Source organism: Orbicella franksi, chromosome 2 (assembly GCF_964199315.1).
Source record: "Orbicella franksi chromosome 2, jaOrbFran1.1, whole genome shotgun sequence".
NCBI classification, from domain to species: Eukaryota; Metazoa; Cnidaria; class Anthozoa; order Scleractinia; family Merulinidae; genus Orbicella; species Orbicella franksi.
In genome coordinates this window covers 16,422,300-16,487,011 of record NC_138146.1, presented here as the reverse complement: position 1 = coordinate 16,487,011, position 64,712 = coordinate 16,422,300, and the positions used below count along the sequence as shown (strand labels likewise).

At 39.4% G+C, this 64,712-nt stretch overlaps 5 protein-coding genes across 6 annotated transcripts; 3 read left to right on the top strand and 2 right to left on the bottom strand.

The window, feature by feature from the left end:
* The first annotated feature begins 4,013 nt into the window (after positions 1–4,013).
* Positions 4,014–17,454, top strand: LOC145478264 (uncharacterized). Its single transcript, XM_081456225.1, has 2 exons — positions 4,014–4,350; positions 13,802–17,454. The coding sequence occupies exon 2, from the start codon at positions 13,819–13,821 to the stop codon at positions 15,298–15,300; it is 1,482 nt and encodes a 493-aa protein (XP_081312351.1). The 5' UTR covers positions 4,014–4,350; positions 13,802–13,818; the 3' UTR covers positions 15,301–17,454.
* Positions 17,455–19,833: 2,379 nt separating this feature from the next.
* LOC145478263 (uncharacterized) lies at positions 19,834–29,491 on the top strand. Of its 2 annotated transcripts, XR_014048219.1 has the most exons (3): positions 19,834–19,992; positions 26,364–26,431; positions 29,409–29,491. XR_014048219.1 is itself a non-coding variant. In XM_081456224.1 (2 exons), the coding sequence occupies exon 1, from the start codon at positions 21,902–21,904 to the stop codon at positions 23,384–23,386; it is 1,485 nt and encodes a 494-aa protein (XP_081312350.1). In that variant the 5' UTR covers positions 19,999–21,901; the 3' UTR covers positions 23,387–24,346; positions 26,364–26,431. The 2 variants fall into 2 exon arrangements, 1 of the variants encoding a protein (XP_081312350.1); XM_081456224.1 differs by lacking the exons at positions 19,834–19,992; positions 29,409–29,491 and adding an exon at positions 19,999–24,346.
* LOC145478285 (condensin complex subunit 2-like) lies at positions 25,064–47,400 on the bottom strand. The gene is made up of 20 exons (XM_081456249.1): positions 47,013–47,400; positions 46,652–46,736; positions 44,822–44,917; positions 44,273–44,384; positions 42,358–42,422; positions 41,358–41,438; positions 39,816–40,017; positions 38,010–38,098; positions 36,781–36,853; positions 36,007–36,089; positions 35,703–35,818; positions 34,937–35,085; positions 33,537–33,658; positions 32,796–32,918; positions 31,456–31,498; positions 30,515–30,576; positions 29,471–29,680; positions 27,041–27,148; positions 26,349–26,522; positions 25,064–25,420 (listed from the first exon to the last, which is right to left on the bottom strand). The coding sequence occupies exons 1-20, from the start codon at positions 47,231–47,233 to the stop codon at positions 25,361–25,363; spliced, it is 2,274 nt and encodes a 757-aa protein (XP_081312375.1). The 5' UTR covers positions 47,234–47,400; the 3' UTR covers positions 25,064–25,360.
* A 102-nt stretch (positions 47,401–47,502) lies between these two features.
* LOC145478270 (uncharacterized) lies at positions 47,503–48,780 on the top strand. The gene has a single exon (XM_081456233.1). The coding sequence runs from the start codon at positions 47,503–47,505 to the stop codon at positions 48,571–48,573; it is 1,071 nt and encodes a 356-aa protein (XP_081312359.1). The 3' UTR covers positions 48,574–48,780.
* A 979-nt stretch (positions 48,781–49,759) lies between these two features.
* LOC145478256 (beta-TrCP-like) lies at positions 49,760–61,298 on the bottom strand. Its single transcript, XM_081456211.1, has 13 exons — positions 60,926–61,298; positions 60,593–60,827; positions 58,642–58,828; positions 57,835–57,925; positions 57,055–57,192; positions 55,971–56,089; positions 55,559–55,664; positions 54,615–54,758; positions 53,749–53,867; positions 53,186–53,248; positions 52,941–52,988; positions 51,769–51,847; positions 49,760–51,314 (listed from the first exon to the last, which is right to left on the bottom strand). Exons 1-13 carry the CDS (start codon positions 61,073–61,075, stop codon positions 51,171–51,173), a joined length of 1,623 nt encoding a protein of 540 aa, XP_081312337.1. The 5' UTR covers positions 61,076–61,298; the 3' UTR covers positions 49,760–51,170.
* Positions 61,299–64,712: the final 3,414 nt, after the last annotated feature.

The window sequence follows — 64,712 nt, the reverse complement described above, 5'->3', positions numbered from 1 at the left end:
AGTAGTCACTGCCTAATTACTGCCTCTCGCGCGATCATACGTGATATTAATACGCACAAGTGGTCACAATTAGTGACAGTTGATAAAAGAGGGTTTTATTGTTTGAAAAGCGTGGCTCTACTGGCGTTGACCTAAGATGCTCTGTAATGTAGACTGCCCATCAGTCTACATTTCCGATGATAACACCTGTTGTCAAAGCGTATTTCAATCATGACGCAGTCATATATCATAGGCTCATCTTGCTCCGACTCAATCGCGCGACGTTCTTGGGACGTTTGAGAGAACGTGACGTAACAGCCTTTTGTGCCATTTATTCAGTGGCATGTATATAAATGAGTGGCCTTGTATTCTGTTGAGGAGCTTCAGTGTCAATTACCTTATTGTGTGGTATTATTTACCCTGAGCTGTGAAAGCACAAACGCTTTTTAATATTTTCTTCTGACGTAACTTGTGAGTTCTAACAGAGGTCGTACACGCAAGATCTCAGAAAGTGAAGTCCAAAGGCTTTGCTCGCATCTTCCTTTTCAGCTTGGATCACTATACTCTACTTTGTCATCAAATTGCACTCACACAGCGAAGTAAAATTAACACGCTACGTATATCCCTAGACGTTTGAACTGTAGGAAGCCAGTCATTACCAGGTTAGTTACAGTCTTCTCTGTTTCCCTTACTTAGAGACGAGGTGGGCTAACACGATGACCGTTGACCGTCATGCAGTCAACGGTGGGGTTAGCACCCGGGTTAGCAAGGGTTGCGTGGGGTCATAATTCAGAGTGTTCTGCTCCTGGGCAAACCCTTTGCCCTCGCCGAGGAGTAATAATCGGAGAACACATGGTGAACACGCTCTGCTCAGTTGTATCTATAAACACTTGGGTCAAGTAGACTTAAGGTAACGTTAAATGATTTGAGGGCTGCTAGAAAACTTAAGCCATGGTCTTGCAAACTTGGTTTATACGTCAACAGTAAGAAAGGGCAATATAAATAAAAGAGAAAATATGAAAGAAAAAGAAAATTCGATGATTTTTCTACCTTGAACAACGATAGCAGTTTTTTAAAAGAGGTCGCAAGGCCGAGTTTGACCTTGACAGTGATCTCAGTGTGTACTGGAAGTCGATATCGCAGAAGGCGTGGTGGTGGTGTATCGAAAACTCACACCTTCAGACCTGAAAAACTCAGGTCTCGGATGTTTCAAACTCAGGCCCTCGATCCAGCAAGCTGTCTCGAAACTCAGACATCAAAATGTTTTCAGTAGTAAAAGACGCATTTTTTAACGCATTGTTTATAAAATATCGTTGCGATATTTCATTCTCCCTTGTTACATAACACATGGTGGTTCGTACGTGCTCATAAAACAAACGGAACTAGCTTTGCGTGACTGTGTGATAAATATTTGCATTCCATCTCGTTTTGCAAAATACATTTAGCCGAGTTTCTGAGCTCGGTCTGTAGTTGAGACTCGCAGAAGGTGCGACTTCTCCGGCGAAATACCAGAGGGTACTAATTTTTAAGGTCTGAGTTTTCGAGTGACAGCCTAGGATGTGAATTTTTCAAGTCTGGCGTTTGAATTTCCAAGAGAGACACACAGTTGCGTGGCAAGCGATAGTATCAATGAATCACGGCACCCTTTATTATTGAGCGAAAGAGCACTTCAACTTTATTGTTTGCAATAAAATACGAAAGGCTTGGTTTTGAGTTTCTTTGAGCTCTTCATTCTACCTATATGAACTACCTCACGGTTACTTCATACAAGGCCCATGCATCAACGTCTCAAGTAGGGGGAGGGGGGAGTTGAACACGAATGCCCCAGCGCGTTTGCCAGTTAGGGGGAGCGGAGCCATGTTCCTCCCTGATATCTTCTATGTTTAAGTCCTCTAAAATGACCGGCAATGCCTAGCTAGCAAGTGTAGAGCTAAAAAATCACAAACTTCCAGCGTTTATAAAGCGATGTTTTTGGACAATTATAAGCTTTTTATGCACATATCCGCCGGCGGTCTTTAAAGTTCAGTTTCATATCCTGTAACAACATAGACAAGAAATCAAAAGCTTTCCTCTGGGCGTGTTTAAAGCGTGATATGACCAAATGGCACTACGAGTAAGAGTTAATGTGGGAAAACGGGTGCCTGTATGTGCGCTTCTCCTTGACAACATTAGTTCTGCCTCAGGAGGTTTTAACTGAGTAAAAAAGCGTAGAAGAGAAATTTGTAATATACGTCGTGTCACATCTTCTCCAGGACGTGAACAAGTTTACTAATAATTCTTATAAATTCGTATATAGTCAACTCCTTTGTTGCTTTGTTTATTGTTCACTAATTTATCTCGTTACTGAAACAAGGGGGGAGGGCTTAAGCCCCGGCTCTTACCCCTGCGCGGTCCCTATACTGTCATAAAGGTTTTTCTTGGCACAAGAGATTATGATCTTGTTCGCATTATAACTGCACAAGAGATTATTAAGTTGAGTACCTTGATGATCTCTTGAAGTGCATTATTGTTGGCACCTTATAATGGCGTTATGTGCCCAAGGGCACGAAGAGGATTGAATGAGTGAGAGTGAATGTTGGCGTTGGATTTCATAAACATTTGACTGTGCAAACTGTCAGTAATTTGCAAGGTTATGGAGCTTTTTATTTTTTACATAAAATGAAAATACGTAAACCTGTTCTGCCGGTCACACCCAACGCTGAACACAGTGCAGTTCAAAGTTTTCTGGAACGACGCTATTAATTAACGGCCAGTAACAAATCTTTCATTGGACATTTTAAAACGTAGTATTGCAGTTGAGGATTAAAGTTGTATTAAAATACTGTCATTGCCTGGTCATAGCCATCATGGGTTATGAGCCATTATACCACGTTCTACATATATGATGAGCTTACGCGTAAATTTTGGGGGCGTTTATATTTTCTTTTATTTTTGTTTTCTATATTTTTTTAAATTCCACTCGCCCTTCTTGGATATAAGATGATTATAGCCAATTTGGCGCTACGCGCCTCGTTAGCTATTTACCATTTTATATCTATAAAGCGCGCTTGTGGAATAATTGTTAAATATCGGTAAAAACTGATAAAATTCTCCTGTTTATTTGACATAACAATTGCAACATCTCCCCTCCCTCTATCGCACAGATAATTAGCACTTTTGGCTTCCGTTAACTTGAAACCATGCTTACATTGAGCGGTCACTTTACGCTCTGCAGCGTCAGATACAAGGCTAAGACCGGAAATTTCCGAAAATATCTCCTGTCAGGATCGAGGGGCCACGACCTGTTCCCGTTCAAATCAGTCAGACGACTGTTATTAGAATCCAGGTCCCAAGAATTAGAGCACGAGCTCATAGTAAGTTAGAAGCAAAAACTGAAGATAAGTGTCAACGCTTCCATAGGTCAGTGTCAAACACAACTTTTAATGCCGTCAATGAATACTTGGCTAATTGTTCCTGATCTAAAGGAGTTTTTAGGGCTTATTTTGAGCCGGGTTTGAAAAGAAGGTATCTTGTTATTGGCAGGAATATTTCATTATCAAAATGGTTCGGGTTACGTCATATTAATTCACAGCGAATCGGAATTTTGCCTGGTAAAATCCCATGACGATTGTGAAACATCCCCTGAGTGGGAAACAATTTCGCAATACAGGATTGTTTTTTGTTCGGTTTTATATATTTGAGGTTTCCAACGTCATAACTCGTCAAACAAAGAAACCAAACGTCAACTCGATCCTTATCTAGCTCTACTTTTCAAACCTTCTTTAGGCATGAAATCGATACAGTATTTTAAAGACCCTAAAGCTTTTAGCGTAACATTAACGAAGAACGATGCAAACTCTTTAAAAAGGTTGTCACGTGACTGAAGTCACGAGCAGCTTGCATGAAAAGCTCTGTTGTAATTGATATTTCAATTTCTAACTTCTTGTTTGTTGTAAACATGGTAAAGAGCACACCCAAGACAGTAACTTTGTTGATTGCACGAGAGCATCACGTCGAAACACTCGTGTAACTCGGGAATAATAGAGACGGCAAAATCCTCAATTACCTAGAAGCAAAGAAAAAAAATTAAAGGAAAATTTTTCTTCACTGGATCCAAAAAAATCTTGTGACTTTTTTTAACTCTCTGGTAATGCACTTGAAAGGTTCACGACCGGGACTCCCTTCCAACCTGTTTTGATGCATCTTCCGCCAGATAAAAATCGGTGATTGTCATCTGTCAACTAATAGAAAAGAGGATTTTCGTCTTAACTCGATAAACACATATAAATAGCAATGAGCGCACGGGATCAGCGTCGGCAGCACAGCAGACTCAACGTGATACTGGGGTGGTTTTCGAAGGATACAGTCGGGTTAAAGTCATCTGAAATATCCGTAAGTGAAACAATAGCTTTGCCTACTTTATATGATTTGTTTCATCTCGTGACTGTGGATTCACGCCAAGCTTTCACAAACTCACGACCCGTGTTGTCTTTCTCGGAAATAAGAGTAGGTTTATACATTTTTTTAAATGTATACAGTTATCAAGAATAGAACTTGTTCCGTTCTCATGTACAATAAGATTGTTCCAATCGAGGAAAAGGCTGAATACGATTGTAAGTGAAACCACTGAAGATATCTGAACGATATGGCGTTTTAATATCAAGCTGATTGGATTTAATGACAAAACAGTTTCAAATTCACTTTGTTTATCTGTTTTAGATATTGACCATGACTAAAAACATCGCTAACCGAAGTATTTGGAACATTTCTCCCAGTTTATGTAACTTTCCCCCATTTCTCCTTTCTTATACAATTCGTAGTCAAGCGACAACCTTCGCAGAAATTTTCCATCTCATTACAGGTATAATTCCTTATGTGAAATTACAACGAAGGCAACAATGTTAACGACAACCTGAGGTGCAAATAGAACTGTTAAACTCCCATTGAAAAGTGCAGGGAACAATGAAGTTCCCTTTTCAAGATTGCTTTGAAAACTTGATTGCATTGAGGCGTTAAGTTCCGCATGATATTATCTCCTGAATTGATGCCATGGTTTTTGTTCAAACGTCCACTGAAATAGGTTGTTTTTCTTTGTTTTTGTTTTTCTGAAGTTCACGCGTTTGTAGGACTGTACTAAAATATAGGGATGAGGTGAGGAAGTTCGTCTCAAGGAAAGACGATTGATATTCCCAACTAGTAAACAGCAGTACCATTTCAATTCATGTCCACATGTTAAGCTGTCGCTAGTTATTTTGTGGAGTTTCATTTTTTTCCCATCAACTAAAATAAAATTGGGCTATGATTGCGTGACATCACACCTCTTGCGTTGGGTTGAGCAATGTCTCTTTACTTCCAATCCTTGCTGTTGGACCAGAAGAAATAAGAATAAGGAATCCAAATGTAATTTCTTCAGCGCACTGTATACTTGCATGTCTTGCATCGGGTTTCGTTGAGACAATGAGAACGAATTTGAGAAACATTCGGTAATTTAGACGACAAAATTAAAATAAAGGGTACCAGTGTGAGTTGTCGAGTTTCAGTGTTATTAAAGGTCAAAATAATTTGGAACTGAGCCCTCGCAAGAAGAGAACAAGTTCTGTCGGGCTTATTATTTGTGCCGGGTAATCTATCGATCAAATTTTCAGAGACATCAACATTCCTGCTGGCACACCCTGGGTATTTGAGTTGTCGATGTTCCCAGGGGTGGAATTTGACCACAGGCACTCCAACCTCCTGTTATGTGACATTGTGTAACAGCGAATTTCCAACAGGAATGTAACAAGTTCGAAACATTGAAAAGAAATTCAATAAAAACGACTTACTTTGACTCTTCTTTGTGGTATTTGTGTTTCTGTGGCATTTTGGGGCCGTCGAAGTAAGTCTTTTTTATTTCATTCATTTCCCGTATTTTGAACTGCTAGGAACGATTGTTACATTCCCATACAAACTCTTATATTTACTTTGTTACGCAATGTCATGTTTTTAATCTTCTGGCTCGAAATAAAGGACCTTCAAATGCATCGTTCTAAGTCAAATATCCTGCTTCCTTCCGTTCTGAAGGTGGAAAATATTAAGTTATTTTTGCCACGTATGTCTCGAGGGCAAGGGCTCTAAATGCCCCCCGGGGGGGGGGTACTCCCTTATATAGGCTATATAGGTATGTGCGGCCCCAAAGGATATGGTTTTTCAGCCGTTTTGGTCATATATGGGGTATAGATTTTAACTGATTTTGGTCATAAATAGGGTATGGTTTTTGTAATCTAGCCTTCATATGGTAAGTTTTTAAGATGAAGCCACTTTTTCATCATTATTGAAAAGAAAAACAACAAAAGCCCTTCACAAATTATATCATGGTAACTTAACATTGGTCTGAACTAGGGAACCAATCATAACGCAGGTCTGAAATAGGGTTTTGATTTAAGGGTCAGGTCATAAATAGGGTTTCGAATTTTTGGTCAGCTCATAAATAGGGTAGGGAATATCGCAGATTTTGGTCATAAATAGGGTAAGGGTTTTGGGAAGCGGGCCGCACACCCCCACTCAATTTTTCTGGAAGTAACTCCCCCCCCCCCCCCCCGGGTCTAAATGTCACTAAATGTCACGGACAACTGAACACCAGTTTTGGCCAGAGGATTGAAATTTGAACTACTACTACTACTACTACTACTTCAAAAGTTCAAATTTCTGAGGGGTAGTCCGAGGGGGATGTTGAAGCTTCCGGTGCATTTCAGTGGTATTTTTGTTTAAAGTTAACACTGATAAAATTAAAAGAGTTGTCTGTGTTCCTAGTTTTTGCACATTTTCCTAACAATGCAGGGATCAAAATTTTAGTTGGTTGATTGTTTATAATTTCAAAAGGCAAGGTCACGGTATTTGAGCTGATTGCGTCATTAATTACGAGTTCTAAATTTCAAACTGACAAAAAACAACAATCTTTACTTGGAAATCACGGTCACTAAAACAAGCATTATCTGTCGACGGGCACTAAACAAGTTAAGATAAATTACACTTGGAACGTTTTTAACTCTTTAAAGTTATGGTCTGTTTAAATGTTCAACGGAAATATTCCTCGTTTGCGGTTAGGCAAGAGGTTTTCTTCTCTTGTTTTTCCACCCCAGACCATGCCCGTTATTTGATTTTCTGTGTTTCTTTTGTACTTTTCTGTGCTTTTCTGTGTTTCAATCGAGATCAGATTAAACTTGACCTGCAACAAACTTGGCCTTGACTTCGTCTGATTATGTCAGGGTGTCATGGAAGTCTGATCCGCTCCATGACCTTGGTGTTGACCTTGTGGTATTTGATAAATGTTATCACGAGACACCAAGAAAAACGTAAAGAGGACATAAAAAGCCTCGTGACTTGCCCAAGATTATTACCAAAAGCTGAGTTTGAAGTGAGAAATGACAGATTTTTTTTTCCTTACTTTGATTCCAGCTTTAAAAATGGAATTCGTGTATGTCAAAATTTTACTATACAGTGGAGCCTGGAACCCTCAAATAAATGTCTGATGGAGCCCTAGAGCACGGTCTTTGAGCCCAGTAGCATTGCATTTTGCAGGCGGGAGCTTTGCAGTCCTAGCCTTTTTGACGCATTTAGAATTCTGTAAATTAAAGCTCACCATACCATGACAGTGGCTACGTGATCGAATATGACATCAATGTTTGTTTTAACGGGAATTAGTTTACATTAACACTCTAATCTTTTATCAGTTATCGAACAATAAGAACTTAGAAGAAACAACAAACCGCGCACGAACGTATTCTTTTCAAGGGTCGGTTATTCCTAGCCCATTGTAGGAGAGAACAGCTGCTCTTCCCTTTTGCCTAAATCTGCAAGGGCTGTGCACCTCTGAAAATCCGAAAATAACTCTGAGGGCATTATTAAAAACCTTTTTCTTGGGTATCTTGGGCGCATTAGTCAAGGTAAGGTCGTTTTTGCCCTCGTTACGCAATCTCAAACATTACGCACAATTAAACAGGGCCCTATTTCCAGGTTAGGTCTTAGTTTTCGAGACAACGTGCACGGAGTAGGATCAAGTGCTACATTTTGCATCGAAAACGTACCCTGCGATAAACGATTTCAGCGAAACCCAGTGCAAGTAAGCTGTATACGGTATTTTGTGGCGACCACCGGGGATCATTAGAGACGTGCGTAGCCCCTCGCAATGAAATGATTTGACGTAAATACTTCTCAGACGACGTCACAAGAACCGTTGTCAGGCACTGGGTATCAAGCAAAATTTTTCCCGCTCTTCGTGAATGACCTTGGCCTCCTGCGCAAAGACTCCACGAGCCTAACGATTCCTTTCGCCGTAAATTAAGGGAACGAAAATTGAATATTGAAAATTGAAAGGCAGGTTTGTTCTTTAATAGATCGTCATTCTTTCTTTGCGAGATTTATTTCTCAAAGTTGATCACTTGACTAATTCTGAGATACTCTTCTCCAAACCTTCCCAGTCGCACTGAATTCAAAGTTTCATTTTAGCAATTTTTCATCGAGGATCTGTTGTTTGAGAGTTGTCGTAAGAAGAACTCAAGCTTATTTTGACCGTCTAAAAGATTTAAAGAAACTAATTTGTGACACATCGGAAATATAGCATGATATAGTAATTGTAATGTTATGGCAGAGATCAGAAAGATAACTCTTTATTCCAGCTAACGAGTACAAGCACACGTGTATATTCCGTCTCGTCCTACTGCGCATGCTCAAAACCTGATATGTTTACATCTCCACCCTAAAAACTTTGCCGGGTGAAAGAAACAAACTTGGTCTCTAAATTGGAACCTAAATAACGCAAGTATTGTTCAAATTGAATCCAACGCAACAAAATTCTCAGACGGCTAAGCCGAGTTGTTCTGATTAACAAAGTTTAAAGGTCCAGCCTTAATGGCTTCTTTACAACACGACCACTTCTGGTTGTCAGATGTTGATCGGCACTTCCCTCACCAACTGTAGCTGGTTTCTGGGGTGTCTGGGGTAATCCTGGTGACGGGACTTGGTGAGATGTAAATGTAGGTGCACTGGGCTGTGGTGGATTGTCTTGGCTAGAGAGCAGTTGACCTTCAAGGCTTGGTGCTACTTGGCCTGACGGTTTTAACTGTATTCTGTTGCGCCTTAGTTCAGAACCACTGTTTGTCTCTACAATGTAGGATCTTGGCTGGTTCATTTGCTCTTTCAGTGTTGCCGGAGTCCAGGTCTTGGTTTTTGGTTGAAACACCGATACTGGTTGGCCTGGTACTAGCTTTTGTAGCTCACGTGTGGACTTGCCATCATGCTGCTGTTTCTGAACATCTTGGCGGTGCTGTAGCTGATCTTGGTGGCATTCTTTTGCTTGTGACCGTTGGAGTCGTCCACTGCTGGGTAGTTGTGTGCGATAGTCTCTATTGTTCAGTAACTTGGCTGGTGATGGTAAGTTGCTATCGACAGGCGTGGCCCGGTATGACAAGAGCGCAAGATACGGGTCCTGTCCTGCAGCCTCGGACTTCCTTAGAAGGTTCTTTACGGTTTGTACCATCCTTTCTATGAATCCATTGCTCTTTGGATACACTGGTGAGCTAGTAATGTGATTGATACCCCATTGGTCACAGAACGCTGCAAATTCCTTGCTGCTGTATTGAGGGCCATTGTCAGATACCAGGGATTCTGGTATACCATGTTCTGCAAAGATTGATTTGAGGTGGTTGATTATTGCAGCAGATGTCGTTGAACTCAACTTTCTAACGATGGGGTATTTGCTGTAATAGTCTGCGACTAGTAAGTATTGAGCACCTCCATAGTCGAACAGATCGCATCCAAGCCTCTGCCATGGATAACTGGGTACATTGTGTGGATGCAATGTTTCTTTTGGTTGCTGTTTGGAGAACTGTGCGCATGTCGGACAGTTCTCTGTCATCTGTTTGATGTCCCTTGATATGCCTGGCCAAAACAGGCTGTCCCTTGCTCTCAGGAGACACTTCTGTGTTCCCATATGTCCTTGGTGTATGATTTGTAACATCTGTGGGCGTAGCTTACTGGGGATTACGAGTTTGTGTCCCTTGAGAATGAGGCCATTTTCAACACTCAGGTCCTCTCTGAAGTTCCAGAACTCTTTCAGGTCTTGTGGGCACTCATTTGGATATTCTGGCCATCCATGATGCACGACATCTTTTAAGTGACTGAGTACAACGTCTTGATCAGTGTACTCTCGTACTTCATCTAGTTTGGCAGGGCTGGCTGGCAGTGTTCGAGAGATTGTGTCCAGTTCCACCACGGGGACTTTGTTGTCTTCTGCAGGGGGCTCCATGTGGCTAATCCTGGAAAGGGCGTCTGCTATCACGTTGCTTTTTCCTTGAATGTACCTGATCTCCACGTTGTATTTGGCCATTTTAAGTAGGAGCCTCTGAAGGCGTGGTGGTGCGCTCGATATGCTCTTCTTCCAGATGCTTTCGAGCGGCTTGTGGTCAGTTTCGATGACCACCTTCTTACCAAATACGTAATGGTTAAGCTTTTCAAGCGACCAACAGGCAGCGAGTAGCTCTCGCTCTATGTTGCTGTATCGAGACTCAGTTTCAGTTAGTGATCGACTGGCATAGCACACTGGTTTGCCCTCTTGCGTCAACACACATCCAATGCCTTTAAGGCTTGCATCAGACTGGATTAGGTTCTCCTTTTCTGGGTCGTAATAGGCTAAGACTGGTACTTCAGTGATTGCTTGTTTGAGGTTCTGGAATGCCCTTTGGTGTTCTGGTTGCCACACGAATGGTACATCTTTTTTCATCAGCTGTCGCACAGGTTCTGACACTTGGGCTAGAATGGGTGAGAACCTGTTCAGGTAGTTAATCATGCCCAAAAAGCACTGCAGCTCTGTAAGGTTCTTCGGGGATGGCATATCACGGATTGCTTTGATTTTGGTTTCGCCAGGGCGGATCCCGTCGGGGGTCCATGTGAGCCCGAAGAAGGATGCTTCCTTCACTTTAAACTGGAATTTGTCCGGGTTAAATCTCACATTGTTCTCTCTTGCTGTGTCAAGGACAGTTAGTATGTGCTGATCATGTTGTGCTTCGCCCGTGCCATAGACAAATGTGTCATCTGCAATACCGCTGAGCCCTTCAAGTCTGCCAAAGACCATATCCATTTTTTCTTGAAACACATCTCCACTGCACGTAAGGCCAAATGGAAGTCTTGTCCATCTATGCTTTCCCCATGGGGTGTTAAAGGTGCACAGCCTACTGCTTTCCTCGTCAAGACTAACTTGCCAAAATCCACTGCGTGCATCAAGGATACTGAAGTGGGTGGAGCCGCTGACTTTCGGTATCACATCATCTATGGTTCTCACATAGTAGGGGTTGCGCTTGATTGCTTTATTGAGATTCCGAGGGTCCAAGCACAGACGGATCGACCCGTTGGGTTTGATGGTGACCACAGCAGAGTTAACCCAAGGGGTATATTCATCTTGGACCTCAACCAGAATTCCAGATTCTTTTAACTGGTCTAGCTCTTCTATGTAGGCTTTCTGTAGTTGTACTGGAACCCGTCTTGGAGCATGCTGTACTGGGGGAATGTCAGGCTTAGTTTCGATGTGGTACGGGGGTCCTGGAAAGCAGCCAATTCCTGTAAAGACATCCTGATATTCTTCCAACAAATAGTCCTTTGTCAGTGGGAAGGGGTGTTGTTTGCCTCTGATGTCAAATAGTTTGACAGTATTTGCATTGGGCATGGGCTTTTCACTTTGTACAACATTCTGGGTGGTTGCATTTGTGCTGGCTGTGACTGGCCAGTTGAGCTTTAGGAGGTTCATATCTTGTACAGACATGTTACCAATTATGGCAGGGCCATCAACGTCAACAACTTCTGCTTGGACAACTCTGGGGTTGGAATTGTTAGGACCCTTCACATATATTTGGCAAGATCCAAGATTTGGGATCTCGGCTCCACCATAAGCAGTTAACTTCACTGTAGGTTGTTGTAAGCTTAGTGTCTCAGGGCTTAGTTGCTTGTATAGGGACTTGGGTATAATGTTTGTTTCAGCACCTGAGTCTATCTTACAGAGTGCATTCATTTGTTTTCCTTCTGGCTTCAGTGCCAAGGAGACTTCTAGCAGAGCCTTTTCTCTACAGGATACAACGTTTACACTCATGGCCAGGGGTGTTGCTTCAATTGGGCCCAGGAACACATAATCATCTAATGATTGGGTAGGCTCTGACTCAGGTATGGCATTGTTATTACTAGTAGCTTCAATCTCATGCACATCCTTCTTTTTAAGTTTTGAAAAGCATACCTTGGCAAGGTGTCCCACCTTTTGGCAGTAATGGCACGTTGCATTTCTTGCTGGGCACTGTTCATGAGAGTGAGGGCCCCAACCACAATTCCTGCAGAGCTGCGTTTTTCCTGACTTGTTGCCTTTTGGGTTTTGCCTTGATCCACCGGCTACTGGGTTCAGCTGGTCGCTTTGGAATTGGTTTCTCCTGGTTGAGCTAACAGGGTGTACTGCTGACACTACTGGGTTCATTAGCTGAAGCTGCTTGTCTGCTGATTCGTCTGCTTTTGCCACTTCTCTAGCTTTACTAAATGTCAGAGCATTTCCTTCTTTGAAACACTCCTTTCTGACATGGTCTGAATTCATGCCGAGTACAAGGAAGTCTCTCAAGAATCGATCATGATGTTCCGATGGATAGTTGGCTTCTTTGACAAGGATTCTAAGCTTTGCAATAAATTCTTCTAACGATAGTGTACCTTGTCGAAGATTGTGTAGCTCCCAGGCGGCGATCAGCTCGTTTGAGTGAGGTTTCACGTAGTTTTCGAATTTCTTCCAGTAGTTTTCCAGTTTCTTTTGTTCGTCTGCCGAGAGGCCCCAGCTGTTGAACAGCTCCAAGCCGTGCTCACCGGCCCAGTAAAGCAGGTGCTTACACTGAATTTCTTCGTCAATTTTGGCCATCGGGCCCGTAAAGAGCAGTTCACAGCGTTGTTTCCACATTTTGAAGCGTGAGTATAGGTTTTCATCCGTGCTCCAGTCCATGGTTGGACCCTTGTCAATGAATGAGGCGCTGGCGGCCATGTTGTTTTCTTGAATCGATCGTACACGTGTCGTTCGGAAATTACTTCACTCTTCCACCTTCTCCAGTGTATCGAGCTAAATGGTATGTTTGGTTACTTCGCGATCCCACTTCTGACACCATGTAATGTTATGGCAGAGATCAGAAAGATAACTCTTTATTCCAGCTAACGAGTACAAGCACACGTGTATATTCCGTCTCGTTCTACTGCGCATGCTCAAAACCTGATATGTTTACAGTAATAACCACAATAGTATGTACGTGATGGAAGATGACGTCAATGACTTTCAACAGGAAATAATGGTCAGTTATCGACCAATGAGTCGTTACAGAAACAAGTAACCTCAAGTGCCTAGAGTAAAATTTGCACGTATGTATCTTTTAAAGAGGTTTGGACATCCATTGTTAGTCAATTGTAGAGATAACATCGACGATAACAGGAGCTGATCATTACATATTTCTGCGTAAATCTTTCATAACGCCTGTAAACCTCTGAAATCCGAAAACAGCCTGTGACGGCAATATTAAAAGCTTAATTCGGGGTTTCTTGGGCGTTTTAGTGAATAGAATACTGGGATTATTTATAGGTAAGGTATTGCTGCGTCTTAAAAAACGAGAGCTGATATCAGCTCGATGCTTAAACGCCATGCTTTAAATGAAATTCAATAGCTTCGGGCACGGGGGAACGAGAAGAAATTACAACTTATCACTTATGGCTGCATCTGACCAATGACCTGTTGATCTCCACGGTAGTAATGATTTTATGTGTTGAACCACCCCTGTTAAGACTGCTTTATTTTGTTTTCTTCCAGGTCACGTGTCAAGTAGTATGACGCTCAAAAAGGAGTACAAGATTGTTCTGTCAATTCTTCTGGTTTGTTATCTGACATTTGCTGTGCTGCAGTTGAAATGCACGCAAAAATCGTCCTCTCGACTTCTGGAGAAACTAAACGTACGCCACGCCGATCACCTCGACAACAGTGTCCAGAGTGTAGAGATCCTTGGATGGGACTACCAGCCAGAAGAAGACACGGAATTAAGGCTAAGGAGAGGCGTTGTCAAGTACGTCTTGATGGTTCCCCATAAGTTACGATCAAGGCTTAAATCTGTAGGCGTGGCCAGCTTAGCTGTGGAAGACCTTCAAGAGTTACGGAAACTAACAGAGTTCCTTGACACGCATGGTGAGTACGATGGAGCAACTGGGATGACCACCCACATGCGAGTAGAAGGATTCGATACAGCTAAAACATTGCTGGAACAAAGCTCCTGTAGATTTTTAGTTAAAAACTGGACAATGGTCATTCGCAACTTTGGACCAATTCATCATGATGATAGTAAAGGTCTCGGATGGTATCAAGAATGTAATATTGCAGAAACAGCATTTGCTCTCCGAAAAAAAGTGTTTCTATCCTTAAGGTGGCGCGCAGAGTCTGGAAGTATGAGCCATCTTGATTTCTTCGTAAGGTCGACTGGACGCCTAAAAATAGCCAAATTATCATACTGCTATTTGAGACATAAACTCACGTATTCTGATCGTGGCATCCTAGAAGGCAGTCGAGATTTCATTGATTATTCAACTCTTGGGCAATTGCACAGCATCTTACGCATTGTACGTCCAGACAAGATTGAATGGACCAAATGCATAGATGACAAGCAGTTCTGTCCTGAGAAACCTTTAATGTCCCGCCCAAACACACTGGCAGCAGCTGATGGCTTTCCGATCTGTTGTGATGTGATCATGGACGACATCTTGGCTGCAACAGTGGATGCTATGAATCAAATTGGAATGGATTATCGCATTGTGTATGGTACGCTCCTTGGTGCAGTGAGAAGTCAGGCATTCATTCCGTACTCTGATGATGCCGATGTCGCAATTCACAAGGCCGACAATGACAGATATGACAACTTCTTGCTGATACAGCAGATCTTGGGTCCCAAGTACTTTGTGGCATGGAAAACAAATCCCCCTGTCTCCAGAGTTTATCCACACTATGCTCCAATGATTGCAGTAGATACTCAGCGGCATTTCAAAGATGATAGTCTTGAAAGCCCTTCTCTCTTCGACACCAAGATCCTCAAAGAAATGGAGAAACTATTGCCTGTGAAAAACATCCTACTGGAACAACGCTATGTTGATCTTTACCCATCCCCTGAGGATTGGTTTGGCAAATCCACTGAAGTCACCATAAACAATCGACACTATCTTGGCCTGTCAGATAATGTAGACAAGTTCATTAGAAGTTGGTATGGAGATGATTACATGAAGATGAGACCTGAGCTACATTCTCAGACCACACTTCAGGCAAACTAGCTCTTCGCGCTCGAGCTAACAAGTTTACAAGGCGCCAGAACGAACAAATTTTGTATTCGTCAGATATTCGCTAGCGTAATCAAAGACCTTCAATGATTACTGTCCAATGATAAAACTGTTCAAAGAGAGCGACATGAGATGCATTATATCATGGGCTGCAGCTACGTCTGTTGCTAAGAAAAGGGATAGATGGAGGTAACGTATCTTTGGCCCCACTTGGGGGCAAGGAACAGAAGAGAAGATAAAACAGAACACTTGAACATTATGTCATGACTTTCACGTAACCTGGCAACCAGCCAAATGGCAATGGCTGGTTAAACCGCCGATTCTCGTAGATAGGATTTCGACAAACACCAAACAAATGCAATTTTAGCTTGGTGAGAGGACACATTCGCTGAACATAAGTTGTAGTAAATAACTTAGCCCTTTTCGGGCCTTATGGAAAAGCCGTTTCACAACAACTACTACTATAGAGCAGTTTAATGTAACTTCTTCTCCATGTTATCTGGTAATGGCTTCCAACTACCTACATTCATTTTTATCCAGTTTTTTTTTAGTATTTCGTGGTTTAGTTGCGTCGCAGTCTTGGACGAGAGCAGATGCAGATCTATCCCTCTTGGTTTAGTTCTCAAAGATACTTTAAAAAGAGTCCAAAGGATTTATTAATAGAGGATCTATTCTTTTATATGCGCGCAGTTTTTTTAAACGCCTTCCAAAATTGAGCGGTTTTCATTGACAGCCGAAAACCAACATGACCAATCCCAAACCAATTATTACGAAATTCCAATCATGTGAAATGCAAATAACCCAGAGAACCTATCAGGATATGAAGCAAATACACGTGACAAACGCGCGAGAAATCACGTGACAAAACGCGCGAGACTGTTTAAGTCGCGATTAGTTTTACGTCTGGTTGGTCGAGTAGAGCACAGTGAAGCTAGACCATTTCCAGATGACTTTCCACACTTCGTCTCCTGGGTATTCTACACTTTTCGAAATGGCGGGCGAGAGAATACGGGTCCGACGAACCTCCACTTTGAAAATCGTCCAGGAGAAGACCCAGGGGAAGAGATTGTTGAAAACCGCTCTACATTTGATTACATTCAAACGAGTATTACCCTCTGCTTTGAAATTCTATTTTTTCGTGATCGCAGTTCCGAAAGAGAGCCTCGTGAGCTACGGTATTTCAATGCCAGTAGCTTTATTGTGTTCTATAATTCTAGTTCAAGTTTATTTACTTACATTTGCTTCTGCTGCAGTAAAATAGTTTCAATTAACAGAGTAGTAAAAGCCAAAAAAAAAAAAAAAGAAAATTAAATTTTATAAGAAAGAAGTGGTTAGTCGCTGAGGAGCACTGAGTAGCTTCCGAGTTGGCCACTTCCACAGTCAAATTATTGAAGAAGAGAATATAATGTACAAAATAAGCTAAAATATATAGGGCATTGTTGTATCCTAAATAGTAAACGATATAGCTAATACGAAATTATGAGTAACCGATAGGAAGTGTAAATAAAACCATTAATGGAAGCATATATCTAACCGAATTCGCAAAAACATGCCCGCATTGACTCAAAGACAGTCCCAGCGGCCAGAAGTCCTCTGACCACCCCCCTGGCTAGGAGATTGGCCAATCACGCATGCACGTGGCATGGGCCACTCCAGCAGGGTGCCATGTCAACACAGAAGCCTCAAGCAAGGTCAAACAACTGAGTAAAATACCCAGAAACACAGTCAACATCAAGCTTATTTAACACTGAAAACTCAAACTCAAGCTAGTTGGGAGTGTCAGTAAAAGACACCCTCCCCTCCCCCCTGCTTTTGACAACTGACCCCCAGCAAGCCACCAGCAGATAGGCTAGTCATTGGGCCATGTGCCCAGCCTAGCCTTGACGGAGCCCCTCCTGGGTTTAAGGTGGCTGGCTTAGCCTGGATTTGGGCGAAGCCCGAATCCAGGCGAAAACCTAGCGGGCATGTTTTTGCGAATTCGCTTAGATATATATAGTATTCGTGACTGTAAAAGAAGCGTTGTCTGAGTAGAGTTGACTTGTGATCAGTAACTGAATTCAGTTTTCTATTGGTTGTCTAAAGCGATTGCTTGTAGTTTAGTTTAACCCTTTGTGCTCCATTGCTAAATGTTATTACCAAAAAGTAAACATGGGCTCTTTAAAACATCGATATTAATGCAATGATGACCATGACTAAGTGAATTATCTTCAATAATATTTACAGCTCAGTTTGAATCGCGTGGTGGGAGGCGCGGTAGCTGAATATGGTTACTCCGTTAGATCCCAAACCGAGTGGCCTGGGTTCAAGTTCTGTCTGGGTTCTCCTTTGGGAAAGACATTTCACTTCCAAAACCTTCCAAAGTGCCTCTCTCTACTCCAGTGTGTGAACAGAGGTCTGGATTGGGGTGCTGTAATCTCAGATATCAGTAAAATTTACAGCAATTTCTCGATTATCACAGTTGAACTTTCAGTCAACTTCTCAGCTATGGGCAAATCGTACAGATCTATGTTAAAAGAGGCCTCATTTTTCACCTGACAATTAAAAGTTTGACCAATTCTCAGCTGTCAGTTCAACCCGATCCAGAACCTCATAAGCGAATACCAACTCATATCTGAGGCCCCGGTCCACACTACGCCGGAGGAATTTGAAAACGGAGGTTTCACTCTGAAAACGCATGAAATGTTTTCCGTCTACACTTCGCCCGAGGAACAATTACCGGTCATTTTAGATTTGTTTGAGGAAAACTCGGTCCCCGGGGAGACTCGGTCAGGCCGGGGAAATCATATGATTGTCATGACGCCATCGTTTCCGTAAAGCTCCGTTTTCCAAATGTTTTCCGTTCACACGAAAACGAAAAGCCGATGTTTTCAAATTCTCCCGGTTTGCAGAGCGTTTTACATCCTACTAAAAGAATCATTTTAAAAATATAAAACTGAAAGGATAAACACTACAGGTCTTTCTGAAAAAGAAATGTCGACCCCTCGCCACTAAATTGATGAATGATCTAGTTCGATTCGCTTTTTCTCGGTTCTCTTTTTCATGTTGCTGGTTTTATTCGATAGTGACTAAAACACCACACGAGTACATACGAGTAACATACGAGTACATACGAGTACCATAAGAGTACATTCGAGTAAGATGCATCGTGACCACAATTCACGAGGGAAGTCCGTGTAGGCCTGTCATTATCTTCTGTTTTCATAGCGCTATGGTTTGTTGCGGTTCCCGAGTATGTCTGGTTACAGTTACCCGCCTAACGAATTTATAGCTCATTTTTTCAATTTTCAATATACATTCATTGATACTTTGCGAAGTGGAAAATTCATTTCAAAGAAATGTTATTGTTTCCAGCCTTTATTGAACCGTTTTTTGACTTGCACTATGGAAGGGTAAATTACCAGTGTACATAACCAATAAATTTGATCTTGATTAAAATATATATGGATTTTAAATGTACGTATGTTAAAAGAATAACCAAACTTTACAAATTTGAAAGTTTTAACCCTTCCTTGAGGAAAGGGAGAGGGGTTAAATTCATTGAACAGCACGCCACATACACTGTCCACACTCACCCCGAAGCTTTTACTAAGCTATTACTTCGAGGAAAATAATCCTATGAGAAATTTGTGCGCGCTAAATCTTGTGCAATCATCGTAATCTGCGTTTATTTGACGCGCAACGTCGCATCATATCATATCAGCGCTCAGGCTTGTTTGTGCGTGTGCGGTGAGCGTATGCGGACGCATGTATGTAGCACACGCGCAGGGGTGTGGTACGCGCACATGGGTGGCACTTGCGCGCGTTCGCGTGTGTGTGCAAGGCATGTTCCGCGCACATGCAAAAGTGAAATGTAAAGAGAAAAATGGTACATTTCATGTTTATTACCCTCCTGCCATCGTATGTTGCTGCTAGGTATTCGTATGTAACCAATTTATTCGTATATAACCTGTATATTACCGTATGTCTGTATGTACTCGTATGTTACTCGTATATGTACTTGTATGTTGCTCGAATGTACTCGTATGTTTCTCATATGCAATCGCATGTTACTCGTATGTACTCGTATGTTACTCGAATGGCGTTTTAGACACGATCGTTTAATTCTGTAAATGTCAAGGTTTGTTTAAGTCTTTTAAAACTTTGACATGTTTTACTTTTATCCTACATTCCAGTGTAATAAATTAAAAAATTATGTGAAAATTAAAAAGACCAGAAAAGGTTGAGGCCAAAGTCAGCTTGGTCACTTGACTTCTCAAGAAGGCTCTCACACAATTTATCACATGCGGAACTAAATCTTTTATTTCTGCCTTTCACGGTTAAATCTTCGATGCCACTGAAAAGAACACAAACTCGCAGTCTAGAAGAGATCGCTGTACATCACTGATTTGTCCAAGTGTGAAAATTGAATCACTGTGACGTTCTTAATTAAAAAGAGGAGAATCGATCATTCATTGAAGAATTCGTTCGTATCCTATTTACTGTTTGCCAAAACTGATAACCTTTTGCAGTATCACGGATTGTATAATGGCGGTTGCCAGGTTACGCCGATCGTGAGACGTGATCGTGACACTTGTCGTGCTTGAAACCTGATATACAGGTCTTTTGTGTTTCGTCGCGTTGTAGCGCGTCAAACGGCAAGTGAAATTACTGGAATGTGCTTTCATTTACCTGACGGAATTTCGTAAGGTAAGGTTTTGCAACAAAATAGTCTGCAGTAGTTAACTTTTCGAAGGATTCAGCTCCACGCGAAACATCCTGCGTAAGTATTCTTGTAGATATGACAGTGAGATGTTTTAAAGCTCATGTAACTGGTATTACGCAACCTCCTCTATTGTGCGTGTGATTCTAGCATACAGAGGTAAGCCTGCCAACTGCGGCCTGCCTATACAATGACGGATTTTGTCTAGGAACAAGACAGTGGTTCCCGGGATGGTTTGGAAATGATCGCACTGTTGATCGCCCATCCGTGAAGGTCTTCTGGTTGTAGGGTGGACGGAATTCATGCTTGACATGGTGGGCCGGGGGAAATGTGGTGAACACTGGAAAGTAGGCAATTAGATCCAGGGAAGAGCACGTGTCCTGTGTTCAATAGTTTTTCTTTTTTGCAAAACCTGAAAAGGCTTTCCGCTTCTGCTCAAATTTGACAAAGGTTTTTACGCTGGAGCGCGATCACGATCGTGGATCAACATAACATCACGTACGCTCTATCAGTTAATTTGCATAAACCCTCAGAAATGTGTAAGCTTACGTTTCTGAGAAAATCTGACTAAACAACCATTCGTTCAATTAACGTAAGCTTACATTAGTCTGGTGACTATTTTTGCGCGTTTCGCAATGCTAAAATGCGCTCTCATGTTGACACCGTGTACGTGTCATTCAAGGGCGTGTTGTGAAAATTTACACGCCGCGCCAGTATTAGCTTAGACACGGAATATTTTCCAGTTGCGATAGACCAAGTGAATTTTAGACTTAAAATCCCCCCTCACATAAACATGTTACTAGTAAGTAATTCTTAGCTTTAGGTAAAGTGTCTTATATAATGTATATTTGTTGTTTCTGTTTGGTCAGGTCGGGGGGGGGGGGGGGAAGATAAGTCAGTAAGTTTCACATGAAATCTACCTAAGTAATGATGTTATGATCTCTTTTGTAATTTACCGTAACCCCCACAGGACATGTAGGTTGTGTCAGGTTTAACCCTTCTCCCAATTATCCCATCTAGCTTTATACTTTCCTCTGGATGTTTGGTGTTCTAAATTCTCCCCACCCCTTTGGAATTTGGAATCTGCCATGGGTATTTTTTGTTTCACATGACAAACCCAGCCCCCTATTAGTCCAAAGCTTCTCCCAGTCTACATACCAAAGCTATTTATTTCCTAGCACTGACCATTTAGGGTAGTTTCAACATCATAATCGTCAAAAGCATGTGATAATCTGTCATTGGGTGTTCTCAAAGAATTTAAGTACAGTTCACTTGGGTACAATAATATGGTATTGTGTTTTTCCTGAAAATTTCTATAACCCCCACAGAGATGTTTTTGTTAACTTACCCCCTCCCCCCACCCCCTGGAAATGTCAGTTAAGTGTAGCGTCATGTTTTTTTAATAGAAATGTTGGCATGTTAGAACCCAACTCCCCAAGAAACATTTCCCATGACCTTCTATGGGCTGGTTATGGATGCATGGAACTGCTCATTGCATTATGTCAATAGATGAGCCTGGGGGCTTATGTAACTTAAGCCCAACCTGTAAGCATCACTTTAGACCTTGTTGTGCAGAAATAAAATTGTTGTTATATCTTGTGTTGTAGTTTTTATTCACTTTGTCCCATATGATGATTTATGTGTCTCACAGTGTCTTATAAAGTGTTTTATTTATTATAACTATTGTAAGGAAAAGACCAGCATAAGGCATCTTGCTATTCATGTACTTATTGCACTGAAGAACTTAAAATAATTAATGTCCTCTTTTAAAATCATAATACATTATATTATGATTTTAAAAGAGGGATTGTTTAATAAAAGATACTTTTATTTGATTCTCTTCCCCAGGGTTCATAGATAAGCAGCTCTATATTTTTCTCGGCTCAATAAGATAAAATGAAGCACAAAATGTGGAAAACAATTCTCCCAACAATTCTTGTGGTTTCTTGTCTGACATTCGCTCTGCTACAATTAAAGTGTGTGCCAGAATCTTCATCACATGCAAGGCGTGGCCATCCCCCTCCTCTACACAAAAGTGTCCACAAATACTCTGTTGAGATCCTTGGATGGGACTACCAGCCTGAAGAAAGGGTGGAGTCAAGGCTGATGAGGGATTCTGTCAAGTATGTCATGATGGTTCCCCATAAGTTGCCATCCTGGCATGAAGTTCATGGTATGGCCAGCCTGGCATTGGAAGACCGAGAGGCATTACAGAAGCTGACAAAATTTCTTGATATACACAGAGATTATGATGCAGCCACTGTAACAACAACTAAGATGCAAGCAGGAAGATTCAGTGAAGCCAAAACATTGCTTGAACAGAGTGCTTGCAAATTTCAGGTAAACAACTGGACAATGATTATTCGCAACTTTGGACCAATTCATGATGATTCTGATGGTGATGGCAAAGGTCTCGGATGGTACCAAGAATGCAACATTGCAGAAACAGCGTTTGTTCTCCGAAAAGAACTGTTTCTATCCTTAAGGTGGCGTGCAGAGTCTGGAAGTATGAGCCATCTTGATTTCTTCATAAGGTCGACTGGAACCCTGAAAATAGCCAAATTATCACACTGCCATTTCTCACATGCGCTCACATACTCTGATCGTGGCAGCCTGGAAGGCAGTCGAGATTTCATTGATTATTCAACTCTTGGACAACTCCACAGCATCTTACGCATTGTACGTCCAGACAAGATTGAATGGACCAAATGCACAGATGACAAGCAGTTCTGTCCTGAAAAACCTTTAATGTCCCGCCCAAACACACTGGCAGCAGCTGATGGCTTTCCGATCTGTTGTGATGTGATCATGGACGATATCTTAGCTGCAACAGTGGATGCTATGAATCAAATTGGAATGGATTATCGCATTGTGTATGGTACGCTCCTTGGTGCAGTGAGAAGTCAGGCATTCATTCCATACTCTGATGATGTCGATGCCGCAATTCACAAGGCCGACAATGACAGATATGACAACTTCTTGCTGATGCAGCAGATCTTGGGTCCCAAGTACTTTGTGGCATGGAAAACAAATCCCCCAGTCTCCAGAGTTTATCCACACTATGCTCCAATGATTGCAGTAGATACTCAGCAGCATTTCAAAGATGATAGTCTTGAAAGCCCTTCTCTCTTCGACACCAAGATCCTCAAAGAAATGGAGAAACTATTGCCTGTGAAGAACATTCTACTGGAACAACGCTATGTTGATCTTTACCCATCGCCTGAGGATTGGTTTGGCAAATCCACTGAGGTCACCATAAACAATCGACACTATCTTGGCCTGTCAGATAATGTAGACAAGTTCATTAGAAGTTGGTATGGAGACGATTACATGAAGATGAGACCTGAGCTACATTCTCAGACCACACTTCAGACAAACTAGCTTCACTTGAAGGAACAGAATACTGTTTTCAATAAATCTTTGTAGTCGAAAAGCATTATTGATCCATATCATCCAATCAGAAAACAGTAAAACAGCTCAAAAACTGAACACCTGCCTTAAAATGGAATTTTGACCACAAAAAACTAGTACTCCTCCACTTGCTGCACAGGGTCCCCACTTCCTAGATAGCAGCCCAATATTATTATCCCTTGATGAAGGAACTCATTGTCACCTGAATCACCTCTGCCCAGTGGTGCGACTTCTGGTTGGAGTGTTGATGCCCCCAATCTACACTCTTCACAGTAAAGTAGTCCATTTGCTGAATCTCTGATCGTGCCATGGTACAGAACACTAGATAGCTTTGAAGTAACCTTGCAGTCCAGAGCAAGAGGTGGTGCAGACCAGATACTCCAGGCATGGTGCGAGATGTTTACTGAACATTAGTGAACTATTTGTTTAACTTTTCGCAGACAGAAATATTTTGGATAGAATACTATACAGTAATTGGAATTTATGGTCTTCAGTGAACTAGAAATATTTAATGATTGTATTAAATTTAGGACTTCCAAAACTTAAGTGACCAGTCAATTTTTTGAAATAATAAACCTGTTCTTTTTGTGGCCTCCCTACTTGACTTATTCAGGTATTCATATTATGTTTAATTATTAAATTGAAAAATTAATATTTGGCACAAGATATATTTACTACTGCTGCAATTTTATATAAAGTTACAAGTTATGTTATTTGGAATGTATATAGTGTGACTGTAGTTCTTAATAGCTTTTTCATTAACTGTTGCATTTCAGCACGGTGTATTGTGGCCAAGGGCCTTCTCTACTTCATTAAAGCAGTTATTCCATCGCCTTAACCTTCTTATGACACCTGCAACAGACATTATGGTTTCAACTGAGAACACTGAGTGTGGAATCTGTATTAGAAGTAACCATGACTACAGTCTATGTTAGTTACCACGCTCATAACTATTGTTTATTGAATTGTATTTTTCATTCCTGTAGTTTAGAAAATATGAATAAAATGTTCAAGTTGAAATGTTTTTTGCAAGTTTTCATTGTTTAACTTTTAAAGAATTCAGGGTAATTTAAATGGATAATTTATAGTGGCCTACTGAAAAACACTGACTAGAGGTGAGTAGGCTCCCTGGATAACTGTTATTGCTACAGTAATTTTTAATATAATTACTACAGTCTATGAAATTTTTGGAACAGCATGGTATCAATATTGCATTTTGCAATTGACTGCCAAAAGTAATGTAAAGTAATCAATTTGAAAAACTTCCAAAAAGTGCTTAACTATGCAGAACAGCCAAGTTGTGTTGTTTGTAACCAGTCAGGATGAAATACCAAAGCATGTTTTCCTTTACTTACTGCCAGTTGCATATTTGTGTCAACTTCATATTGCTTACATTGCATTTTGTTGTAATTGGGCAGGTGTGATTATTTTGGTTTAATGACAGCCATCACAAAATTGTATGCTTTAGGGAATGTTGAACTGCTTAACCTGCCAAAAACGGGAAGTTTGACTGCATTTCAATCATTTTCCCAATTTTTAGTTTGAAGAATCTCATATTTTCAAGAGAAACATTTTTCTGAGGGGACTGAATGATGAAAAATGATCAATTGGTCAGAAACAAACACCAAGCCATAAATATCTTGTCAGTTTGCTTGCAGTTTATTTACCACAAACAAAATTGTTACATATCAAAAATTAAAATTATCGCCGTGAGCAACTCTTACACTTCTTTCATGCTCTCCAAACTTCCCGCATGCATCCATAACTCGATATACGCACGCTAAGCATGAACCAATTCTTTAAGTGATGATGGCCTACATTTAGTTGATGGTTAGTTTTAACTGAAAGTTACAAAATGAGGGGAGGATCACAATAATAATAATAATAATAATAATAATAATAATAATAATAATAATAATAATAATAATAATAATAAATGAAATATTAAATGCCCTGAGAAATGTAAAAATCTGTCATTCCTGGTTCACTAGTCATCTTGAGGCACTAGAATAAGAAAGAAAAAAAAATAACCCAACTTAAAAAAGCATGTTTCCACTGATTGTCATTAAACCAAAGCCAAGGTAAACACTTGTGAACAACCACAGCAGAAACATTAAAAAGGCCCTATTAGGGTAAAATTCTGATGGGCAACATGTCATTGAGACAGCATCATGGAGGCAGACAAAAGGATGAAAAATGACATGACTTGTGATGAAATTCAGAAGCAGCACATAAATCACCCTACTAACAGGGCCTCATAATGCAAATAATGCAATGAGCCAATCAGATATTGACTTAAAATATGCAACTGGACAACTGTTTTTTTTCCTGAATGGTTAAAAAGTTGGGATACACATGGAGTACCCTGTTAATAATGTACACTATATTATATGTGACAGTACACCATCTGTACCTCTTTGGCCAGGTTTGTAATAGAAACAATAACTGTCATTGTCATTATCATGACAACAAGTGCTGCAAAATATGTTAGCTTGGGAAGTTTGGGAGTTGTTTTGTAAGGCAACTACAAAGCTGAAAGGCTCATTCACCTTGAAGACATTTGTATGCAAAAGCCTCACTTGTACGTTTTTTTTTTTTCAGAATTGATTAACGAGGCTCTCTTTCATCAAGTTTCTATTACTAAAGACTGAAGTGAACTGGGGTCCCCTAAATCCATGTGGCCACTCTATGTACCTTGAAGGCTTAGGAAGTTATGTGAATGAAAGCTTGACTTCTAATTAAAGAAAGAATATCAATATCTTATGTCAATGAGCCACAACTTAGACGTTGTTCAGCAATTACAACACTCAGACTTTTCAATTTAATATGACATGCAGTGCTTCTATTTTTCTATTGTCAAAACCTGTGGACTAAACTAATAATAGGCAGCCAGGCAGTTAGAGCACATTGTTTTTGTTATTGTGTTTCTTACCTTCTCATTTGCCAGGTGAAGGATGCAGACGAAGGCGATGGACACTGACAAGTTCTTTGCCATGTTCTTGGAAAGTTTTCCAGGTAACTGGGCATAAATTTCTTTGAATGAGTGAGGAGTAGTCACAGTGCTATTGTCTGTTTGTTTTCCCTGCTGATCTATGGCAACATTTTCCTGTAAGACGTGTAAACAAAGAGAAAATAATCAAGAAATATGGGACTGTTTATTGGACAGTTTGAACAAATCTGAAGCTATACCATGTCAAATCAACTCAGTATTACTTCGGTATAAAAACATCGAGGGGGGCATTGCCATGCCAAGTCAATATTACCTATTAAACGTACAACAAAGAGGTACCAATCACAAAACATTGGCATGGAATGTTGTTTGGTTTGGCTTAGACTGGTTGGAATTAGGACTGATTCAGTCTGAAGAAAATAAAAGCCAACTATTTTAAAGAGCTATATGTAGAGATAAAATTAAATAGGCAGCAGTATGGCTTTTAGTATGTTTTCTTACAGGATGTTTTCCAAAACGAGTAAGTTGCTCTCTAGAGATAGACATAAAATGAATAGATATAACAAAATAATTTATTAGAAATAGTGGAAGTTTTACATGTGTAAAAGTTTGTAGCAGAACTTTTAGAACAACCTTTGGTAAGCTACATGTAGTCAGAAAGTATATCAACAAACCTTGTTCCCTTCACCATTGTCAGTTAGCAGTCCCCACATGGCTCCCTTCAGCTTTTTTACATCCATCTTTTTGGCAGTTTTGGCATAGCCAATATCAATTTTTTGAACCTGCCAACAAATTAGGTCAATGTTGTGTTTAAAGACAAATGGTACAAGTTTGAGTACATGACACTTCAATACTAATTTTTGCTCTGTTGCAACACAATTTCCTCTGTTCATTTAATTTACTGCTCCAAATTTTAAACTAATGAATGAATTATTTTTCTCAGAAAAACTGTGCTTCTTTCAAACTTGTGACTTCTTTTCATTATGTTGCATTATTTACCTAAAGGGGGACATAACATGACTGAAAATTCAAAATCTAAGACAAATTGTCATTGATAAACAATGGGCTATGAATACGTAAGGTTTTGATGTCAGATTGAAAAAATCTGGCACACTTTTTGAAATTCTGTAGTTGTCTTGGAAAATATTGCTTAAATTTAATTTCAGTTTGCTCTCCCTTCAACAATTCACTTAATGTCTTCATCTTAGTGTTCCAGAAGCATTTTTGACCAAAAATACAGCAAAATTGATGTGATTTTTAAAAATCTTCTGCTTGCTTGTCTGCACATAAGCCTGTTCTTTCTTAAGGCGATTAAGTTAACTTTTAAATATTACAGTCACCCAGAACAGGAAATTTGGTGAGCAGGCATATATATGGAAAGCCATAATTTTCTTATGTGGTTGTTTATCATTATTTGGTGTGGTTTCTTCATTATGTGTTGTAGTTACTTCATTATGTTTTCTGGTTTCTTCATTATGTCTTGTAATGTAGTCCTGACGTGACGTGTTTTTATCATGATATGGTGTAATAACTTCATTACGTGGTGTGGTTTGATCGTGATGTATTGAGGTTGTTAAGTTATGTTTTGTGCTCTTGTCATGATGTTATGTGGTTGCGCTGTTATGTTGTCTGGTATCTTCACTATGTGGTTTAATCATTACGTGATTTGGTTTCGTCTTTATGTCTTCTTGACCTCACTTGCGATACCAAGCTCTAGTATCCAGGCTTCTTGCTATCACGAACTGGTTAAACCAGTTTTTAGATGGGTCCCAGTTCCTTCTCTTCCCCGGTGTTAAAGACAACAAAATGGGGGGAACAAGCAACGACATTTTGTCAACTATACTTGATAAGATGCACCTTGGGCATCTTATTGAGAACTTCCAGCGTGAAAAGGTAACTGTGAATCAAATACGTAAGTTATCTTCTGAAGAAATGGAACGTTAAGGTGTGAACGATTGCAACACAGTGATGAATTTAAGGTCAGAGTGTTTAAACTACGGTAGCAATCCACCGCCAAGGAAACCAGGAAAACAAGCGTGTGGCGCTCCTGAGTACTTATAATTTCTAGGTCAGATCTAGAGGGGTACCTGGAGGATGGCTTTAATATTGAGGACATTGCGTACTGTTTATCGTAGAATGGGTCGTTACGGTCTTAGTCCGTTGCAATTCACAGAAATAACAGAAAGTGAGCTTGATGAAGTTGTAGAGGAAATAACTAGGGAATATCCTTCTTGTGGAGAGGGACTGCTTAAGCAAATACTGGCAGATCGGGGAATAAAGGTTCAGAGGATGAGGCTCTGTGACAGCATTCATAGGGTCAATCATGAAGAAGCCGAAAACAGGAAGAAAGGCCGTCTACGTCGAAGGACCTATAACGTTCAGGGTCCATTTCTTCAGAAGATAGCTTACATATTTGATCCACAGTTACCTTTTCACGCTGGAAGTTCTCAATAAGATGCCCAAGGTGCATCTTATCAAGTATAGTTGACAAAATGTCGTTGCTTGTTCCCCCCATTTTGTTGTCTCTAACACCTGGGAAGAGAAGGAACTGGGACCCATCTAAAAACTGGTTTAACCAGTTCGTGATAGCAAGAAGCCTGGATACTAGAGCTTGGTATCGCAAGTGAGGTCAAGAAGACATAAAGACGAAACCACATCACGTAATGATCAAACCACATAGCGAAGATTCCAGACAACATAACAGCGTAACCACATTACATCATGACAAGAGCACAAAACATAACTTAACAACCTCAATACATCACGATCAAACCACACCACGTAATGAAGTTATTACACAACATCATGATAAAAACACGTCACGTCAGGACTACATTACAAGACATAATGAAGAAACCAGAAAACATAATGAAGTAACTACAACACATAATGAAGAAACCACACCAAATAATGATAAACAACCACATAAGAAAGTTATGGCTTTCCATATATGTACCACATCTAACAGCTATAAACTTGTTGCATATTTGAAAAATTTCCTACTTTTTCAGAAATTTACTTAGATTTCAACACTTTTTCCAGGCTTGGAAAGCCAGTCAGTGATTGTTTCGCATACAGGATGAGCACTGGGAGCTAATTCACACCTTACTGGGTTGGGCGACCAGACCATCACCAGTAAAGAGTGTTTGCTCCACGGCACTCTCATTAGTGAAGCTGAGGCCCTGGGAGCAGTCGCCAAATGTCATGTCCTGTGATGTCATATCCTGTGACATGGGGAATCCAGCTTCTCCACCTGGCAAGTCATGTGCACCATCTGCAGCATCAAAGACATCGTCATCGTCATCATCACCATCCTGCCAACACAGAAGCAAACAAAGATACCCTTTGGACCAGCATCTACCTTACAGTAGAGAGGGATACCGCTTTGGAATGGACAATTTCTAGGACACTTTCTTAGAAGTGGACTTAAAATTAATTACTTTTCAGTTGGTTGATGTAAATCGATATCATTCTTGTTTCAAATATAATAATATAATTCCTGAATCTTCTGTTTACAAATATATTTTGCAACCTTTTCTGTGCTACATGTAAGTTGCATGTTCACAGTTTGTGGTGAGTAGTGCATGAAATGTGCGCCTCCAACTGTACAAATGAGAAATGATGAGAGGGTGGTAGGTTGCCCATCCTCATAAATTGGTCTACTGCAAGTGTCTGTGAATTGGGCTGGACACATTTATATTGACAAGACAGTCATGTCAAAGTCTTCAAGCTTTTTTGGATTAAAGGGACACTGTCAGCATGACTCTGAAACATCAAAACCAAAAGACATAATTTTCATTGATGGAAACTAGTTGAGACCTTAATATTACGGTCTAGTTTGTAAAAGAATTACTATGTAAATGTACTGAAGTTTTTTTCTTGGCCTGCAAAACTTGCTAACAATGATTCACAATTTGTGCCACCTTCAACAACGTACTTGTATGTTCCTCTTGTTGTTCTAGGAGCATTTTGTGTATGAGTAAAGGTACTCAATCATAGCTTTTACACTGTTTGAACCAAAATTACAATGATAGTGCCCCTTTAACATGCAAATATGTAGTAAATTACCATCTCTGCTGTTTCCTATAAGTTCTTTCATTTTTTTGACACCTGAGTACATCTCAGATAACATAACTTATGGTACTTACTTGGAGATCAGGACAGTAATTAGCACAGTCATTTGCATTGTCATAGTTATACCATGCTGAGCCTGCCAAGGCAAATATATATTTTTTCTGAATTAAATGCTGTATACCCACTCGTCTTGGTGAACAATGAAACTCTCTTTTCTATGAAATTTACTCAGTCAAGAAAGAAGAATACTTGATTGCTTAAGGTGGCTCAAAACAATTTCCAATCATTGGTGAACAAGTTGTTATCATTATAGTGACACAACAGGTTACTATAACAACAGTATGACTTGCTAAAAACACCCTTAATTACAGCTTTAGAGGCTTCCAATTCAGAAATAACACGGTGAAATTTTTTATATCTATCAAATTTTAATAAGCATGATAAGACGTAACTTTTGGCAAAGTTTTGAAAAATCTGCATATATGGTTCAGAGCCACTGTTAAGTTTGAAAATTAAGGTGGCTCTCAACCCTAGGTACAGAATTTTTAAAAACTTTGCCAAAAGTTGCGTCTTATAAAAAAATTTCGCCCACCATTTTTGAATTGTAAGTGTTTAGAGCTGTTATTAAGGGTGTTTTCAGCAGGTCATACTGTTAGTATGGTAACCTGTTATGTCACGAAAATGATAACAACATGTTCACCAATGATTGGGTAGTTTTTTGATACCATGATTGTAGCATCAAGTGATAAAGAGTGGTTATAACAACCCATCAAAATCAAAGTGCTGGAATCTGTTTTGAGCCACCTTCAGAGTAGCAGTACCCACTGACCAAGTTAGTTAATTCATTTGTTTTCCTACACAAGTTTTGATTAAACAGAATCGTGAAATAAACACTGCAATGAAATACATCAAAATCTTTGGTCATTTCATACTAATTAAATTTCTGAAGGAGCTTTGTATAGAAGGATTGCTGTAACCATCCCTCTAATGGTATCAAGCAAGTTCACATGCTTACCATCATCTCTAATCTCTGTTTGTGCCTGAATTTGACGTTTAACCTTTTGAAAATAAAACACACAAGGTCACAAGATGCGAAGTGAATGATTGTGGACAATTTGAGGAGCAACCGAAAAAATAGGAAGAAAAGAAAAGAGAAAAGCTAGATCATAGGGAGCAAAGCATCAAGTATGTAGAACCATACTTGTAAGATGACCTGATTGGAGGATTGCTCCCAGGTTGAAACCAGAATACATAATCTGACAGACAATTAGTGCACATTCTATTGCCCAGTTTCCCCACTATTTACAAGTAAACTGTAGCTTATAGTCACTTTAAAAGAGGGTCTGCAAAGGGACCCTGGAAAGTCAGTCATCCAATTTCAGTGATTTGTCAGCTATCACTTTACATCTAAGTTTTCAGTCAAAAATGCATCAGTTCTCAGCTGACAGTTAACACTTTGACTAACTCTCCACCTCGCCTATCAGTGAAACAATGTAAGGTTTCTTGCTACAGTTTTGAGGCAACTTTAAATCTTTTGTAAAATGTTCCAAGATATTTTTTCTATCTCTAGTAACTGTCTGCTTAGTAAGTTTTAAACCATGATGTGGGACACTTGAGCCAGGTAAATGACAATAAAAAGTCGCATGGCTGAGTGGTTGAGCGACAGCCTGTGAACAGGCTCTGGTTGAAAGGGTCTTACCGAAGCTGGAGGGGCCAGAAAGGAACTGGCTCAGAGTGAAGTTGCTGAGGGGGGAATGGGGTGGGGCTTGGGGTCTCTCCCCTCCTCTCCCTTTTCTCCTCTTTCTCTATGCCCCAACCTCGACCAGAGAGCCTGTTCACAGGCTACTGAGGGAAGATTGGGTAATATAGTTCTAATGATATATTTCTCTCAGAGTCTTCCCATGGGAACCTACCTCAAAATTTGAGGATTAGAAACTGGGTCAAATGAAACATTCGTGCAAAATACTACATTAACAATGCACAAGACAGGGTTTTTCTGCAAGCTGGGGAAATGTAACATTTTGCCTGTTACAAAAAATGGAGAAAAAAATCTTAAAACTCATGTTCTGGTACTGCGGTCTTCTCTCAAGCACTTGGTTGTTCACTGTGGATATTTATTAAAGCCCATATTGTTCATGAAGTGTTGTATGATTATAAGAAAAAAATGTTGGAATATTTTACAAAGGTTGGGCCTCTGTTATTCCCTCAAAACTGACAGCAGTAAACCACAATGAGCTAGTTCTGAAAATGTCAGCTTGCCAAATTTGTCTCGCAGTTAATTTAGCTTTATCAACTTAACAATCAACTGTAAAGCATTTCATTTCTGAATTCTGTCAGGATGGTCTTGTTGCTTACCATGATCCTGGGCTTGATGAAGAGTCTAAAGAGTTTGTCAGCATCGTAATGAAGGTCTTCTGGTAATGTTGTCTTTGTTGCTGTGTGTTTTGCAAGGGTTGCTTTGGACAAGGTTGTCGCAGCCTGATACATAAACCAAAATGGCACAGCAACTGTCAGGGCCCATGCATATGGCTTTAGTAACATTGTGACACTAGAGCTCTTACTATTAAAATTCATTTCTCACAAAACTTTGGACTAGCTTTGGTTACGCTTACATTTTAAACTGAGAGGAGGTAACCATTGCATTTATTTCATAACATGGGAGAGTATGCTAGCCAGATGTTGTGCTCTTGGGAAAATGCAATTTCTCAAGCCACTTGAAATGGCAGTGGGAAGCCTGAACAACATGCTGGGTTTATTAATCATCGCAATGGACTATGGCATCCCATCCAGTCAGCAGGTAGCAATTTTCATATAGTTGCCTCATGCTGTGGAAAACTTCAGATAGCAAGTACATCCCTGGTAAGATACCTTAATAAGCAGCCCAGATCAAGACCATTTCACGGAACACTAAAAAGTTTATTGGAGTTTTAACCTTAACCCTAACCCTGCTGAGTGCAGCCATTCATCTGGATCTTCCAGACACAAACATTCCCAGGACCACTGAATATGTGAAGACGGAGGATTATGAAAGGTGATTGCTGGAGTGCAATGCTAGCATTTGCAGGATATGATGTGCAAGGCTGCTAATAGCATTACCTTTCCTCTTGAAAAGCTTTTTCCAAAATCCACTTCACTATCAAATTTGACGGTAAAGGGCTGTTTCTTTGTTCTCTTTTTCTTGTTTTGTTCTTCTGAACCTGACATAGAGTTTGGTAAACCTGTAACAAGGATGCCTCTGTTCAGTTCAAGTTATAAAATCATCAACATAGACAAGGCTGTGGCCAGAAATTACCTCATTCTGTGAAAATACAGTCGAACCTCCCATAAGTGATCACCCAAAAATGTCAAGCCTAAGTGGTCACTTACAGAAGATGGTCCCTTACAAGAGCTTAGACCATTGCATACTGGGTCAAAATAAATATCGTGCCTCATTAGCATATGGTAATTGCAGAGACTTAAACCATGTTTTAACTGTTTTATTCAAGTGAAAGACAATTTCGAGAAAAAAATCTGGTACTTCCCATTGAGGAATTTCCGTCTCTTGTACTCCCAGGAATGCGATAATGTTACAACACCTTATTACAACACCTTATTGTCCAATTTATGGTCTACTATCTGTGAAGTGATTGTTTACGGGAGGTTAAAAACAAAATAAAATGTCAAACTTTTAGCTTTAAAAGTGGTCGTGGCTGCTTATGAGAGGTGGCCACTTACAAGAGGTTCCAAAGAGGTTCAAGAGGTTCCAAATATAGTGATTTGACTGTTGTGGGAAACCAGAGGTTCAACTGTATAGTTTGACTTCACACCATATCATCAAATGGATCAATAGAAGACTTGTAAATTAAGATATAAAAAAAGATACATGTAGAACTCTTCCCCATGAATTAAAAGGCTTCCAAGGCAATATTATTTTACAAGTAAGCAAATACAACATATTTTTCACCACAAAACCAAAGAAATCACATTTTGCAAATCAAATGTGGTGTTCCAGAAAATATCCATACACAACTCTCCAAAACGTGTTTAACCCCAGCCTCCCCCTCCTTTAATGAAGTTCTATAGAGGGCATGGATATTTTCTGAAACTGCACAATATAAATCACACAAAGAGCAGATCAATACTTGAAACAAAAAACAAGAGAGTGCTTGAGTGCTTGGCATTGGAAAACATTGTTTACTTAGTGTATTTTTAACCAGTTAGTCAAGAACATGGTTAATACATAACCAAAACAAACACATCCACAATCAAAAAACCCCCTCACTGGACAGTGGAATGGAATGGAATGGAATAGAGTGAAAAGGAATTGAACTTTATTGCACACTCCCAAAAGTGGGTTTTTCAGTGAACAATACAAATACAAAAGTACAATAAAAATACAACCAGAGAATTAAAAAGTGTAACACTATTCTTGTTTCAAAAACTCATCAAGCATCTTTGCTTTAAGATTTTTCTAGCCAACAACAAAGCACCTGGCATTGACAGTATTTTGTTAATACCTTTAGAGAGTTTGGAATGAAGTCTCCAGTGTTGGGGTCCAGCCCACGTTGACATGAGGTCAGACTTGAAGTAAGAGTAGTCACTTGGCTGAGATGACAGCTCCAAGCACAGCGTGCCTGCAGATGCAGCGGCAGGATCAAAAGTTGTTCTGCATGTAAAAAATTAATAACATTTTGCAGTAAAGTTTCAATACAGTTGCATGTGGGAATTCTGCCAACTTAATATAAAAGGAAGCTTCACAGTTTTGAAGCATACTTTGCCAAAAAAAAGATTTAAAAACTTAAAATGGTTCTACAGGTAAGAAATCAAACAAGACAAACTTTTAATTACAAAGAAAGTTAAGGAAGTCTTAAAACAGCATCTGCAGATTGAGAAGTAATAGGGGACTAGGGGAAACATTCTCTTTCAACTTGTTCTGCGACATTGCTGCATTGCAAATTAAAAAGACCGTTAAGCGTATTACCACCTGTGTTGCAAGTGTTGGTAACACATGTGAAGTAATCAGGAGTTCAACTTTCTCCAATGTTTCTGCAACTTGCAATGCAGGTGGTAAAACACAACAATGCTATTGAAATTGCAGTGCAACAACATTGCAGGACAAGTTGAAAGAAAATGTTGCCATATTACTTTGCCTTTAGCTGATAATTCACTCTGAACCGTTCAGTGTTACACTCAATAAATGAAGTTGATAATGATGATGATGATGATGATGATTATTAACCACTTTTTTTGTGAACAAAAATCAAAAGATGATTATTTACAGACCTTCCATCCTGGGAAGTAACAAGCCTTGCTTCTTGTCCGTCAGCAAAAGCAAGTGATGCATTACAGATTGGATTATGGAAAACACTTTCACAGTGATCCCTTCCAAATTCCATGTCCTGTGAACCGGACATTACACAACTGTTAAAATCTATTGTATTTTTTCTCTTAGGCAAGGAACGTAGTGAACCTGCGGACACCTATGAATATAACAGCCAGGTTGTAATCAGTGTGTAACCTATGATATTAAGAGCAAGATCTTATAAGTTAGCATTACCACCATATTACACAGACAGTGTTCACTTACCCCTCCCATGCCAGCCACATCATCATCACTGTAGTCATCACCCATTGTTTCTGGAAATCCGTAGTCCGGTTCAGGCTCAGTAACTATCAAATGACGCAGAATGCCACTTCACATCAGTATTTCTTTCTAAGTGTACATGTAAAATTTTCACATGAGCCCTTGAGAAGCTCTATGGGACAACTCTTTCACATGGAATAATTATATTGGCTTTCATTATAGGCACGCAATGTGTACAGAGGGTAACAAAACTGCATGGCTAGGTCCGGAGCCTCACATGGTTGCTATACAAAGTCCAAACCTTGCTAAAGCCTTGCATCTGAGATGCAAAAATCCCTACACTATTAATACCTTCAAGATATAGTCTTGTGTGCTTTTGAAGTTCCAGATGGAACCACAAACTAAGGCACTAATAGCTATCACTCTGTTAGCAGATTTTTTACAGGACTTGTACACCTTTTCAGAAACAAATTTACAGGACTCAGATTGATTTTTCCAGGAATCTTAAATTCACATTAACCCTTTAACTCCCAAGACCTCAAAATTAATTCCTCTTACTGGCTGCCATACAGCTCATGTAATGTCAGTTCTGGTAATTTGGTTTGGTCTGAGAATTAAGCGAATTTTTACAGATTTCCAGAACTTTCCAGGACCAGTGGTTGTTTTCTAGGACTTTCAGTCCTGGAAAATGCCACAATAAAATTCCAGGACTTTCCAGGTTTTCCAGGACCTGTTCGAACCCTGTTTCAAGCACTACAGGGAACTATGGTCTCTCACCTGGTGCATTCACATCAAAAGCGTGTTCATTCTTCTCCATTTCTGCTACCATCTTACCATAATCAGCGTTAGCCTGTAAGATTTGATGAATGTGGTTAAATGTAGTTAAATGTAATTTAACATAGTTAATTAAGAGGAGCAAGAGGCATTTACTGGTTTTAGTAAGCATTGTGGTGTTTTTGTTGGCGTTAGCTGTTAGTGTTTCAGGCGTTTTTTGGTGGTTGCAGTATCAAGGCATTTCTCAGGCATTTCTGGCATTCCCACTGGAGGCAGTCAGCTGTTTTGGTCACTGGGTTCCTGGTCTTAGCAACAGTCAGGCCACTGTTGCTTCATGCTAGTATTACAGCTTGCCCTCATGCCTGGCATTGTTCCAGTTGGGTGTTCATTGTTTCCATTTTTTTCACTCCCACCCCTCCTCTCTGATATTTTTATTAAATTTTATTTATCATTTATTAATTGGTATTGTTAGTAACTATTTATTATTCATACTCTTCCACTGAAATTCTCATTTCAGTGTGACTGGTGCCCAAGTTCTTTGCAAGTTTGGGGAACTAAAAGGCTTGAGTTCTGCTGCTCTCTCGAGTCCAGTCTACATTCCTCCCCGAGAAGAGACAGCTGGATGTATGAGCGACAAAGTATGTATGACATAAATTCATAATTTAATTCATGCAGCACTCCTGGTTACTGGAAATGTCATCTGATTACGCTCTGGACGGGTCTACATGGCAGCTTGAACATTTGTACATTTGCTGTGTTCTTTTTTTTAATTTTGTCTCACATTAATGCCACATAAGGGCATTATACACTCTATTCTAAGAAAAAGTTCCTCTTTTAAGTACTAGTCAGAGCAGAGCCGTTCAACTGTGGTGTAACAAACATCATGTCAAAGGTGATATGTAGGTCTTCATGGTTTCTGTTGTTAACACCCTGTTATTTGCCATGTATGTTTTGCTAGTTCGGTTTGCTTTGGCTTAAAAAATTTATTCTTGTTACGAGTCTCCAGAGACTGGTGTCGCTTTCCTTCACAAGACTATACATCAATTTGACTTTTGCCTCCTGAGTTCCATGTTTAGGTTCATCCCTCTCTTTGCTGGTTTTATTTGTTATCTGATGTTCTGGCATCACATGAGCACAAATGACTCATCAAATGAATAAATCAGGCATTGAATGAGAGTAAGTGCTGCAAATTTTAACTAACAAAAAAAGCAAGTTAGGATCAAAGACAGTACCTCTCTATTTCTTGTCCAGTTGGTGAATTCAAAGTCATTAAAATGAGGACAGATCTGAAGACTTTCAAAGTTTACACGGCTGTAAACATCTGCAATTACAACACCGACTTTGTAAGTAACATTTTGCTTGTACACAAGTGTGGGTTTGGATTTTTTTTACCTTGAGGGATTTGGGAAGGCAAACACATTTCAACATTTGAAATAATTATTGCGGAGCTCCAGCCGCCCGAAGGGCCACCAAGTGGAGCTCCATACTCATATAGGAAAAAAAAGGAAACCGGGGCATGAGTTGATTTTCTCACGGTTATAATGGTTAGCGGTATTGCTCCTGGGCGCATACGCACGACGGCGATGGTGATGACGACGACAGAGTTGTGCAAAATGGCGGCCATACTCCAAATAATAGGTTGACAGAGACATGCAGCCTTGGTTTACCATCTACTTCTTTGATATAGGACATCCATGTTATGATCAATTGACACCTGTCAAAACAAGGTATCTGCTGACCAGTATCACGTGACCATATCGCGGGCTCAAGTTTACAGGTCATGTGTTTTTTTAAGTAGACTGCTGACCAAATGCTGATTTCAATTGGATTGTGGGCTCATGTCAGGTTAACTTGTTGAAAACGACAGGATTGTTCAGAAGCCAGTTAATGCTAACCCAGGATTAAAAGTTAACTGAATTATAACTTTTTCTCCTATACAAACGTTTTTTGCTGCTTTGTTTTGTGTATCTGGCGATTATTAAAACTTAAAACTGAAGGCCAAACAATATACAGAAAAACCTCACCGCAAAGTTACATGAAATCAAAATTCTACCTTTTCCTGGGTTAGCTTAATCGGGCCCTCAACAACCCGGCCCAGGAGCTAAGCTGTTAGGCTGGCCTAAATCTATATATTGTATTACAATACACAGTACTGCTCAAAAGCACATTACCGTCTCTCGTCTTGAGAGATGAGAGACGATAGTCTCGTCTTGGGAGAACCAGTGAAACATTATTATTTTGGAATAAATTACAAGCAGTTAGCATGCGAGAAAACAATATAATTATTAATTGCTTGTGAAGTTCTCTGTAGTGTAGCTTCAAGAGGATTTGCATCATTACATGTAGACTCAGATAGATGGGGAAAAACCTTGCAGCCTTGTGATACGAGATGGACATGGATTATCTCTCCCTCTTTTCACTAACCAAAATGGTTAGTGCAAGCCCTAGACCCACAAGCCCAAACCAAATGTTTACTAGTCCGTGAATGGTTGGCCACCGTGCTTAGCCTTGAGTAAGCCTTGGCCTCCTTAAAGAACAGGGGTGTTCCATACAAACGTTGGATCATGTGTACTCAAGGCATCCATGGTCGAGTGTCAGTTGGTAGTCCCTTGATTGACCCTCGATCGACATCTTGATCAACACTCAATGGACATCTTCATCGATACTCAGTCGACACTCAATCAACATCTCAGGCAACATTCAGTCGAGAGTTGACGAATTTTTGCAGACAAGCCACTGAGTGTCAATCGATACATAAGTGTCGGTCGACACTGCCAACTATCAACTGACTGTTGATCGAGTGTTGATCGAGAAGTCGATCGAGTGACGATCGAGATGTCAAAGGAGTGTTGATCAAAGGTACATGTATCGATCAACATTCGACTGCAGATGCCTTTAATACACATGATCCCAAAGATGTGCATGTAAGAGCAAGGATACTGCAAAGTTTACTCAGAATGCAACATCACAACATTACAATGGTTTTCATACATGTTCTACTACACTCTTGTAAGGTAATGATTTACGACATATCTTGCCTCTTAGCTCCGACAGGTCCACCATGCTGTTGTCCTGTGTTGTTTGGCCCTCTGATGACGAATCTCGTGTTGTCATGGTTACAGTTGTGGAATCAAGAAGAAGCTCACAGCTATCATCGCGGACAAACAAGTGGTTCAGAAGCAAGCCCCCAGTACCACCTTCATCAAAGGCTGCTGATGTCTTGTGGAACAATGGATCAACCTATAAACAACATTGACAGATAAATTATTAATCAAATGAATATTATCAGCAGTAGCCCACCATATTTTTTCGATTATATATAGTGCCTAGCGTTTATTTCAAACGTGGCTTCATTGATACGGCAATTATTTGACTTTTTCAGAATATATTTGAGGCTGGGGGTTATTAGGATTTTTACACAATATTTTTGAGAGCTTAAAAAATAATTAAACATAAAGTTTATTCTATTATATAAAAGTTAATGGGGCTTATTTACAAATCTACCTGTCAGTGTGAGACCTGGCATTTATTTGGGACCCAGCATTTAAATATAGTTAAATGAAATTTAACATAGTTAACGACTAGGAGCTAGTCTGGTCACTAGCGTTTTTATAGGCGGTTGTTAGTGTCTTGGCCGTCTGTGAGCGTTTGGTTAGCGTTTGGTGTGTTCTGTAGCGTTTGATATAGTTCAATGAAATTTAACATAGTTTTTGACCAGGAGCTAGTCTGGTCAGTAGCGTTTTGTTGTAGGCGTTTGATAGTGCCTTGGCCATCTGTTAGCGTTTGTTTAGCGTTTGGTGCGTTGTGTAGCGTTTGCAGCAGTCATATGGTCCTGAGAGCCCTGGGGCTGACATTGTCCAGCAGTATTTTTGGTTAGTACATGTTTTGTCATCCCATGTGCTCGCAGTGTGTTCATCGCTCTGTAAGTGTCAGGCGTTGTGGATTGAATTATAGTTTAGCGGTTCTCGCCGTTCCCTCCCTATCCCCCCCTCTTTTTAGCTTTTTTTTTTTCCACCAATGCCATTTGGCTTGAGTGTGACGGGTGCCTGTAGGGGGCTTGGTGCGTGGGGCTTGTGGCTTGGTTGCGGGTTGGGCAGGTCAGTCGTGTGTTCTAGCGCCTTGGGGATGTGACTGCGGTTGCAGCCCCCGGGCTTCATAGGCACCTTCCCTCCACTAGCAACTTGGGCATTAATTTGAGAAAATATGGTATATCAGTTACAACAAATTCCACCCTTGTTAACTTTGCAATTTTGTCTAGCAGTAGCCTACAGAGCAAGTCCTTCTGTACAAGAGATGAGTTTTCTACACGTGCAAAATTATATAACATAAAATTATGAAGTTCATTGTTACAGGTTCAAAATCTTCTTTTCCATAAGTGTATGACTGTGTGCAAAAGTGTGTCTTGAAAAAAATAAAAATAATTATAGAAAAAAATGGATACAGAGGGCAACCCTTGACAAATTGGCCTACACTCGCATGCAGCGCTGGCTCAACTAATTAACATAAGAAATACACATGTAAGTAACGATTGTAAGAAAAATACATAACCAAAGAGATATGAGTCTGAACAACTAACTTACCTCAAAAGCTAAGTCAAACTGGTTAACATTCAGGTTCTTGAGATTTGTCTCTATTGTATTTCCAGGTCTGTGATGGGAAGACTGCAATAAAAAGACAGAGTACATATTTCAGTCTGAATTCAATAGACTATTAAAAAATAATCTTCACAGTTGTGAAGTAACTAACTTTGAGCAGCTAATTAGAAAGCAGTGCTGCACACTAGTAAAGGAAAGAGTAGCATTACACAAGCCTCTAACCTATGACCTCTGTGAAATATGCAGGGAAAAATTACAGGGAAATTAAGTCTAGCAAGATTTACATGAGTTTGCTCTTGTGGCAAATTTTGTAGAGTCATCAGATTTATGGATGGAAATTAGAACAATCATGTGAATCCTCTTAGGCAATTAGGGGGCAGGTTTAAAAGTTATTTGCCCAGAATGATGAGCGATGTCAAAATTAAGGTTTCAACCTGTGGCATCTCAGCTGACAAATTTTTTCTCTACGCATAGACACCATTAAATTTAAATTTTGCATCATAAATTTGTCATGGTTGGTTTTACTCTCAAGACTTGACACACATGACAAAGTTCATGTTTTCATTGTTAAGCTGGGCGGGAAAAACTGAGGTCTGATTGTCTGGGGCAAGTAAATTTTGCTCTTGGGCAAGTGAGAATAGAAGTTCAGTGGGCCGGTGGGCAAGTGAAATTAGCCTCAGTAGTCCTGTGAGTCTGAATGAAAATGTCAGCTTAATAAATGATAATTTCCAGTCAGAAGCTATTTCAAAACTTAAGACTGCAAGATTAGTTTTAATCATTGAGTTGAAAGCATGGATTAGTTGGGAATCCAAGGATACTTTATTTGAGTTTGTCCTCTGATTGCCATACTGGCTGCCAAGTAGGCAAGTAATATTTAAGTGGGGGCAAGTGAAAAATGAATTTAACTGCCCCACTGGGCAAGTGGATTTCAAATTTGTTTTCCTGCCCTGTTAAGTTACACATTTATTTATTGTTATGTTAGTACCTTCTTCGGCTTCTGAGGTCCTTGTTGCTCTTCACCAGGCCCTTCTCCACCATTTTCATCTCCATCTGCAAAACATGATACCCAACTGTGTAAACAGGTCAGAGGCCTTACAGTAACTAATGCACAGTTTATGACTTAACAATATGCTACTTCAAACATTCCTTTGATTACAGATCATGAATTATGCCCATTATGTCCTAACTTAACAAATCAAAATGCACTTTTGGCCTGCCTCATGCCACTTGTTTTAGAGCACTGAGAAATCCACTGCTAAACCTAACAAGTGTAAAATGCGAGCATAACGCAAGATAAAGTAAACAGGAGCGCATTTTCACTTCTTTTTTTAGGAATACAATTCAATCTGACTCGATCTGGCCCGATCTAAACCTCATCGACAATTGATCATTGTGATTTCTTGATTTTTCTGACGTTAGGGTTATACTTAGTTTTTTGGAACTCCATATCAAAACAGATTGTCACAGGGTTCCATCTCAAGAATGTTTACACAGCGCTTTGTGGAAGCCAACTTAAAGCTTTAATCTGTTATTTCTTGCTTTATTTCATGGATAGAAATGATACTGATATCAGAGGAATAAAACACTAGCCAGCGCCAGTCAGTTCTGGGTTATTTGTTCACCTGCTCCTAACATGCAGAACAGGCGTAATTTTTTTTGCGTATTCTAGGTGAACAGAGGCGAAAGTGAGGCGAGCCTAAAGAGCGCATCATGTACGAGAGGAAAAGCACGAGAAAAAAAATCGCAAGTACGCTAGTAGCCTGACACTTGTATTATACCTAATGTTTTTGATAAAATGTGTTTAATTAAACAGAATATACAAGTGTTATGCTTCTGGTATCATTACGAATTAATCTGATCAGGCCTGATGCCCTGATCTGACCCACGTTGATATATACAATGAGATATTGATCACAACGTACATAATATTAACATTTTTGTGATTTACACCTGTTTGTTTATTTGCAGAAAATAAGCATTAGTTGTAAGTTTTTAATCCGCTCATTGTGATCTTTAGATTTGTTTGTGCAACTAAAACCTGTCATTTCAGTGTTTTAGCCTGTAATTTATAGTCAAAATTGATTAAATCCCAAGCAAGTTGTGGGCGTGGTGGCCAAAATCATAATACAAGTGGTTAAATGTAATTTAAGCTAAGTTAAACGCGAAACAATGCTGGTCAGCAGCCTTCCCCTGTTTTGGACATGCGCAGTGGTGTGGGGTCTGCTGGGGGTCGTGTGGTTTTACAGTGTGGCTTTTAAGGTCAACTCATTCTCACGTGCATTTGTGCTGTTTCGACTGTGCTTGGCGATTTAGCTCCCTGCCCTCCCTCCCTCTCTGGTAAGTATGAGGTAAGTATCATGGTTCCACCGTTTTTGCAGTGTGACGGTGCCTGGTGGTTGCCGCTCACAGGGTTGTCATGGTTGCCCTACAACTCGGCTCTTGTGCACAGGGTTGTCATGGTTACCCTACGCACCAAGCTCTTGTGCTTGAGGCTCCACTATCTTTCCAGGCACCTTCCCCAAGCTCATCTATTGTTGATGAGTTTAAACTGGCGGTAATTCAAGGTTTTATGCCTGTCTTTCATAAACAAAATTGATTAACCCAGGAGTATCCAGAACTGCCATTCACAGGAATCTTACATTAGGAAAGCAAAGAATGGTTACACAGGAATGCACTAAGGCCCACAAATACCTTGTGTCCATGTGACTTTGGTCATGTGGACATGAGGCAAAACACAAGCTTACAATGCATTAGGTCATATTTCAATCAAATTACAAGCCCCGTCCAAGTTTTTGTATCTTTCCTGGCCAGAAATGTTCCTGCTATTAGACATCCACTTGGTAAGTTTGACTGCATATGCAAAAGAATATTATTATACGGGCAAGTGTATATGTACTAACCTTGATTTTCAGCTCTTCCTAAACCTCCTAACATTTTGTAGGCTTGGGCATGAATGGAGTCAACACGGCCAGCATAGATTTTAGCACTTGCATCTAGAGTGCAGCTTGCAACCTGTTATCACATGACAAATAAAGTTATTTGTCATAACAAATAGGTAACAAGCTCCATCTCTAATAAGCTCCTCCCCCTCTTTAAATTCAGTTTTTTGATAGCTAAAGCCATACCAACCCATTCCTGGCTCTTACTAAACCTTGCCCTTTTATAAAGATGGTACTGTCATCCAACAGTTTTGCACTCCAGCCCCCATTTCGAGACTGTTTTTAGATGAGATTGACAAGGGCGCAACTGGACTTCTGGAAATCTTAATGGAGTTTGTTAAGACAGTCCACTGAAATCTAATGATAAGTTTACAACTACCCATATTTAACATTTGATGTACAGTTTGAGTTATAATCCAAATGCAATCTACAGAGTACAAATAGTGCACAAAACGAGTACAAATTTCCCACAATATTCACTGATTACCAGGCAATATTCATTTTTTTAACCTGGAAGTTAGTCATGTCTCCCTCTTTGACTGTCTTGATCAAATCTTGCATGTAATCAATCAAATGCAAACCAAAAGCATTCTTTGCATTGATTTTCTGAAAGAAAACAAAGCTAGACTGAATTAAATTGTTTTCTTTTTAATTCCAAGCTCAAATTATCATTACAAAAATAATCAATCAAACTTTATTTAAAGAGGGTTACACTTAATAGTTTTACAACTAATAAACCTGTGGTCCCCAATTAAGAATTATAAAAGACTTATTATAAATATTTTAAGATCTAAATTAAAAATCTAAATATACAAAATATAAGACCATTATCTACAGTTAAGAAGTAAATATTAGACATTAACATTACTCAGTCTAAAAGTAATTGTCTAAAAATGGAATAAAAACCCTGTGCCTAAGCTGACTTAATCTAAAATGTTTATGTAATAAATTCTTTAAAATATTCACAGATTGAGAGGTGCATATTTTAAGGGGAGGTGATTCCACCATTTGGAAGTTCTTACAGAAAACATGCAGCCACCCACTTTGATATCAATGAATTATGTGCTCAGTTGGAACAACTCTATTCCATGGATGTACACTGTATAGTAATTTTTTTTCAGCTCTTTATCTTTACATTTAAAAGATTTCAAGGGCATTTCAAGGTTCATCTGCTTGCTCCAGGGGCAGTAAAAAGAGACACCTTCAACCCTGGGAGAGGAAAGGAGAGGGGTGGCAAATGGTTTTTCAAAAACCATCAAATTTCACAGGTCTTACAGTCTCGCTTTTTTACCAGTTATTAGACTTGCCACAAGCCAACCTTTGCCTAATCCTTAACTTTATTCATCTTCAGTCTTTGAGCGACAGAGTCTTTTTCATGCCAGTTTTACCATATCTACTATCAGATTTAACTGATAATGATCAATGATCAATGAAATACAATCGATGGGCAATCCAAGGGTGTTCAACTGATTACACGCTGATTTATTGCCAAATATCAATGAGAACTGGATGAGGGGTAACAAAAAAAATTGTGATGTACATTCATTACTCGTTGTCTTGTTTTGATTCTATTGACAACTCATCAATTTTTTATCACCTGTTAATTAATATTTACCATTATTATATGGTTCTGTCTCACAAGGACTGTGAACTACCAAATTCACGAATTTGATTGGCTGACATTGATATTGAAAGCGGTCTAGATTTTCCCATCTAGACTGGCATCTAGACTGGTAATATTTTGCAGTGATAATGTAGAAAACTAAAATGCAAAATCATTGTCTATTTTCTTCTAACAATATTTATGAAAGTGCCAAAAAGCCTGAAGAGAAAAAAAAGTAAAGAGGATGAGCAATCTTTGGCAGTATTAAATTCAGCTCATTGACGTTCGCAAGCAAAATGTCAGTTAGTACAAACCAGTTACATTAAACGAATTAAATTGTTCTTGTTTGCCATGTATTAAATATCTCATTAACCAAGCTTAGTTGGTCTGTACTCACGACCTCAGTCAAGATTCTCCCATACATGTACAGACCTCCTGCTTGGTTAATAAGAGCTAACTATTAGTTGTTCATTAATATTCTCTCATTATGATGCATAACTGTTACAAATACAATCATTTTTTTCGTTAGAAAAAGTGACTCTCCTGTTCTAATCGATAACTGAAAATTTGGTGGGCTATCGACAAGATATCAGTGATTGACTAATCAGATGATCACCCATCAATGTCTAATATTATTGATTACTCATGGTACAGAGTTGTATATGGCAAACTAGGGGTTCAATAGCCTGACAATATGATGGCCAAATTTCGGGATGTGTAAACATAGTTTTACTCACATTTTCAGTAGACAACTTTATACAGTTTGAGTACAAGTCTTTTAGTTGTACATTAGTCAGACCGTTAGTTCCTGCTGTCTGGCTTCTGGTAAGAAGATCAAAAGAAACATTTCAGTAAGTAAGAATAAACAAAAACATAACAGTTACAGTTGTGAACCAATGTAGCAGTAATGTAACTCAAAAGTGCGATAAAGGTACATATATGAAGTTACTACAAATAAACGCCATATAAACTTAAGCTTAATATTATTAACCCTTTAGTGGAGAAACTTCAAAGACTCTCAAGCTTTTAATATTTGTCCTTCCCTTTGTTGCTCTTTTATGTAACTTTTTTAACAACAACAAGAAAATAAAGCTGTACCGTTCACTATCAACACGACTTGCACTTCTCGGGGTAGCAGGACTTTGAAGGGTTGCAGATGTCGCTTTCGAAAGACGTCTTTGTCTTCTTTCAGCAGCGTCGTCATTCTCTGCTAAGTGATTTGTCGGTGTGTTAGTACTTGTCAGGACGATTGCACGCCTTCGTCTCGCACTTGGAGAAATAAAATCCGGCGTTCGAAATGGCGATGCGACAGCCGCCATGTTTCACGGTTCACCGTGAGGAACAAAATGGTGATTTCAAGGTGATTCGAGGGGAGACAGCGATGAGACAGCCTGGAATTACTTTTTCCTCAATCAAAGCTTGACCCAGAAAAGCTGATTAAACTTTTTATAGTTGTGTACTCTTCTAAGATCTTCGAGCTTCGCGCCCAAACAACCGTGTCGACAACCGTCTCTTCAAATCACCACGTGACCTTATGAAAAGTTGCTAACCCTCCCCTCCCAACGTAAACTTACAACGTGGCGGAAAGATGGCTGGTTTCGTGACAGCGAATCGCTGGGCAACAGGGGTTGAAACTCATAAAACTACAGAAGGACGAATTTTGTGTACAGGAGTTGGATGTGTTGGATGTTTTCCTGAAGTTTTAACCGAAGAAGCTAACGAGCTTGGAGTCTGTGACGTGGATCTGTCGGGAAGCATTTTAGGTCTTCGGCCGTTTTTAGACGAAGAAAATTCCCGGGAAAACTTAAAACTGAAAGGAAAACACTTTTCAAGGAGAAAAAAGAATTTAAAACCAAAGATAAAGGGACGCAAAAGAACCATGAAGGAGAAAAAGGTTTCTTCCGATGGAGATCTGAGAGACTTTGAAAATGACAAAAGCAAATCTGGAGATGCCTCAACTTCCGAAAATATGCCCCAAACAACTTCGACCGTAGCGACGCAGACGGAGCCGTCCGAATTGGGAATTGATGGTCAACCGCTTTCAAAACTCGAAAATGATGTGCACAGGCAAAATTTACTAACTCTTGAAGAAGGAAACAGGGCTGACACAGAGGGAAATCCATTTAACAATCACGCACAAATTGGCGCTAATTGCAACATTGTTCAAGTTGACGACAACGTAAACAAAACACACAGGAATCCAGTGGGTTTATTTACTCGCTCATCTGGCTCAAGATTCGAAAAAATCCACGATAAAATGTACATCGCAAGTGTTAAGAATATAGCGCTAAGTTCGTGCGATAGTAATCTCACTTACAAAGACACTATTACCGAACACGCGAAGGACTTTATGACCACAACAGAGCAACAACAGCTGACCTCAACTGGAGAAGAGGCAGTGTGTTTTTTCTTTGCCTTGGAATACTACAATAGCCATCGAATGTTACCGGACTTTAGGGTCATGGAGATCGTCGAGGCACTCAGTAAAGACGTGGATCTCAAGGACATTAAGTGTGTTCAAAGAATTTCTCGGCGATGGCATATGGTATTAAAAAGTCGCAAATACATCAGGCTTTTGCGACACTCGGGATTGAAGTTGAGAGGGAGGGTGTACCAGCTTATAGATGACGTTGATGGATATTTTGATGTGGTTCAATGAAAGAATCGAGTGGTTTATTAAACTTGAGTATGACTTTTTATATCTTATTGAGTCTTAAACTGTTCTGTCACTTGTCATCAGTGGTAGACTTGCAAACCCAACTTTTCAATGAAGGCATGCAAACAGGAAAAGCTTGGCCTTCTGTACCCCTCCCCACTCTTGATCTCCCACTTTTCCCTTCAAATGTGGGAAGCGGGGGGCGGGGGGGGGGGGGGCGGTGGAGTTGGGGGACAATGTTGTTTAAAGGGATGAGAGTTGAATCCCACCCTAAGCCCAACCCCTGGGCTTGCACTGTAGGCAGGTGAGACCACTAACATTTTTGTTTCCCAAGAATATCTATATTCCCTTTGTGGGAAACAGTCAACATCATTTGTTACAACCTCAAAGTAACCATTGAGAGCAGGGATAAAAATGCTAGCTATATAAAAATTGCAGATATTTCCTGACAACTTTCTCCAGCAGATATACAAAAACAACACAACAACAAAATATGAATTCTGTCAACACTAATTTGCCCAGACCTTGAACAATAAAAATTCAAGATGTGGTCTATCATTACTAACATCAATTTTAGTCATTTCAAGTTACATCTATGAACCCAGGAAAAGAAACACGCCAATGTGCAAGTGACACTGGCACATGGTCAGTGCCATGTAATTATATAACATTTATGGTTATATAATAAGTCAAAGTTATATAACCTTTCTAGCTGCTCATGTGTGACCCAAATCTGAGTATCCTGTTCAAATATAGTCCGAAGTTAGGAATATAACGGCTGTCTCAGCACATCACAAAGTATTTTTTTGCTTTTCACTTCACAAGATCCTACCAAATATAGGATCATCACCTCCCAAAGGTTTCCTCTGAGTGAAGTTCATTTGCCTTACAAGAAACTTCTTTTTTGGGGAGATGAATGTTCATGTCACAAGAGAGGAACAAAAAGTTCCGAGTCCCTGAAGGGATAAATACCATGACCTCCCAGATGCCAGTGGGGTGCTCTACACTCTAGCTATAGACCACTTAGTTAGTTCATAAGATTTACACGGTTAAGATTTTTATTTCAAAAAGCGTTTTAGTCCTCAATCAAAATTCCAAATTTTCTTCTTAATGAGAAAATACAAGACTTGATAATGACAAAATACCCTCCCTGCAATTTCTAAAACAGCAACAACAAAATGACACTTGAACAAGCAGCTGCACAAAACATTAGCAAACTGCAATTTTTATTATCGGTTCTCGATGAAACTGTACAGCCTAATTAATTACATGAACTAGTTCTCAAGTTTTTGCTTTTTTTTTTACATCAGTAATGAGAAAACAAAGAAATGCCCCATCCCTCCTCAGAAAAGCTCACTACCACCCCCTGAAATTTCTGTTTATGACTGTAAAAGTAAAAGTACTGGAGCAAAGACCATTACTATTAGGAATTCTCAGAAATGCTGAAAGTTTCAGTCTACCAACAGAAGGAAATGTCTTTAATTTATGGCCAATTTGTAGAGCAGTGACTCCATATAATTACTTAATGCCACAAAAAGTCTTGTTTTACAAGTACAAGCATAATTTAAATTATTTGCTTCATTAATCTTTATTTTGTATTAGCAGTAAACAAGGCAGAGGTGAGCCTAGCAGAATCAAAGTTTTGACAAAAATTTGTCAAGCAAGGAAACTCTTTTTTGAAGAGGGTGAAGAAGTCACCCATGAACAGCAACGACCCTCATGTCACATTGCTTCGCCTGAGTTGCTGGTAATCAGTGTAAAGCCCCAAGCCAGCATTCAAATGTAACACAATGTGTTGGGCACCTATAGTAAATCAACCAACATTAACAGTGGTGTACATACCAAGAGTTTTATCTTTCAATTAAGTTGTTGTAGAAGAATAAGAAAAATTAATCAAAACATAGTGAGGAAACCTAGGATCATTTGGTCAGACAAATCAAGTTGCTACAATTAAATAGAGTTTTTTCACAGGCAACTGTAAAATGCCACTTGCCTGCTACAGAAACAAAGTCTCACTTTACGATTGTGTAAAGAGTTTCAAGTCTTTGGATCCATGTATTATTTCCACAAAGTAGAAAATATCAGTTTTAGAGAGTCACTATATCTTATCTGATAGAGGTAGATGGCTTATGGAGGTCCTTAAAGGTGAATGACTGGGGTGCATGGAATTCTGTTGGGGAGATTTTAATCACGTCATTTTACACAATGCCTGAAGTAGTAAGTGGTTGCCAAATAACCCAAGTTGCACAGCAACAACTTTTGGCATGTTGTTGCTATTTTTGGCACGTAACACAAATTTGCCATTATTGTCTAGCTCTACAGGCCTTGTTCCCCTAATTGTAATAGTGACCTAAATGTTTAACACAATATAACAGCTGCAAGCTTAACCACCGTTATGTGGGCTAACATTACCCCTTCATGGCTTTATCCTGGAAAATAGTAAACTTTCTGTATTACTTAAGTATCTACAAGCACTCAGATGCCATGTGATTTACTACCTTACACCAACAAATAAAGTATATACAGCTATCTTAACCTCAAGAGACTTTTTTGTACAAAGATACAATAAACAGAAGACTAAGACTTGACTATAAAACAGGTCATCTTAAGGTGGTGACTGTTCCCTTTCCATTCTGGTCCGGCGAGTAATTAAGGAAATCCCACATGAGAATTGTGTCATCATGGGAACTGCTCACTATCTGAAAATCATCAAACTGCAGCCTGAAAACTCTGCCATTGTGTTCCTAGAAAGTGAAAGAAGGTGATAAATGCACAAATTAAGAACTGCCTCACAAAGGTGAGGTTGGGGGCCTGAAAAATCCAGGAGCTATTGGCAGCCAGCTCCTAGATAGAGACCACTCCTATAGGTGGCAAATCAAGGCAACCCAGTCATGAGCTTCCATGTACAAGGGAGAAAACTGGGCACATGACACAATGATAAAACAGTGGAAAGGGAGGACGGGACAGGGGAAGGGAGGGGAAAGAACCTCTGAGAAGAGTCCCAAGCTAATAAAAAACTGCTAATACTCAGGAAAACCTTGACTTAACACAAACTACTACAATGCCCTCTGGTCCAAGAACAAATGGAATACTGGCACATGCACCTTGATAATTAATTTTGTAACCGGTATTTACTTGAAATGCAGGATTCTAACTTGGTAGCAGTAAGGTGGAGTGCTACATGCATCACACACTTACCACAAGAGTTCTAAGGCACAGCGTCCCTGCTGGAGCTCTTGGATCTAAAGCAGCTTGAAGATCCCACACTTTGATTTTCCTGTGACAAAAACATACAGCATGTTACTACCACTGTCAGCAGTTTTGTAGAACAGGGAACCATTAGTGTGTGAGAGTGGATCTATAGACCTCTAACAGTAACGTCAGAACCTTACGAAATTAGGACTTGAAAAGGTGTTAGTGCATAACCTGCGTAACAAGGCCTCTGTAGTGCAGGGATTCTGAAAGCACATTTCACATCAGCTGGCTTTTGCTGGAAAATGCCTCTATGTTACCGGCAATTCCACCTTTGAAGAGGGTTATACAGGGTTATTCTCATGCGTGATTGGAAAATTATTCTTCATGATCTGTGACCTGGAGGTTTTGTGCGACCTGTGAAGAACTTGAATTATTAAACAATATTCGTGATTTTACCACTCTATTCCACGTGATTTTGAGACACCAGTCCTCCCAAAGGTTAGAGTCATCTATTGACAGTGACTTAGGCATACAATTTGCAATATGGAGCCTTGAGTTAGCCTCTCACAATTCTGCTTTCTTCAAACACTCTTTCTAGTGTAAGAGCCGGTTATTAAAAAGAGTATCTTACTAGCTTATTTTCCTGATTTAGGTAAAGGTAAAGTCTGCATGCGAGCCAAGTGGCCCATCAGGCCGGAGCTTATCCCGGTTTCTGTAGCATGAAGTGACTAGGAGTATTTCTACTCCCCCCTGGATGGAATGCTAGTCCATCGCAGGGTTACCCCCAGCATTAAGTTCGCGGGTACCCATTTATACACCTGGGTGGAGAGAGGCACTGTGAGAGTAAAGTGTCTTGCCCAAGAACACAACACAATGTCCCCGGCCAGGGCTCGAACCCGGATCGCTCAATCCGGAGACGAGCACACTAACCATGAGGCCACCGCGCCTCCCTATCTTCCTGATTTAGGAAAACAAAATTTTTACATCCGTGATCCTTTATTTTTTCCGGTCATGAACCATGCCAGAGATTCCCCTGTTGACCCTCATTAAAATGTGCTCCAAAGCCCTTTATATATAATATTCTAGGTATTGGACAGGGTAGGTTTTCTTTAAAATCTGATCAGTCCCACTCTTTTTCATAAAAATAAACAACATTTTGACTTGAAGATCCTTACCCATCATAAGCTCCACTAACTATCCTTTTGTTGTCAAAGCGAATACACCTGAAAACCAAACACCTCAGTGAGATTCAAACACACAACACTGAAATCAATCCACTACAAGGTACTCTAAAATAATTTTTCACTTTTATGAGTAGGGGAATCAGATTTGGCAATCCAACCCATACCTTGAAAACATGCTACTGTCTGGTACATGTACATTTGTATCTTAATTTGAGAGAAAATACTTCACCAATTACCTGACTAATTCCTCATGGCCTTCTAAGACTCTAAGACATGCTCCACATTCAATGTCCCATAATCTGTTAGGAGGAAGTTACAACACACATGAAAATATACAACTGCCACAAAACATTGTTGATAGTGTTAAACTACATGTTCTTTTATGGTTTCATTATTGCATTGACCAGTTGGAAAGCATTCTCAACTATAGCTCATATACATGTAACTATGAACAATCAAATTATGAACAAACACTGATAAAAGGACAGACAATCCATTCACTGGTTAAATATTACAAGATAAATATCAATTAATGAGTGGCCAATTGTAATCACTTAACAATTGAGTAACATCAAGCGAAACTCCAATATAACAAACTGCCAAGGAGAACATTGAAAAAGTGTTAACAGTAAGAAGACACTGGGTAGCCAGAATTTCTGTGCTTTACATTTTTCATACAACCAGCACTGACTTTTCTTGGACTAAATAATATGATTTTTATTACACTGAAGACTTTGCTATAAAGGGACCTCTTAAACCAGGGACCACTTGACAAATTTAATTTGCATATTTAAATTACCTTATAGTATTATCTGAAGAACCACTAACAACCAAACGATCCCGATACTGTAAACAAGCTATTCCACGCTTGTGTCCATTCAGGGTTCTGACAAACTCACAAGTGGACGTGCTCCACACCTGAAAAAAATGGGAAGATTGATTAGCAAAAATAACTTAAAACATAAGTTTAGGTACAAAGTAAACACGAAGTCACTGGACTCTTTAGAATGACCTGGAAACATCAGGACAGAAACTAAATAAGCACTGACAAGCTCCAGTCATCGAGTTATCACCAAGCTGACAGACAACATCATGCTGAAATGGTCAGATGTCACCACAATCCAATAATATTGCTCAAATCTTCACCATTTCACTTGAGACACTATTTTTGTGCTAGGTGTGTGGGATAAGTGTATGAAGAGTAGAGCAGTCTGAGAAAATACCAGTATTAGTGTATTGCTTGGTAACTCAAGGAACAACCTTACAGAAATCCATGTTACACAATTAAACATTCCTCTATTCAAAACTGCCACTGGCCAAAGAACATTTTATTATAGGGCAAGTACCATCTGGAACTCATAGGACCTTACTTTAAAACTCTGTAAAACTATTTCAATTTTTAAAAAAGCATTGAAACGTAAATCAATTGTAGAGCTTTTAAATTCATGATTATCTAAATTAGAATGTAATATTATTAATTTCAGTATATTAGTATTTAATTGTAGTATTGTACCATATTGTCTTCAAAAAGCCCCCATGAGGAAAGATAATAAAGGATGGATGGATGGATGGATGGATGTTCTTAACAGAACAAATTTAGTGCATTTTATACATTGAACATTATAGTTGGATTTGATTTTTGCAGTGCTTCAGCTACTGGAATACCTTTATAGTTCTGTCTCCAGATGCAGACACAATGTACTTGTCATCAAAGTCCACTACATTAACAGCAGCTCTGTGTCCAACCAGTACTCTCCTCAGGTTTATGTCAGTAGGCGACTGCATATCCCACACAGCTATGGATCGATCCTTTAAATGAAAGAAGTTGTGTTACATTAAATACAATGTAGGTAAATAGGTAAGTGAAAAATGCATTCAAGCCCATCAGGCTTTTGCTTATGGGTTTCTGTAGCATGAAGCAACTAGGAGTATTTCTACTCCCCACTGGAAGAAATTGCTAATCCATCGTAGGGTTACCCCCTACCTTAAAATCACCAGTACCCATTTATACACCTGATTGAAGAGAGGCACTGTGAGAGTGAAGTGTTGACGCCAACCACTAGGCATTGTGTCTCCCACACCAAATGTTAAATAAGTTAAGTAATTAAATGCTAATCACACAGATTCTTTTTCCACAGATTGACACAGGAATTTGCCTAACAAGACCTTTCTTATTTTGGTGAACATAAGGAACAGCAAGTTTGCACAAGGTCGTCACTTGACTACAACCCCCAGAACTCTGTTTGGTTTGCCTTTATTATTCTAATTTTAAAGCTGCAGTGAAGTTTAAGTAAAAAATTACCCTAATTAAAATTTTAAAAGGAAAAGGGAAGAATTCTGGTAGTTGACATAGTCAATTGACGCCATCATGCAAATGGCCTATGCAGTGCTTTTTATTATTCTTAGACCACATCATAAGAAATAAAAAAAAAACATTGTGCTAGTAAATCAAAGTCGGTTGAAAGGCATGAGGAAAAAAGTAGCAGTTGATGTCGTTCATTGATACATACTCCAATAACAATCGGCATTAAACCACTAAAGTACAAGTTTAAGCAGCTTTCTGTAAAATTATTAAATAATCAGTGCATAAAAAGTACATCAGTAGGTACCTTTGAACAGGTCACCATCATTCCTTCCTGAAATCTTAGATGAAGCACAGCCTCACAATGATGGATCAATGTGTTCAACATTTCGCCAGTATGGACATTCCATACTCTGCAAAATAAACAATCATCGTGATGTGAAGTTTATATGAAATAATTCATATATGAACTGCGGTTGTAGATGAAAGTGAAGAATGATCATCGCAGTAAATTTTCCAATTTAAGCAATTGGAAAGAAGAAGCCTGAAAAAAATCAGGGCTTCAACGGGATTCGAACCCGTGACCTCCGCGTTTAAGTATTGTAGCATCATTTTTTTTTTTACTTTCACCACTAATCTGTCTAAAATATTGAATATAGTCTTATCACTGCTAAATGCACTACAGGTATTATTAGAAGTAAGGAATGTGACAAGCATACCTGACTGTGGAATCACTTGAACCAGTCACTGTAACATTCTCATCATATTGAAGGCACAAAACAGATCCAGTGTGGCCTGTTAACACTTTCACACATTCTAAAGTGTTTTTGTCCCATATCTACGGAAAATAAACAGAAAATCAAAAAGTTATTCAACAATGTTTTTTGCTGAATTCATACCCTATTGCTAAAATAATATTGTACTTAAAAAGACTTCACCAAGAGGTTGCCAGTATAAATTGACTGGTACATTACATTTAAGGGAATACCAACATTTTCGTTTAAGGTGGCTCTCAACAGTTTCCAGCATTTTTAAGCACTTCTCATATTGCCACTCTTTTTCAGTTGACACAGCATTAATGGCATTAAACAAATACCCAAGCATTGGTGAACAACTAATAGTCACTTTCTTGGCACAACAAGTTACCATAGAAATGGTATGAGCTGACGAAAACACCCTTAAATTTAGTTGTGAGGGCTTAATCACTCAAAAGTGAGTCCAGTGACCACCATTTTTTTCCTACCAAATTGAGATTAGCATCTTATGATCCAACTTTTTGCCAAGTTTAAAAAAAAATTGTGGGAGTAGATTCAGAACCACCTTTAAATATTAAATGTTCAAAAGTTTAAGGTAGGTTTGGGTGGTAATACAGGCAATAACATTTTTTGACTTGCAATATAACATTGCAAAACAAGTTGCAAGGAAATGTTGCACCCTTTACTTGGCCTTTAGATGAAGGTAACAAAAGAAGAGGGCAACAACCTCATCCACAACAAAGCTCCAGGCACCTGTCAACATAGAAGTAACAGAGAAAGTAGGGTGTGGAGGAAAAATTTTCTTTATACTCAGAAAGAACAGTTGTTAGGTCCATTAAGTTAATCCAATACATCAATCGCTTAGAGATCAGCATTCAGTATTCCAAGACAAGGCTGAGCACTTTTTAAAGAAAGGGGACCAGAGGAGATTTGTAAAGTGTCTGGGGATGTTGGCCATGTGAAATGACCAGAAGTTACAGTTTAATGTGTTGGGTCACTAGTCAGCTTTCTTAGGTCCATGATCAGAGTTGAGCACTTAAATACATACCTTAATTGTGTTATCTCTAAGTCCACTAACTATTTTCTGGTCATCATACTGCAAGCAGTAGACTCCTTTGCTATTCTCACTGTGGCAGAGGATGCGATGAAGAACATGGCGACCACAACGCCAATTTGTGTCAATTGTCTGTTTCAAAAAAGAAGGGAAAAGAAAACACATCATTAATACACTATTTCTGTGACAGTCAACCAATGAGTGGCTGAACCCATGGTGAATAATCATAAATATAACTAATAATAATTAATAATTAAAAATTACCAATACAGTGGAATCCTGATTTCTTGAACCCTCATTTTTTCAAACCTCTCGATGACTCGAACCAAAAGTTGTTCCCTCTCCTCAGTCAAACACTGTAATTTTACCCCAGATTTCTCGAACTCTTTGATTTCTTGAACCAATATTTTCGTTTCCCTTGGAGGTTCGAAAAATCGGGATCCACGGTAATTAATAAGGATTTAGGTCCAGCAATTTATAGCAATATTATCACTGTACTTTCAACCTGATCGCAGAATTGAACAAGAAAAAAGAAATTTAATAAGCTAAAGGTGCATAAATGGGTGAAAATGGCAAAGAAAAACAGATAAATGATGTTGGGCCTCTTTCTTCAAGTTCATTGCAGTTTGCATGAAAGTGTAACCTATGATGATCAGAAATCAGCTTTGATTGTTAGGTGTCCCTGATTAAAACAAAAATTAATTTTTCATCTGCATTTGCAAATAGAGCTCGCGAATTTTGTAAGAAAATTGACTGCCCCTCAACACGGCTTACCTCAAGGTCCTCTATTATTCTAGGATACAGTCTCCTAAAGAAAGCATTGGTAGGGGGGTCTGGTACTTGAGCTTTGAATAAATACTGGCCCCTAAAAATACAAACAATGGATTATTGGTCAACACCAAGTCACAAAACAAATTACACAAACAACATGTTCCATGCAGAGGTATCACTTTGATTTTAAGACATAAAAATACATCAGGACTTAGTAATTGTGTAAATGGTTTCCCACACATTCATAATTCATCATGTTTAAACAAAGGAAGTTATACATGAACAAAACAACTACAGTGTTTCATGAAATTTCCAAACAAATCAAAGTTTGTCAAATACTCCACTGTGTGTCGTATTTTGAACTCTGTTGTTTCTCAGTGTTTTGAAATTTGAGGCAACACTGTGTCTTACTGTTGATAAATTAGTTGAACTGACTATTTAACAGTCACATTATGCCACAAGATAAAATCTGATAACACTGATAACCAATCATTGTACACAACCATGACTTGTTTTGCCACTTGTACAGGTATTTGTTCGAATTCTGATTGGCTTGCCTTTGTTATAATTGGCTTGACATTAAAGTTGGAATTTGGGTTTTCATTTTTTTTTTTGAAACTGCTCAATAGTGAGTAATATTTCAAAAAGTGGTCTTTCTCTTGTTCTGGGAAAGGATAGACAGCAGTGGTCTGGATATCATCCATGCGTTATTGCTTCATGCTGTGGAAACACGAATTGAACCTGATGAGCCACAATGCAGCCCCATAACAAACTTTTCTACTCTAATTTGTATATCATTCAAGCCCATACCATCCTCTTCTTTCTGATAATCCTCTCCACAAAGGATCTGTTCGGACTTTTCTTTCAATGAGCTTTTTCCACAGCATTCCATCTGAAATTACTCTGTTCCATTCCTTGCAAACTCTTTCTGCAGCACACAAGGAAGTGGCATCCAAAAAGGAAAGGATATTTTCAGCTATATGGTCCAAACCTTTAGCTGTAGAACAGAACAGGAAAGAACAATCACTAAAAGAAATCATGGCAATTTTTCATAGCAAATGTGTTATAAGAAGCTATACAAAAGAAGCTTGCATCCCATCAGACTTGATTAACAATGTTGTTGTAAGTCACAATAACACAAAAAAGTGTTGTGTTCTAGTACTGTCCAAAGTGCAAAATTTTATTTCGTATGCACACTATAATTAATTTTGAGGAACAACTGGATGAAAAAAAGAAAAGTTGTGGCCATTTTAATGGCGTTAATCAGACTATCTCTTGTAAATATTTTGCCCAGATTAAGATACACATATAACAAATTCCCACTCACAACAAACACATGTTCCAGTCCTAAATTCATTCTCACTTGAGATCTAGTGTCAAAGTACTCTCATGCTTCACTGCAGATGTGAATCAACATGTAACTAGTTACCACTAGCTGCATGTAGACTTGACATGGTACCTTAATTTACTGCCTCATGAAATGTGATTTACAGCTTGTACAGTTTGCAATGATTGGCCGATACTACTAAAAAGAGGCACGTCTTTGAAACAGGCATTACTACCAATTGGGATGTCTGCTATAATTGAGTTCCACAAATTGCAAAGATCTGATATAACGAATTGCCTTTTGTCTCAACTTCAACACTTTCAAAACGGTTCTGGTGCAAAATCATCCAAATGAAAAGGTTTTTGATCTGCATGAATGTGAACAATTTAACATAACAGGTTGTTAATCAAAACCCATTTCAAAACCAAGGGAAACGACAACATGGAATGGGTCATTTTTCTGAAATGAGTTAGTTCATTGACCTGTACTGCACTGATTTCTATTGTTTTTCTCTGATTCATCTTTATGGTTTCTTTAAGAGTAAAAACAAAACTTGCACTCAATGTTTGTACATCCATCAAAACAAGTCCTCCCTGTTCGTGTACATTTGGCACATTCTGTTGTTAAGAAGTACTTTTTGACATGTACAACTTGAAAGATTTATGACCAAGTTATAAAGAACATGTGGCATGCATGGAATATTAAAGCTATCTAAAGCTCAAGCAAGTTCAAATACAAGACACTTTGATTGAAGTCAGACAATGAATTGGACAACACCAAAGATGATAATCTTAGAATAATTTACGCAAGGTTTCAAACTCAAAAACACAACTGGCCTGAGGAAAAGCTAACAACAATTTGAGCTTACGTCAAAAGCTGGTCGTGGCCTCTCTTAACTCCGATTTTTGTGAACCTTATGCTTCCTATGACAACTAAACTTACTCTGGTGAACTATTTTAGATTTCTTTTATTTGTTTATAACGTGAATTAATTCCTAACGTACATAAATCTTGAGCAAACATACCTTGAACTCACGAATACGACTTAAAATTAGCGTTGTGGGGCGCACTCGCTATTAACATGGCAATTCAAGTATTTTATTATGACACACGCAATGATATCGATATTGGTTCCCTAACAAATACAGGGGAAAGTATTTTTAACCACGAAAATCTCGGCGAGTTTCGTAAGAAGCCGCCACCAAAAATAATAAACACGACGAAATCAACACATCGATGCATAAGTAACTATGATACGAACGACGCATCGAGCATTTGATGAATATTATCAACACAAAATGTTTAGTATCCTTTCGTTTCCTGGAATGACTTCAAATCCATCTTGCTACACAGTTTACAAAGGGAGCACCCGCTTAAGCCTACCGCAAAGGGAAAGGTAAACATGCCTCGGCTAAAAACGGCGTAATCAACTTACCAGGTAAAGCAGTTATAAAATCTCTTTGCAACATGGGCTTTAGATACGAATTGATATGTCCGTGTTGGTAATGGCACATTTTGGAGAGTAGATATTCTACAAATTCGACTTGTTGGGTTTCTGACCATTTCTCAAAATGCTTGGCACAAGCTTCACTTTGTTGAATGAAAAGTTCTCGGCTTCTTTCGCTCTCCTTCTCACTGGACTTTTCCTCGTCGCCATCGATAACCATAACCTAAACGAAAGGGGAATGATGTTTTAGTCAAACGTTTTAGTGAGATGATGGGCTTTAAGAGATCATATGAACCTTCATAGCACTAATTCTCTCCTTACACTATCTTCTTCGAAGCCGTAATCAATCATCTCGTCCTCCATAGTTCTAAAATACCGAAGTTTTTTTAGAAGTCCGAAAAAACTCTCTTCCTTCTGTTTGATAGCGAACCTTCCTGAGATCGTGACATCACGAAAAATTCTATTACGCATGAGCAGTGCTGCCAATTAATATTTCCAGACCCCTGGCGAGGCGAAAGCGGAAACAAATTCCGGTATCTCTTCGTCTTTTTTATGCCTATCGCAAAAATAGGACATTAATCTGGAATCTTTCCCTTACCTCTCTGTTTTCTCAGATCATGTAGTTTCATCCAGGGGCAAAAGTAACTGAGACACTGCCTGAAAACAAACCTTTTCTCTTCAAGCGTGATGTATCCTTTCGACTCAATCCCATGTTGTAGTCACGTGATAGTGTCGACAAAGCTCAACTCTGTTTGGGTACTACCGGGAGGGTTTTTTTTGTTTTGTTTTTGTTTGTTTGTTTGTTTGTTTTTGTTTTTCATTAAAGGAGGTACGTTTCTTGGTTAGAAAGCTTCTGCAATAGGCCACGTTCGATAAGTCAATATTCTAACATGGCTCCGAGGCTTTCGGGTCAAAATTGCAAAAGTTTAAACTTCCTTTTGCCTCTCAATTCCCAAAAGAGACTTGGATACAAAGAAAACAACATCACCAAATATAAATAGAAGTTTGTCCTGAAAGCCTCGGAGCCATGTTAGAATATTGATATATCGAACGTGGCCTATATACTGTACGGAAAAAAATTATCAGTTAAAAAAAATAAAGAGGCTTTGACTGACGTTCTTCACTGCTTGTAACGTGGAAAGGCTCACGCAGAGGAGTCGGAAGAAACGGAAGGAATTTACTGAGATGCAAAGGAGAAATGCTGGGGGTGTTGAGTGTGCAAGTCGGAGTTGAACTGGAATAATTTCTTCCACTGCTGCATCATACGTGGATTTAGGGAGTATTAAAAAGGCCATTGCCCTTCCCCTCCCCCTCCCTCGCTTTTTTTCTGGAATATTAATTTTGCTTCTATAACCAACTGTCTTACGAGAGGTATTGTAGGATGTTCATTAGCTGTGAGTACGGGGCGAGGCTGTGCTCTCGCCGAATTATTTTTTTGTCCCTTTCTGATAGTCATGTGAAGCATCGTGCCTAAGATAAACACTCTCGTTCCCAGAGTTTTTCCGTTGAAATTTAGAAAGGGTGGGACCCTGTAGACACATGAACACGGATCAGGATAACTAAGACGGTCAACTCAATCCTGTTAGTCCTTATGCACGAATGAAGAGCAATGATGAGATGGGCTCAGAGGGCAACGACAGCGTCATCCACTGAACTGCGCACCAGTTTCCTCTTTCCTAATTTTCGCGTCAATCCTGAACATATATAATGAGGCTTTATTTTCGGTTGCTTACAATGCTAGTTAGCGCCTGCAAAGATCCATTCCCGCATCTTATTCTTGTTTTATTTCATACATTCATGCATCAGATCTCTCATTAATCGCTTCACGGGTGTAACAAAAATAAAGCTCCCAGTGTTTTCATCACGCTCCGCGGTAACCCGTTTTCACAGAGTCCTTGAAATCACTTTTATATTTCTATTTTTGTATATGATCAGATTTTTTTTACAGATCCTACCGTATAGCAGCAGCATTTTCGTTTGCGGTCCCTTGCATCATTTGTATTCACTTTTTCAGGCTTCTTTTTTCGCTCATTTTAGGCGTACCTCATTTTATGAGGGAATACTCCGCATATCTAGGAAGCGCTTTGTTACGCTTCAATCATTTCCAGCAGTGCTGATCTTTCTTCACATTGGTGACCATTGGTGGTGGCTGGTTACCTCATGTGGACACTTTAGTGTGATCTAAACGAAGTGATGGTATAAACAGGCGGCAAAATCAGTGTGGCGTGGTGTTCACTTTTTTTTAACAAAAACACGTGTACACGTGTGGAAAAGGAACCAAGCGAGACAGGTCAGACAGAGATTTCTTCCGGAATATTCCTCGGGCAATCCCCTCTAAAGCCGTCTATATTCTGGAAAACTGAACGAGACAGATTTAACAGAGGATCCAAAGAAATAGCGTTGCTGAGAAATATACGCCTTGCACAAGAGGGGAGAAAAATCATCAAGACACTCACTGAAGTATAAAAGGACAAGACCCAAACGCGAGGTAACAAACTTTAAACTGAAGGATAGGCTTTCTGAACGAAATATTGTTGGTTTTTTGGTCTTCACGTGATTTCTTTCTGTTTCTGGGGATGTTCTTCATTCAGTTGCATTTGTTGCAGGATACGGACAAACCTTTTCAACTTGAGGGAGTATTTAAAATTGTCGATCTAAAACTTGAATGATCACAAACATGTAATAAAAATGGAGGGCCACCGAGCTCTTTTTTGTGCAGTATGAATAGTAACTATTTGACCCTGGAGATTTTCTTTTAGGACCCTTTTTCAGTAAGTAATCAGAAAGGCATTTTACTAGAAAAATAAACGTAAAAACATGATTTTCGTTGGCATCTTGTCGCCATTAGGGAGCTTAAGAAAACCACGATGGCAACGGCAACGGCAACGACAAAAGGTTTAACGAGGAGAACAATGGCTGTGCACGTGCGTTATAATTCTTGGTACATTTCTTTGCCGTCCTCTGCGAAACAACAACGTGAAATGACCAAATTTCGCGTTGTCTGGAGAACGTGAACCATGAAGGCTATTTTTAAATTTTTAATTTGAATTTATCGATGTGTCCTAGATTCGGTTTCGTGATAGTTTTGACAGTGATAAACAAAGTTAATGACTCTAGGGTATCGCGAGATTCCTAGGTAAGATATAAAATCATTTCTTAATCGGCGTTGTCCTCGGCGTCGCCGTCGTGGTTTCTTAAGCATCCTAATATCAGATGCAGATGTAAAAAGGTTCAGTTAATCTTCATTTGATAATGGCTACAAGATGATGCCGAAACGTCATGTTTTTTAGTTTATTTTTCTTATAAATAAAATGTAATCAGAAAGAGGTACTATGATTTCTGAAAACGTTATTTCTTGCATTAGATGTTGGAGCCGTTCAACAAAATAGATTTGGAATCTATATGGTGAGCTGATTAAAGAATTTTTAACTTCCAGTTCAGCAAAATCGCGACTTTCTGCATACCGTATTTCATTTAAATTTATTTTACAAACTGAAAGAGTGGTCATCGTGCTCGTTTAGGAGAAAACGAGCATTTATTTCCCTGTCGAGCTTAGCTCGACGGAATATCTCTTATGTTATGTATACGCATGGAAATGCGCTTGTGTACATGCGCACGGAAATCGTGGCGAGAAACGGCATTAGGGTACGTTCCTCTGGGGTGATCTGGATCAGGATCAGTGTGATGCCATGGTATATCAAAGAAACCGATGATCGCGGACTCGGACCTAGTCACGGACCCGTGGGGTACTCCCAGAAAAATTGGGTGGGGGTGTGCGGCCCGCTTTCCAAAACCCTTACCCTATTTATGACCAAAAATCTGCGATTTTCCCTACCCTGTTTATGACCTGACCAAATTTATGACCTGACCCTTGAATCCGATACCCTGTTTCAGACTTGCCTTAAAATTAGTTCCCTAGTTCAGACCAATGTTAAACTGCTGTGGAATAATTTGTGAAGGACTTTTGTTGATTAGTCTCCTCCGCAGCCGTTTTTTGGGATGTCACGCAACACTCCCCCAAAGAAAACTTTGGGGGAGCGTTGCGTGACATCCAAAAAAACGGCTGCGGAGGAGACTATTTGTTGATGGGCTTATCGATAATGATGAA

Bases quoted from the DNA above. Each gene is read 5' to 3' on its own strand.
- LOC145478270 (XM_081456233.1), top strand. From the start codon at position 47,503: ATGGCTGGTTTCGTGACAGCGAATCGCTGGGCAACAGGGGTTGAAACT.
- LOC145478263 (XM_081456224.1), top strand. From the start codon at position 21,902: ATGAAGCACAAAATGTGGAAAACAATTCTCCCAACAATTCTTGTGGTT.
- LOC145478256 (XM_081456211.1), bottom strand. From the start codon at position 61,075: ATGCGTAATAGAATTTTTCGTGATGTCACGATCTCAGGAAGGTTCGCT. The intron at 60,828-60,925 runs GTAAGGAGAGAA...CCTTTCGTTTAG, and splicing joins ACGGCTTCGAAGAAGATAGT to GTTATGGTTATCGATGGCGA. The intron at 56,090-57,054 runs GTATGTATTTAA...TATTTTCCGTAG, and splicing joins TTAGAGATAACACAATTAAG to ATATGGGACAAAAACACTTT.
- LOC145478264 (XM_081456225.1), top strand. From the start codon at position 13,819: ATGACGCTCAAAAAGGAGTACAAGATTGTTCTGTCAATTCTTCTGGTT.
- LOC145478285 (XM_081456249.1), bottom strand. From the start codon at position 47,233: ATGGCGGCTGTCGCATCGCCATTTCGAACGCCGGATTTTATTTCTCCA. The intron at 44,918-46,651 runs GTGAGTAAAACT...GTTTTCTTTCAG, and splicing joins TAAAGTTGTCTACTGAAAAT to AAAATCAATGCAAAGAATGC. The intron at 27,149-29,470 runs GTGTGAATTAGC...ATTTGTTGGCAG, and splicing joins TGGTCGCCCAACCCAGTAAG to GTTCAAAAAATTGATATTGG.